This window comes from Rhamphochromis longiceps, linkage group LG22, assembly GCF_057381845.1.
Source record: "Rhamphochromis longiceps isolate RC_006_pf linkage group LG22, R_longiceps_female_GT1.1, whole genome shotgun sequence".
NCBI classification, from domain to species: Eukaryota; Metazoa; Chordata; class Actinopteri; order Cichliformes; family Cichlidae; genus Rhamphochromis; species Rhamphochromis longiceps.
The window spans coordinates 4,988,644-5,050,234 of record NC_140577.1 but is presented as its reverse complement, the minus strand read 5'-3'; the positions used below and the strand labels follow the sequence as shown (position 1 = coordinate 5,050,234).

Below are 61,591 nucleotides of genomic sequence, written 5' to 3'. Positions count from 1 at the left end.
GACTGAAATACTGTTTTGTACCACAATTGTGCAAGTGATGCCACACAGTCATCCTCTTTCCCTCAAATACGTGCATGTTGTACAAGATAACGATAATATCCAAAAAGCAAATTTATAAAAACCATAGTAATACGTGTCTCTTGTTAAAGTCACAGTATTTACGATGAAATGTATTAATGAAATTTTCAAAAACATCAAAATTCTTTTGTAGCATCTAATGCATGATCAGATCTTTTTTTGTTAGGTTTTTTTTAGCCTAACTTAGTTGTGCATTTTATCAACACAATCTCTGTAATATGACTTCAGTGAACACTACCAAACTCTATAACCAGCTTATACACTTACATCAATAAGAAAAACTTATGAGGAAAAATCAGTGAGAATCATGCTACCAATATTACATTGAGTATTATGTAAAATTATTGTTAAACAGATCAGCAATCCTGAAAGACACAAACTGTGTAAAATGTACACAACTGTAACTCTTTTAGTCATAAGTGGGAGATATTAAGTAACAATCTTATTTGAGGAACCAAAACTACAAAAAAGTTCAGATTTCTTACTTGCAGAGTTTGAACGCAGCTGATGAGGACTGCTTTAGTCTTAGTAGTCAGAGGCAGAAGTGAAAATGTATCTACTGATGTTTATCTTTGTTACTGTTACATTTGATTATTTAGTTTGTGTCATGTCTGTCTATCTCTCAATCACACACACACACACACACACGCACACACACACACACACACACACACACGCACACACACACACACACACACACACACACACACACACACACACACACACACACACACGCACACACACACTCACAGACTTCCTGTCTTTCTTCATGCCATGTGTCTGGCTTTGTCTTTTCTGCATATAGTTGTTGCTCTTTTTCTCACACAGTCACACTAATGTTGCCTCGCTGTTTGTCAAACACCCACATACAGATAAATATAGACAGAAGATGAAATTGTTAATCATACTTCAGACTGGTTGCTTTTCTCCTCAGGCTTGTCTGCCAATCAGATTCATCATGAAGGAGCATTATGTCCCAAGCAGAAGCCTCATGTGAAGTGGTACATGTTCGAGCAGTCTCACCACTTTTCGGCTTTTGCTGATTTCCACCAAAAAAAACTGAGTAGCTCAAATTTTGAGTAGAACTGATGTAGAGTGCACTGCAATGTCTTTTTCTGCCATAAACGGGTCATTTGTGGCTCATAATGGGCATCTACTGCCCTTGGGTTGTCCTCGGCTCAAAGATGGTCCCTATGTGAATGGCAAACAAGTATATGGGAATCCCGAGTATTCAACACAAATGTAACAATACTTCAGTGGTGGTTAAAAGTATGTTGCTGAGAAGAAGGGTTTTAGTAAATGACCACAAGAGGGCGAAAACAATCTCTAACTAAATGAAAACATTTAATAAAATCAGCAAGCTTTTCTCAGACCTTGATAGGCAACTGTTCAGCGTTACCCAGAGTAATGCTGGCATATTTTTAACCTGTTCCTTTAGCTCCCTCTACTGAACTACACATGAAACCCAGATTAGTTGTTTTATGCCCCTGATGCCTAGTGTTTCTGATTTGAAACGCATTTTTTTTGTGAGTTTTTGAGACTTTTTCATCATCAGTGTAACCCCCCCCCAAGAGAAAAACAAAACAAAACAAAAGAACTAAATTAGTGCACATTACATTTGAAAGCAATTAAAAAAAAATGATGCAGCAAAAACAAAATTAACATGAAATATGGACATTAAAATTTAGTAAACTTTTCAAACACATGGTTCAATAAACGCTCTCTCTCTCTTTTTTTTAAAAAGAATTTTGTGGCAATTATTTCATAGTTCAGACTTTAAGGGGCTAAATTTCTTCAGTTCAGTTTAATTCAATTTGAATCAAATCACCATCAATTCAATCACCACCAAATCACAACAACGGTTGCCTCAAGGGGCTGTATATTGTAAGGTAGACCCTACAATAGTACAACTGTGAAAACCCCCAACAATCAAGTGACCCCCTGATTTCTAGAATCGATTCGATTCCGATTCACAAGGTCCTGCTCGATTCGATTTGAATCGCAGAAATTTTGCCTCAGACAGTCAGAAATATTACAATTCTGATCATTTATCAGCATATATCCATATTTTATATCTATAAAAAGAAAGCTGACACTTGTGAGACTTCATCAGAGGTGTAAGCATCACAGCAGATGCCTTTGTGTCAAAGTAACTGAGCATAAAACACAGAAAAACATGAAGGAGATTTTTCCTGGCCTGGATTTTTACAACATTTAAAAATGTAAAATATTCTGCAGTAGAACAAAACCTGAAGAAAACCATGAATCAACATATAAACATTACCTGATGCTGAAGCAGAGAAAAGTTACAGAGGTTTAATTAGAGTGACAACTAAGCATTTTGCAATTTGTCATGATTTAAAAAGTTTAAATTTCTTCAGTATTGAACAACAGAAATGAGAATTTGTTGTCGGAAGTCAGTTAAATTTAAAAAGTCACTTAATAAAGAAAAAAAAAAACAGCGGCAGACAGCGCTGTACATAATGGTAGACTGGTGGGGAAGTGTTGAGTGCTTGACTTCTTCCTTCCAGTGGCGCTGTCACTTGAACTGTGTCCCAAAACATAGGCTGCATCCTTCGGAGGACCCGGCCTTCGCGGTCTATGTGGACCGGGTCCTCCAAAGACCGAAAAGGCCGGAGATTCGAGGCTGTGAAATGGGACGGTCTAGCCTTCAGATTTGCGTCACCGCTGTGTTGGTGGAGTTTAATAAACTCAGCCATCTGCTCCTCGCTATCTAAAATATAACAGGACACTGCCGTAAATGTTTGGTATCATTCTTTTCAGCACAACCTCACATCTGAATTTACAGTTATGTTGTCATATTGAGATACTGTCTTAACACAACTGATCTAAAATCAGACAAAAAACATAAAATCCAAGTAGTTATATTTTTTACTGTAACAACCACAAACATATTTATTGAATCATATTTCATAACTTTAAATGCAAATATAAATTGTCAATTTTAAAATCATATGCACAAGTTTTAAGATAAGATAAGATAAGATAAGATAACCTTTATTAGTCCCACACGTGGGAAATTTGTTTTGTCACAGCAGGAAGTGGACAGTGCAAACAACAAAGTTATTTTACCCATTTTTTAATAACCATTTCAAACTATTAACATGGCAATCAGGTGTTCTGCATTCAATAAGATGCCACACAAATTATTTGTGCCACTCCAAAAATAATTTCTGTCCACTATAAAGGAGAACATCACAGCCTGATACCTGCACGTCTGACAGCAGCAGGTGTGTCACTCCTCCTGTTTTCTTCAAGCACCTTAAAGAAGTCCAGATGCTTTTGCTTTTCAACCTCCTTTGACTACGATGACCTAGATGACTGAGAACCTTCACAGACATACTCCTCCTGTTTTCATTCAGCAGTCACCTCATTGTTCTGGCACACAACACAAAACTATCCACAACACTACACACTAACTACACAAAATAACACATTAACTACACACCCCAAACACGCTAAACGTCACAAATCTCTCACATCTCAAAACTCTCTCTCTTTTTCTGCTCTCTCTCTCTCTCTCTCTCTCTCTCTCCATCACTCCTAAAACGTCCACCTCTTCCTAAACAACCAAATGTCATGTTGCCATATAATTTTTTGATTGGTTGACATGGTGCATTCCTCCACCAACACAAACGGGCTGTTTTTTGTTTGGTCATAAGCAGAGAGTCTTTGCTAGCGTTGTCCTTAGACGGTAAACGTGACGAAACTATTCAGAAAAAAACACAGGAATATATTGTTTATCATGACTCTGGTTTCACGTGGCCTATCAACACAATTTAAAAACTGGTATATATCACCTTGTTGCTTTGTCATCTTAAAGTAGTCATGTGATTGGATTACCACTTTATTCTTCCTCAGTGAAACAACAGCACTCATGTGATTGTTTTGCCACCTAGCTCCAGGTGTTGTGCCAAAAAGTGATGTCTACCAGAGGGTAATTGCCGCCCACGGGAGCATGCACAGCTGCTTAAAGCTGTAGCGCCCAGATTACTTACAGCTACTTCTGTGCAACTGATATAAGATGCGGCAAGCTGAAGACAGCTTCAACCGTCTGTTTGTTGAAAAATAGTAATGCCACCGCACTGCGTTTTCTTGTTAGTAACGGTAACGGCGTTGTAACGATAGGAATTGTAATTAGTTAGATTACTCGTTACTGAAAAAAGTAACGCTGTTATTCTCATCACTGCTGGCTACTGGCTGTAGCTCAGGCGGTAGAGCAGGTCATCTACTGATCGGAAGGTTGGTGGTTCGATTCCTAGCTTCCCCCAGTCTGCATGCCAAATATCCTTGGGCAAGATATTAACCCCAAATTGCTCTCCGATGCATCCATTGGAGTATGAATGTGTGTGAATGTTACTTAGAAAGCACCTAGAACAATGTGCTTGTGCGAATGGGTGTGAATGGGTGAATGCACAAGTTGTGTAAAGCGCTTTGAGTGCTCAGAAGAGTAGAAAAGCGCTATATAAGAACCAGTCCATTTACCATTTACCATTTCTAGGAATATGGACAAATTTATTAAACCCCCCAAAATATGACTATCCAGAGTTGGGACCAGGAAGCACAGTTGCAGTCTTACACACCTCTCTGCAGCTTCTCTCCTACTGGAAGCAGATCAAGGATTATTGGTTAATGATTAACCAATAATCCTTGATCTGCTTTCTCTATTAGTTTTTTTTTTTTTTTTTTTTTTTGTGCCTGTCGCGTTTGGATCTTTAGCCGTCAGAATTGTTGTCTGAAGGCCAAGAAAGATGCCAAGCGGATTTACTTTACCAAGTGGATCATCATGGCCTTGCCATATTGGTCCATTTGATTGACCTTTATTATAATTATGTATTTATTTTATTTTATTTTCGGTTGTTACAGATGGGACAGATATGACTGGGGGATAGGACAGGGAGAAAGAATGAAAGAAAGAGAGGGAGAGAAAGAAAAATAGAGGGGAGATGAGAAAAAAAAGAAAACACACAAAACACCTGGATCAACTGTATGGAGATAAAAAAAAAAACAGAAGAGAAAACAAACAGGAAAGAGCAACATAACAAATACAACACCATCACAATAAACTAGCTAACAGTAGATGCTAAATATTACATGTTATTGTGCAGCACACAAGATCGGCAGCGCCCAATGTGCTTTGAGATAGCAGCCAAGAAATGTGTAGTTTGTGTCTGTGAACACCGGTGTGTACACCTGTGTGTACACCTGTGTGTACACCTGTGTGGATCAGCATGCTTGTATTCAAAAGGTTTCTCCATGTAACAATCTGCTAGGGAGTGTGGGGAGCCATAGCCCCGTCCCCCAGGGCATAAAGCAGGTATGGAGGAGATCCAGGCCCCAGACATTCAGAGGCCCCAGAGTACGAGGAGCCAAGGAGGACCACCACAGGGGCAACCATGCCACCCTCCTGGGAAGAGCTGAGGAAAGCCCCAAACGAGAGGTCACCCAGCAGCCACAGAGCAGAGGCCAGAGGGGGTTGCAGTGACGTGCCCTCGGGCTCTGCCGGCCTGAGGCCTGAGGCCTGAGGGCACCCCACCCCCCAGAAGGGGCCCGGTCGGGCCACAGGTGCCAGGCCCTGCTAATCGGCCACCAGGAGTGAGCTGGTGAGCGCCCAGCCCCAGACACCAAGAACCACCAACATACCAACGTCTGAGGGCATCAGCCACCGGCAGGGAGTGTGGTGAGGGGAGATAGGCCTCCATACCTCGGAGAGCCTGAAATGTTCCCAGAGAACTATTAGGTTTAAACCACGAATAATTCTTAACTCTAGGATTCATACTTCTCCAAATGTCTGTAAAATTATTATCACTAGCAAAGTTCTCAATAATATTATTTTGGTTGCCTCCTTCCTAAGCGAGGAGGCCATCTGTCCATCCATTCATCTGCTGTCATGTTCCAACCTCCCCCTATGTAATCTATGGGGTACATAACTTTAAACTCTAAAATAACATTTGTTAAATTTTCCAATAAACTTTTATTTTGAAGCTCATTATTATGTCTATAAAGATTTGTGACAATTAGAAATATACCTTCACTCTTCAAAACTACAGTTTACCAATGGGCCCCTCTGTCAGCTTTGTAAGTTATAATCTCCCCTGGGAATTTATTAAAACAAATCACCACACCTCCAGATCTGTTAGAACCATGGCTGAATCTGGTCTCCCCACTGATTAGCCCAAAAGGTCAGCATCCACCGTGTGAGTTTCTTGTAGAAACAGACAGTGACATTTTTTCCCCTTGCAAAATAAAAAAAAAGTGCCTTTCTCTTAACAATTTCCTTCAAACCCCAAACGTTTAATGAACCAAATTAAATTTTTGAGTGAACCATAACAAGTAAGAGAGCATACTATAAGAATAAATAAATAAATAATAATAAAAAGTATGAGTTTAAATCATAACACTTGTCACCCACTCAATGAGTAATAACCTGTAACTTTCAGTAGAGCTCTGTTGCCCCATTAATAATATTACACTGTATATAGTCTTACATGAAGTCTTTCATTCCATCCTTCGTCTATCCATGAGGACCCCGGAAAAAGGCCCGTTTTCCAGCCCATCTTGCTTGTTCAATTTGGGGCCACAGCCGCCTCCTCTTCTCACTGCTCCCGTGGCAGTACCTCAGCGAAGTGGAAACCGCCGTCCTTACAGACCGCCAAACCTTTGCTTTGACGCTCTTCCTTTACGTCTCAGAGCAAGCAATGATGACATTTCTGACCTTGTTCTCAATCTTCTTCTCAACTCTATGCACCATATCTACAGATTCCTCAACCTTTGATATCATATCAGGTGCGATCTTGCCAAGGATTCCAATAACCAATAATAATAATAATAATAATGTGACATCTTCATCTTTTAACTTTCTTTTTTGCAGGCTTCTTTTAGGTGTAGGAACCAAGTCGTTGCCATGTTCCCTTTTGCTCACCACTGCTACGTCCATTGCTGCGTAGTCATGTTCCATTCCCTGTTTGCCATCTTTCTTTTCACCACATGGCGATGTTGGTTTCTTGTTTTTTGAGGTCGACTTTGAGTTTAGCAGGTTTAACTATACTTGGGGCATTCTTTTCACTATTCTCGAGTGGAAACAATTAAGAACACAATCTAAATTCTGGGATAAATTTATCAAGCTCCTAATTCGTGCGACTGCTCAACTTGCCATCGTGCACCACCCCCAAAAGTCTCAATAAATGCACACGTTTTGGTGGGTATACACTGAAAAAAATATGTTGTTGGATTTACTTAATTCAATGGTGGACATTTGTTGCACACAGATGTTTTGCTTTGGCAGCAACTTAAACAATTGAGTTAAATTAACACAATTTATTCATGTTCAATAAACCTGTGCAATTTGTGTTGATAAAATGTGACTTAAACATGTTTTGATGAAGTAATTTGAGCTCTTGAAATATTTTAATCCTTCACAATTTTCTCACTTTATCCCAACACCATTCAATAACTTTTACCCAATACTACTTGGTCACTTAAATACTACATGTTATCTTCAAATTACATTTTGCTATTATATTCTAGTATCAAATACACAATTTTCAAATGGAGGCCTTATAACAGATTATATTGTTCTCTTCCAAGATGGTTGCTGGCATCCACCAGTAACCTTTCAAAACAAAATGTCTAATTTCACTGCATTGACAGTAGGTAAAGAATTAAACTGACATTACTCCACTACTGAATCTATATAAACCAACAGTTAAATAATGTCAGTTCTTCCGTGTTCTCTGGAATCAATCACAGCAAAGAAATTAGACTCTTTCTTTTGAAAAATGTTGGGAAAGAACAATACAAAACATTCTATTTAAGGCCTCTAACGTCAAGATTCAGTTAAACAACAATTATAACTAAACAATTTGAGGTAATGTTAGTTTCCATTAACATTAAATTAGGTTACTGAATTGGCAAACACCTTCCTATTAACATTACCCATTTTACCCCAATAACTAAAGAAATTAGCACTTGCAGGTCAAAACCTTTATTCAAGAGATGCAAAAATAACATTGATACAGTGACTGTCAAAAATTACGGCACTGATCATACTGTGACATCTTGGTTCAAAACAGCACACTTAGAAATATTCAACGTTCCTTACTTCAACTGAATGAAACTGAAAATACCATTTCACACGGCCCATATGGGATATTTAGACTGCATAACTGTTCATGCTACATCTCTTCACTAGTAAAAGAAAGAAAAAATACAAAGAGAAATTTAAAAATGCTGCCAAACAGACAGAGAACTTGTACAGAGCAAAAGGAAAAACAAACAACAACAACAAAAAAAAAACGGCTCGTCCTCATGGCAGTTGCAGTGTATATAAAAATGAACCCTGCGATCTGTTCCTGGAATTGAGCTTCAAAAATGCAGCAGAACAAGTGTGAGATTTAAATGTCTTCTCACCTAGAGCTGGTCACCTCACATGCATAACAGTGAGCTTCGTTGCAGGAGCAGTTTTGTCTTAGTTGTGAGCTTTTCTTGAGAGCTGAGTTGCTTCCAACTCCATTACCACCCTTTGAATCACCTCAAAAGTGTAGCAGAGTTGTGATGGGTAACTCATATTGAAGGAATAAAAAAGGTCCAAACAGCATGGCTACTGCAAAGGTCACGTTATCCAGATCTTGAAGAACTACTATACCCTCGATGATGATGCCAACGTCAGAAAAGTCATTGCCTGGTGCATCCTCTGGAGACAGATGTTCATTGTGGTTTTCTCAATCTGTGCAGTGGCCTCAGTCAAGTCCTGGTTAAACACAAAACATTTCTTTAAGATTCCTTTTTAAACTCATCTCTTTTGAATCTACCAGTTCTAATGTTAGAGTAATTTAAACCAATGCAAGCAACATAGTAAATAGCTATAGCCAAAGAGTGGCCTGCCATGCTGCCATTCATGGTCTAACAGAGTTTCTAAGAGAGGGTGAAAAACATAATTTCAAATGCTTTACATTAGTTTTTCTTAGAAAGACACCGGCCCATCAGAAATCCAGGTTTTGTCACTCAGAAGATGTTAGAATTTAGACTTTCAGCCCCACAATTTGGTTAGCTGTTGGTCTTTTTTTTTTTTTCAAACAAAAGCTAATGTAAATATTGGTGGGATTTTCCTTTGTTCACTAGAATGACAAATTTAAAGTTTTTTCACACTGATGTGACCCCTAATACAGGGGTGGGGCCTCAAGGGCCGGCGGCTGAGTTCACTACCAGGCCTCATGTGAACTTCAAATTATTAAAGAGGACTACTGGTCCTAACTGGTCCAATGAGGATCAAGTGGATAACTAAATGCATTTTTAAATGTTGCAAAGCCACAATCTACTCATAAAACACTCACCATGAACTCCTGCACCAAGATGTTGCAATTGTCTTTCACACAGATGCGGAGCACTTTGATGAGACTCCCTTTGAGCATTAATGTCATCCTAAAGTATTATAACAAAGAAAACAGAGATTTGTGAACTTTTCAGTAGCACAGAAGAAAATGATCCCAGACCAAAACTTAAACCAGTCAACATGCAACACCAGCATCTACAAAGCAATATCAAAAGTTCCTGTTTGACATCAACTTTATGGATATATAGTTTCCAGAACATTTATTTTTTTAAAAAGATCAATTTTTCTCAGTGGGCCAGTAAATGCATGACGAAAATTATGGCATCCTTTCGGTGGAATCAGTACTCACAGGTAATAGTTGACTGTTTCAATGGATGCAGCATAAAAATCTTTTACTGACCTAATGCAATACATATACACTTTGTAGTTAAAGAATTTTAAAGTTCTTACTGTCATCATGGCAGCTACATCCTTTAGCTTTGTGCCCTGTTCCCCCGATCACTTTGCAAACACTTTCAGCAGACTGTCAGAGAGAAACTCAGCTCCGTCAGAAACCTTGACTGTAAAGGCATGGTTGGGATGCACTGGAATGCTGCATTTCATCTGAAATGACATAAAATTATTTTGAAATAACAGCAGGCACTGTGCTTGGTTAATAATCAGTAATGTTTTGTTGAATAAAAACTGTGTTTCCAGATCTTATGGGATTAAAAAAATCCAAAGATGTTTATTTCTGATTTGCAACCCAAGAACCCACAAGTTACAACCTCATTTTAGTTCAAGTGTGCATTAATGTGAGTCCAGTAATCACCTTTCTGACAATACATACAGGTATAAGTTAAACCTATGGCAGATTTTGGATTTCTCAGTTGTATTAATAGGGTGGTCTATTTGAGTATGCATGCACCTAATAATTATAAAAAACCTATTATAATTAAGTTACAGAAACCTTAAGCGAAAATAGAATATACTTTCTTACCATAACACCTTGAACCCACAATCCATCAGCTGACTCCTGGTGAAATGCAGAATAGATGTGGTCTCTCAATGTGCATCAACAAAAACAAAAACAAAAACAAAAGGACAGCAGGTGAGGGCAGGAGGGGTAGGGATGTAAGCTAGCATAATACCGCTGATGATATTAGCTAAAGCTGTTCAATGTCCAAAATCTCACTAACACCACGGTGCAGTAAATACACAATGTAACTGAAGAGTCAGTTGACAAATCTATTCACACAGAAAACCAAATTATGTTATGAGTGCCTCGTAATTAGGTTTAATGTGATATTACGGCTCTTGTGCCAAAGACAAATTCAAATGAAAAAGCGCCAATTCTTTGATAACAGATAAAACAGCAAATAAGCTAACGGCTCTTTTTTAGCATGTTACATGGCGGCACTTTAGACGTTTAACTACATTTGGCTGAAATATGGTAAATATTAATTCAAAAAATCAAGACATACCAAAAAACGTAGAGTTGGCTGCTCGACTTGACTGAGATGGATGCATTTTTTAAACCACGATCCAAAGCCCGCGAGATGAAATCACGCGTGGTTTCACGAGATTTAACGTTGCTATCTTATTGACTTACTTCACCTGAACATGATATGAACAATTTAATACACCCTTTCTGCATATCATGTAGTTTTTACACTATATAGTTACATTTATCTTTAAAACATGAGGCAATTGTGTTAAATACATGCAAGATGCTTACATAAATCCAAGAGATGGCCAGTCCCTTTTTTTCAGTGTAGCGGCTTCCACGAGTGTGATGCTTATTTTGAGCAACAAAAGATAATAAAATATAATTTTATTTCTATATTTCAAGATCACAATAATCTTCCAATTTAGAACTACAAGTTAAAGAAAAAAAAAACTAACACAAATAAAAATAAACTTCAGTTAAATACTTATAATTTTTCCCAAGCCACGCGGAGCTGTTATGAATTGTGTGTTAAAATTGAAATGGTTAAGATCCTTAAGAACAAACATTCCTTTTGATATGTTAATCTCAATGTGATGATTGATAAAATGGGTGGAAGAGAATTTTAAGTTGTGACTTTGATTGCAGTTCATTACCTGTTAAAAATCAGTGTACATGGATGACTGAAGATCCAGAGGGATTTGGGCTGTAGCTGATTTTATGGATGAGAAAGGGGTCTTATTAAAACAGACGTTCTGTGAGATGCACTGCTAAGAGTTATAAAACACTAACAAAAGCCATCCCAGTCCCTTTGAGATCAATGATTAAATTTCTCCTAGATTGGGACAGCTCTGCATAGCTGGAGACCTTGACTTGTGACAGCAGGTTTACAAACAAAGCGATCAGAAATATTTTGATAAACGAAATCTGTCCCAACCCAGTTAAAAGAAATTATACTCTAAAAGAATTTGAGGCCATTGAGGTTAAGATTTAGCCAACTAATGAATTCCTAAGACTTGTTTTTTCTTTCATTCTTTTGTTATTCCTCTTGCTTTTTTAAATCTCTCTTTTTCTGTTGTTGTAATGCTCAGCCGTATACATTTATATGCATGGATAACTAATATGGTCTCATATTTTTATATTATTGTTGACAAATAAAGTTAATTTAAAAAGAAAAAATGTGCTAACAAGGAGGAGGCAGAGTTTATGACCTATACTGCAGCCAGACACCAGGGGGCGTCAGAGACGTTTTGGCTTCATTTTTGGGGAGCTGTCAGGTCGTCCATGTTTTCTGCAGTCGTTGGTTGTAACAGGACGTGATACTATACTGCAGAGAGAGCCAACACCAAGTGAGAGCACCCAAGAGCACCTGGCTGCAGCCACCCAAAGGAGGAACTGATGCAAATATCCACAAAGTATGTACAAACTCACCATCTTTGTTTGTTTATTCATTCAGTACATATTTGATATCCAGTAATTAAGTTGTAGGCAAAGACATTTTCATAATTATTTGATGCAAACAACTACAGCAGTTTCCTGATGAAAATTATTATAAAGGGTTCATTTCTATATGAAAATTGTCTCTAGATGACACCATGGAAAATAATGTATCTATGTTCACAGTATGTTGTTATTTATTGGATCGTCGTCAACCACATCTAGTGGTTGGCAGAATTAGATCTCAGATCTTATCGTCCTACTGATATAAATATAATGCTATAGAAAGAAAAAAAAAACCCCTCCTCAACAGAGTAAAACCTGCTATTTCCTGTCAGGCTGCTGATCATTAGCTTGTTTGCTTTTAATAAAACATATTTACAGCCTCGTATTTAAAAAAACGTTGTGTTTACTTAAGCCATTTTTAATGATCATAATAACTGCAAAAAAAGTGGATTTGTTTCCCCTGTAACTCACTCATCTAAACTACACTGACACTTACATTTAGGGGCGTGCCAAATGACAGGCAGATGCTGACATGTTGTGACCACTGAGTCATTTTTCTCAGTTATCTGGATTTCTAAACCATGTTTATGATTTTGTTACTTTTTGACATTAACCTGTCCAGTTAGATTTGATATGTCAGTCCATGGGTAGTTTGGCCAAGAGTATCATGACATACGCTTTTCAAAACATTTAAAGGAACACTTTCAAAACATCTCAACGGTATCAACTCTTATATTCTTCGGGAACTCCCTGCATACTCTCGCACGATGAGGGGCCTTGTTCACTGGGAGGAATCCAGGACCTACTGCATCTGTGTAGGATCTGCCAGGGTCCATGGATTTCAGCCCGATACCTAATGACAGTCAGGGTGTTGCTGCCTACCCTGTGGAGTGCTGTGCATTCCTCTATGGATATGCCTCCCCAAACCATCATTGACCCACCACCAAACCAATCATACTGAATGTTCTCCATAGCTTCTCCAACCCTTTCATGTCTGTTGTATCTGCTCAGGGTAAACCTGCTTTCATCCATGAAAAGGACAGGGAGCCAGTTGGTGAACCCATCAATTCTGGTATCAACCCCAGGTCTACCATTAGTGACACAGACACTAGCTAAGTGAAAACTAGTAAAAAACTGTCAGAAAAAGATTAAGAAGTGAAAAGTGTCAGTGGCCCCCACCTGCAAAATCATTCCAGTTTTGGAAGTTGTCTAATTGATGCCACTGTAGTGCACCTGCTGTTAATTTTATTATCACTAAAGCAGCTGGAACTGATTAACAATCACTTCTGCTACTTAACTGAACAGATCAATATCCCTAAACTGACCCGATGCTAGCTATGATTAAAGTTTTCCTTTAATTTTTGAGTAGTGAAGACTGCATATACTATGTACTATATATAATATATCATGATGAAATACATCTTGATTTACTGTAGGGATGTCAGAATTTATTAATGTCACCCTTGGCTAACTAAAAGCACAGATGAGGAAGGTTAGGTGGAACCTCACATGCCTGTTTTGTTGAGCTTGAATAAATACTATCAAATACTAGCGTCACGATCACTGGCAGAAACCACACCCACTCTCTCTTTTTTGCCCCCACAACATTAATGTGTTCCAACTTACAACTTAAATCCTAAGAGTGATCAGTGGACTGAGTAGTCTGGCCTTCCATTTCATCTGCCAAAGCTCTTCTATAAACTCTTGTCACACTCTGTTTAAATCCCTCATTCATTTTTAGACCCATGCAAAAATACAACAGTGGGTTCATACAGCTGTTAAAGTAGGCAACACCCTTTGCTACAGGGTACCAGATTTTCACCACTGCTTTTTCATTGTCCACCATCTTCACCAGTAAGAGGCAGTGGTATGGCGCCCAGCACAGGAAAAAGGCAATGACCAAACATGCTATGATACGCAAGGGGCGGGACTTCCCTGACAGGCGGGTGCGTCGGATGCCTACTCCAGCCAGGATGTAACAGACGAGAATCACTATGAAGGGTAATATGAAGCCGCACAGGAAGTGGATGGAGTAGAGAGCTACTTTGGTGCTATTGTACCCCTCTGGATTCTCTATTGGGTCCACAGAACACCAACTCAAGTTTTTTTTGTCCATGTACATTTGACAATTAATGACATAGGGAATGCTGAAAAGAATCGCCACGATCCAGACGCAGACTGCCACCACCCTCGCTGCCCACATGGTGCGTCGCCGCTTTGTGAAGACGGGCTGCCAGATGCAGAGCACTCGATCCAGACTGATCACAGCCAGCAGGAAGACAGAGCAGAACTTGTTGGTGTATTTGAAGAAGCCATAGAACTTGCAGACGAAGAGGCCAAAAGGCCAGTGGTCAAAGAAGAGCATCTGAGCGAGGGAGAAAACCCATGTGCAGCAGAAGATCAGGTCTGCTATCGCCAGGTTCACCAGCCACACGTTGGTGACTGTCAGCTAAGCAGGACGAAAATAAAACAAGATGGATAAAAAAGAGGAAGAAAGTGAAAGACATTAATTAGGTGGTAAATTTCATTGTAAGCAAACCTGTTATATTGTCAAATATATACAAAATACGAATTGTGATTGAGCGTTATTGAAATGCTACTCTAAAGAGAAAATTAAGTTCAGTTATGGCCGTTGAATAAAAAAAATAAAAAAATAATAAGGATTTGAAGGTCTTTAAAGTCCTATAATGACTTCCAGGTGACGATACAGAGAACAGATGATGAATGTGATGGGTAATCTTGCTGCAGGCCCTGCTGTTAAGTAATCCAATGATTTCTTTTTTTTTTTTTTTGCAGCTTTTTTGTTTTTCTCTTTGAAGGCTGTTTTGTCTGCTGTTGTATAGTTTCCATATCAAGATCTTATCCAGTATAATCGAATGTTTGCTACTGAGGAGTGCTTAAAAGTCTTAGTTTTGGAAAAGGGCAGACTTTTCTTAGTGATCTGAGAAAGTAAAGTCTCAGTTGAATCTTTTTTTACTAGTGCCACTCAGTTAACAGTCTATTTAAGATCATCACTGACACATTTCGGAACCTAAAGCTATAAACTCCCATCACTTCCTCTCCTGCTACTTTTAGTGTCTGGGGCTTCCTCTGATGATGTCTGAAATCTATGATAAGCTTTTTGTCTTCTTGATATTTAGTGTTAGATGAAGTCAGTTGTGCACTTTATCCCTATAGGCAGTCTTGTTATCTGCTGATTTAACTATACTTGTGAGGTAATCAGAAGTACATGAATAAGTCTGGAGGTAGTATAATATTGTATATTTAACACAGACTTTAAGCAATCATGGCCATTCAATTGGCTGATAACATTCTATCAGTTTCCATTCATCAATCTTGTAACTAATTAATTTACTTTCCCAAAGCTATTATCAAATCTATCTATACCATCCAAGAAGTCTGTCAAGAGTTGGATTTCCTTGTCTGCTGAAAAGTTTAGAATTTTTTTTTTTATTTTAAGCTCAGTGACATTTGATAAACATTCAAGCCTTACAAGTTATGTACCCATTGATTTTAGATTTTTTAACCGATTGTGGCTTTCCTGGGTAGATGTTGTGAAAGTATATTTCCTGTTCAAAGAAGCTGCCTTTTAGGGTGTTATAAAATATTGTACAGAAACATTTCAAACTCAGAAGGTATTTGAAACTGATTATGCAATATATCTACCTTAAGTTTGAATCCAGCCACCCAGATCACCACAGAGTTCCCCGTGATGCCGAGTACAACGGTCAGTGTGTACAGGATGCTGCTGAATTTTTTCATCATGGCATCAATATCCACCACAGTTGCCTGGGCCTCCTCAGAAGGCTTGAGTCCCAGGGTGAGCAGAGAGGCATTGGGAAACATTTTTTGTCTGGGAAAGAGAGAACAGAAGAATTTTACGCTATCATGTAACTCCTAACCTAACAGACGGTGATTAAGAAAATGTAAGATTATATCACATGTTGCTCTACGTTATCATACTCCCTAACACTATTTTAAAATGAAATTGTCTAAAACCTAAAAGAAGGGGAAAACTGCAGGTAAACAAAGCAGAAGATTCTTTTTACAGAGATCATTTTAGGGAATCCCAAATACAATTTGTGCAATCAGAAGTTGTTATGAATTTATGTTGTTAAAGTCAGAATAGGATTTTTGCCTCACATCAGCTGCCTTCATGTTGTGCATTTGGGTCCTCCTCACAAAGTTCAGCATAAAACATGGATAAGTGTGAAATGTTTCTTCTTCACCCATTTTTTGTTCAGTCAGTGTGTTTATGCACCACTTTGCATTTAATTATTTATTATTTTTCATCTCTGTCTCTCTCATAGTGTTTTTTTTGTCCTACAATCCTTCCCTCAATCCCAGTTTGTCAGAACTGACTCCCGTCCATGAGCTTGGTGGTGCTGAGGTTTCTCCCTGTTAAAAGGGAGTTTTTTTCTTTCCATTTTTTTTTCTCTGTATTATTGTAGGTTCATCACCTTACATATTAGGTCCCTTGTTGACAGTTGTTGTCATTTGGCAGTAATCAACTTAGGACTTAGCAGCTCACTGTGCACCTGGATATTGGACTTCCCGAGCAACAGACCCAGAACGTCAGGATGGGAGAGCACACTTCTTCCACCTTCTTTCTGAACATCCCACAGGGGTGTGTCCTCAGCCCTTTTTCATGCTCACTTTTCACCCATGACTGTTGTGTAATCCGCACTAGTAACACTATTATAATGTTTGCTGACAACACCACCATCATAGGGCTGATCGACAACATGAATGATTCAGCCTACAGAGAGGAGATTCAGCATCTGAAGCAATGGTGTGAAGACAACAACCTGCAACTGAACACAGCCAAGACCAAGGAGATGGTAAATGACATCAGGAGAACAAAGCAATGGGAGCACTCCACTCTCTACATCGATGGAGAGGAAGTAGAAAGCGTAGAAAGCTTTAGTTCCTTGGCCTTCACATCTCGACCAGCCTTACCTGGTCCACAAACATTTCTCACAAGGTAGGAAAAACACAATAAAGGATGTACTCCCTCAGGAAGCTGCATCAAGCCCAATTACCCCAGAAACTGCTAATTAACTTCTACGGCTCCATCATTGAGAGCCTTCTAGCCTACTGGTGCAATTGGCATTTCACCAACACCCCTCAGAGACATCTTTACTGGCAGACTTCAGCAGGAAGCCAGTATTATCATCAAAGACCCCTCAATTAGCTTTTTTACAACTATTTTTTCAAGAATTCTTTTAGATAAAAGGAAGGTTGGAGATTGGTTTATAAAGACAGATGGGCCAACTAATGGCTTTTTACATATCGGTTTAATTACTGATACATTGAATGCCTTTGGTGCATAGCTCATTAATAGAGATAGATTTCTCATATCTATGATCAAAACATTAATGGTAGGACTTTCTTGAACAGTCTTTTAGAAATGGGGTCTTATAGACACATTGATGGCTTGGAGGAAATAAATATTGAACTTAACTAAACTCTGATTTTTCAGAGTGAGCATGTAAATAGTATTGAAAATAGCTGTACAAAATGATATGTCTGTGAGATGGTTAAACTATATATAATTTTTTCTCCAGTGAGTGTTTTGTGATGGGAATCATGAAGTTATTAATAGTTACAGTTGAGCTCTGATGGCTCAGCAGAGCTTTGACTCTGTGTCAGCCTGGCTAGAGTGTTGAAAAGAAACCTAAGGTTGTTCTTATTTCCTTTAATTGATGATGAGTAATACAGTATATCCTGTTAGAGAGGGCTTTTTAAATAGTCTTTTTCCAGGTTAAATTACATTCTTCTAAATTAGTGACACATCATTTCCTTTCCAGCTTATCTGTTTATCTGAGACTGTCCTTTTTTAGAGGAGACACACTATCCAGGATAGTGATGACACGAGTCAACATTATTAATAAGATAATAGACCTTTGTGGGTAAGCTTAGGTACCTGTGCTATATTATAGGGGAATATGTCATTGAAGAGTTTTTATTTTATTGTTAAATGTTCAGTTTCTATGCCATACATTAGAACAAGATCCCAAGTGTGATTATAGGGGTGCGGACTTATTTATATTTACATATTTATTTTCTTGTCTGGAAATGTCAAACATATCATATAAATATGCACTTATATGCTAATAACCCATTGCATTTGCTCATTATCAATGTGGGTGTAAGTTCTTTCAAAGAAGGCTCGCTGAAATTCTCCCTTCTTTCCTTCTAGCACAGAAAGCTACAACTAAGAAATCCCTTCTAATAATCTTTTAGATACTGACCTCTCTCTGCACCAGTGCAGTGTGGATTCAAATGACTACGCTGCTAAGCATTAGTAGTGTGCGGACTGATAGTAAAATATCGACTTCTCCAATGCCAGATGTTTTATGAATCAATTCACATTTCAAATATATCTATATTTTAGTAATTTGGGTCCAAAAAGGTTGATTCTGTTCATCTGGACGCAGAGTTTTCAGTGGGAGAAACGTTTCATCACTCATCGAAGTGACTTCTTCAGTCTCAGATGACTGCAGGTTTCCTCAACCTTATAAACAGTACATTTGCACAATAATTGAAACCAGCCCACTATATGAACAATGGGCTGTGAGATCAGTTCCTTGATCATTAATCCTTGGGGTGGACCAATTTTTGGCAGAGTGTGTTTTGGAGTTTAAAAGCCACACAGACACAGTTTTAGGAAAAAATTGGTCCACCCCACAAATCGGGTCCCCCGACACAAACAGAATCATATAGTGTACGCTGTTAAGTGCCCGGAGGATGGCCATGGTTTATATATCGACAAAACCAAACAACCTGTGGCAAAGCGTATGGCACAACACAGAAGAGCTAATTCATCAGGCCAGGACTCCGCAGTCTACTTACACCTACTACACCTTGTTATGTTATAGTTTTAACAAGCGCACGAGAATTCGAGCAAACAGTTTTTACTTAGTCATTAGATGGTATTGTGTGTAAAATTTTGAGGTGCATTTTTTTTTAATTCAATCTATTTTGGAATAAGGCTGAAAAATGACAAAATGTGGAACAAATGAAGTGCCATCAATACTTACCGGATGCATGGTACTAGTCTACATTTCTACAGAGTAATCAAATTGCTGCTATGCAGATGATATTCATTATACATGTCTAACACTTGAAAAGTGATAATAATGTCAAGCCGTTGACCAGAAATGTTATAGCTCTGATCCTAATCCATTTGTTCCTGTTGATGTAGAAATCAATTCAGGATTATTTTTCAAACACTTACTTACATAAAAATGTAATTAACCATTCATGGCGAGGTATTGAGATTAGTTTTTTGGTTTTATTACTATTATTAATTTTAAGATGTACACACCTTGTCTCAATATGAAAATGATAACATTCTTCGTGTTACTCCCCATATAATATAACATATAACATGATATGATTTTAAGCACCACACACACATACTTGGAAGTGATTTCGAGATAAAAAAGCTCTGGCTGTGATATTTTAAAGGAGTAAATAATTGTTTAACGATTTTTTTGCTAATTATGAAAAAAGAGTCTATAATGAAAATTAAAAGATCATTACTTCATGATCACATCAAAATGAACTGTGGTGGTAGAAACCTTCACAAAGCTAAAGAAGTTAGAAGTTAGTTAGTGTTCAGGGCGGTGTTATGTCATAAATTGAAAACTGAAGTCTTACCAGTAGAAAGAAATACAGTAGCACTTCAAAAGAAAAGATCCCCAATGACTGAGAAAAAAGGTTTTTTCTGCTGTTGAGAGACGTAAGGCTACTGGAGTCAAATTGCAAATAAACGTGGGAGTGCAGGGACAGTACAGTTTCTTTAGCCACACACAGTAAAAAGAAGAAAACCCCACCACCTTGTGGTTGCATGTCCAACCACTCAAAATAAAGTTTACATCTATGTCCATACAGACATCACTAATATAGATTTAAATATTTACTTTGAAGGAAAAAGGCCCCAAAAAAGTCTTCCTCTCCGAAGCTATTAATACAGTTTCTTCCTCCATCTCCATCACCGTGTGACTCATGGATGCATGTTTGTCAGAGATATCTGAGGAAATGGCAAACAACATTAAATTTGTAACCTCCATCCCATGGTGAGCATGTATGAAATGTCCCAAGTGCCAAAATGAGTTAATTAAATAATTAATTAAATGTGTCGTTAATTAAATAAAATTGTAATTAATTAATAATCAAATATATCTATCATTATTTAAATGTCAATTCATTTCATTTAAAACATTTTAGAAGTTATTTCTATTTCCAGTTTTAATTAGTTGACACATTTAACTAATTACTTAATTAAATCTGTGTTTTGTTTTTATTTTAAAATTTACTGCTACTGTCACAAACACACACTCACACACACAGGCATACAAACTACCATTTAGGGTTTTTTTTAGTAGTCAGTGTGTCTGATGATTTTTGGACTAGATATGACAGATCAAAGCTCAAGTATGTTTGGTAAGTATAGATATGGTAGTGATGGCCTTGAAGCTTTCCATCCAACTGGTTAAAAACAGGTTCATTTCCAAAAGCTTCATGTGTACACAGACCCCCCCTGCTGGTCAAAATCTTTCAACTACTTCTTACAGCTTCTTGGTTTTCTTACAACAGTGTCATCATGGGAATAATCATGATGATGTTTGTGTTTGTGGGAGTATTGCAATTTCAATTTCCTGTGTATGACTAGTCTTTGACAACAAAGCTGGTGTTGACTTTGACCAAAACTACAGTAACATGTTTCATTATTTACAGGAATATTACGTATAATAGCTCAAAGTGTTGCCACACAGGAGGAAATGCTTCTCCTTTCAGCAGGCTCCATGAAAACAACCTCCTCATGTCACTGGGAAAACTCCAACATGAACACTAACATGCAGTTTTGGGGGGTAATCCATGGTGCTTATGAATATTCGTGAATCACATCAACACTCAAACCACATTCTGAAACAGCGAGGCTTCACACATCACGACCGATGTCACTCATCCTTAAAGAACCTAGCTATGATATGTACTTGTTAAAGGATTTCCTGGATTAAATCCTGGCACAGTGCATCACATCACTAGTGAATAGTCTTTTTCCTTAGAATTTACTATTGTTCTTTTTGCAACAATTTTAGAATGTTCTCATGTCTGATTTGAAAGTTTGCATTTACATTGGCTGTTCTTGTTTGTCCTCCTTCACCCCGTGCAAAGTATAAATGGTTCATTTTCCTTCTACCAACTTTTTCCTTGTTACTGGCTATTTTATAAAAATCAATCAATCAATCAATCAATCAATCAATCAATCAATCAATCAATCATTCAAAGACAATACCAAAGTGCTGTACATAGTACTTTCGAAAATACTTCGTCTTGTCTCCTGAAATGTTGAGTCCTGATCTTCAGTGTTCCAAGAATCGGCCTGTCTGTGTAACGTTTTACACATTTGAATACTACTTATGTACTCTTTAAAATAAATAGATAAATAAATAGACCAATCAGGTTTAACATTATGTATGATACTGCATGATGCTGTGTTGGTGCCAGTTCTGATGTTCATTCCCATTGTTGGTGCTTTCAGTTGCATGGGTCACCATGGGCATCTTGACAGGTCTGTGGCTATGCACTGCCCCATTCACAACAAACTGCGGAGTCTTTGCTCCCCATGTACATGACCCTTGGCCACCCATGACCCTATCATCACTGTCCCTTCTGTTTCTTCCACGTTTGATAGATACTGAACATTGCAGACCAGAACATCCCACAAGAGCTGTGCTTTTGAAGATGTTCTGACCTCGTTGTCTGTCCATCACATTTTGGCCCTTGTTATACACGGGTGCCATGATGAAGAGATAATCATGGTGTGGTGATATTAACCAGAGCCTGCTATGTGCTGTGGCCTGAAGACAGAGGTGTCTTTCTGATGTTCGGTGGGTCCAGCCTTACAGAGTGTCCAGGAGGATAATTGCCAAAACAGATCTCAATGGAAGTTATCTGCTTACTATAAGGGGTAGATAATGTGTGTCACTGCTCGGCCTGGCGTCAGACTGTGTGTTCTGTCTGCTTTGAAAGACTGTGAAGGTTTAAAAAATAATAATATTCAAATAGATGGAGCACCAGAAAAACAAAAGTAATGGAAATTAATTTAAAATCATTTATTTAAAAATACATTTGTATTATAGTTGTAATACAAATAATCTAGTTTAAATTGAATTGATTGCACTGCTATAAGCTGCATTTCATTATGTACAGAACAGTAATCCAGCGGCCCCAAACTCCCGGGCCACGGACGGGTATCGGTCCATGAGTCGTTTGGTACCAGGCCGTGAGAGTTGAGGCTCGGCTGTGAAATTTATGGTTTTCAGAGTTTTTATTGGTTTTTGACATTATTTTTTCTTTTAAACGGTTTTAGCGTTAACTCTGTGTCCCTGGGTCTTATCCCATGTGTTATAAATAAATCTACTTTTTTTGGTACTGGTTTTATTTTGTTGTATTTATCTGCGACACCTCAAATGCCGGTCCGTAAAAATATTGTTGGACATAATGACAGACATGTCTGTGGTGCAAAAAAGGGTTGGGGACCGCTGATATAATCTATATTTAATGTACCCAAATGAAATATCACCCATTAAAAGTCCAAAATGTTTGTAAGTAGTTAATGAGTTTACACATTCAGTTCTAATGTGATGTGTATCTTTGCAAAAAAACAACAAAAAACTTGTATATTTAAGAGACATTCACCATTAAAATGATATTTCCACATATAAAATAACTAGATTTAGCTTTTCTCTTTTTTTCAAATCATTGAGAAAATCATTATTTCAGTTACAGTACATTATAGTGTATATAAAATCAAGTACAAACTGGTGATTTAATCTATTTCACATAAAATAATTGTATTTAATAGGTATAAGTGTTAAATGTTGTTATTTACTAAACCATTAACATTACTTTAAAAACAATATCACTCCTTTAATGCAGTACTACTGTATTACATTTGAATTAAAAATATTTGCCTTTAAAAACACTTTGAATTTTAAAATTTTACTAAATACACATACACACAGACACACACACACACACACACACACACACACACACACACACACACACAGACAGACAGACAGATAGATAGAAATAAGTTATAGAATGATGAGATTTAGCTTGGCACTGTTCAGTGAAAGTGCTCTGATGCTAAATGGCTTTTAAAGAGTCACAGAAACAAAATAAAATGACAATTAAAAGCCTCTAGCTTTTAAAACAAGAGAAACCTGGAGCAATCCCCCTGGAGCTGCAGACACTCTAGAAGAAGGGTCACAAAACAGTGTTTCACTCCAGTGTGCCAAATATATATTTTCTTCACTGAGCACAGAATGAAAGAAAACACCTTTTCACAGTCATACCTACTAATTCTTGCTTCACATAAACTGCAATGAAAAGCTACAGATTACAAGTTACATTAAAATAACGACTTTGCTATTGCCATTTCACTGCTATACTAATGGTTTATATAAAGATATGCATTTTTCTTAGCTTTAGGATCATTGGGGGAAAACTTAAACTTTAGCTACACCCACTTATTCCTGCCACTAAAACAGTGTCGTGTTTCAAACCAGAGCTTTAATCCAAAGAGCGATCAGTGGACTGAGTCATCTGACCATCCATTTCATCTGTCAGAGCTCTTTTATAAACTCTCATTACACTCTGCCTGAAACCCTCTCTCGCTTTTAGACCCAAGCAGAAGTACAATAGCGGGTTCACACAGCTGTTAAAGTAAGCAACACCTTTTGCTACAGGGTACCAGATTTTCACTACTGCATTTTCATTGTCCACCATCTTCACCAGTAAGAGGCAGTGGTAAGGTGCCCAGCACAGGAAGAAGGCAATCACCAAACAGGCTAGTATACGCAGAGGGCGGGACTTTCCTGAGAGGCGGGTGCGTCGGATTCCCACCCCAGCCAAGGTGTAGCAGATCAGAATGATTGTGAAGGGAAACATGAAGCCACACAGGAAGCGGATGGAGTAGAGAGCTACTTTGGTGCTGTTGTAGCCCTCTGCCTTCTCTTTCGGGTCCACAGAACATTTAGTCAGGTTGTTGTTGTCCATGTACATTTGGCGATGAATGAAGTAGGGAATGCTGAAGAGGATCGCTGGGATCCAGATGCAGACTGCCACCACCCTCGCTGCCCACAGGGTGCGACGACGCTTTGTGAGGACGGGCTGCCAGATGCAGAGCACTCGATCCAGACTAATCACAGCCAGCAGGAAGACAGAGCAGAACATGTTGGTGTATTTGAAGAAGCCGTTGAACTTGCAGAGAAAGAGGCCAAAAGGCCAGTGGTCGAAGAAGAGCATCTGAATGAGGGAGGAGACTCGTGTGAAGCAGAAGATCAGGTCTGCTATCGCCAGATTCACCAGCCACACGTTGGTGACACTCAGCTTTAAGGAGGAGAAAATAAAACGAGATGGAAAAGAGAAGAATGGAAGAAAAAAATGTATTTATATGAAGCAAGTCACCAGATTGTGATATTATCAGCGATATTAGCAATTTTAAAATATTGGCCTTCATCTTAATCTTGTATCAAACTCAGTAGGTTGTTATTATCAGTAGCATCAATAAACATCTAGTGTTTATGTGAAAAAATACATTAGAAGAAATTGTATCACAAGGCAATTGCTAAGTGAATTAGCAATTCACTTAGCAATTCAGCTAAGTGAAATAAACCTCTGCCCAGCCTCCAAGTGGGGATTTGTGTTCCTATTTTAACTTGCAAACACACCATCCATTACTACCTCTGAGAGGGTGACCAGCTCTCAGTAGGAGGAAGAGGTGAGACAGATATTGACTGATAATGATCACTCATTGGGCTGATAAGGCCAAAGGCTGATGGGGATGTACTTATTAAATTTAGCCACACTGTGCACATTGAGACCCAACACATTGTGTTTCAACTTGTACAGTCATAATCAGTGCTTTAACTTATTAAGTCTTGGTCAAAAATAAGTTTAATCACACCAAATCAATGGATATAAGAAGTTTATTAACAGCTGGATTTCCTTATATGCTGATATGACTAGAAACGATGACAGAAGGGGTTCATTAACAAAAGAGAAGAAAAAAGAGGGTTATTTGGAGTTATTTAAGCCAAGGGTTAGTGGGTTTATTTATCAAGAAATCACTCAAGGACATTCACAGAGTGGTATCGAAGCCACTCCTTAGTTATCTTGGCTGTATGCTTAGGGTCTTGTTCTCTTGGAAGATGACCTTTCACTTGTGTCTGAGGTCCAGTCGCTGTTGAGCAGGTTATTAGCAAGGATGTCTCTGTACATCATGATGAGCAGTGCCCGGTTTATTACAGACATGAGGCTTGGCATTCAGCCCAGTGAGTTCAATCTTTCTTTTCAGAGAACCTGATCATTTTGTGTTTCATGGTCTGAGACTCCTTCAGATACTTTGGGGGAAACTTCAGGTCGGGTATAATTCCCTGGACTTCCTGTCTTGGTTTGCGCTCTGACATGCACTGTCAGTCTGGGGCTTAAATCTGACAGCTGATCAGTGGAAACAGGATGCACCTGACCTCAAAGGCTGTAAATATTTATGCACATGTTATATTTTTGCTTCTTATCTTTAATAAAGTATTAAGATTTTCAGGTTGTTGTTTTTTAGACCCATGAATGTATGTTCTTTTGCCACCTCTGCATTTTGGCACGCAAAAGGAAATATTTCACTAAGAGGTGAATGATAAATCTACCATTGAGTATTTTGTAATCAGTATACTGGTTGCATTCATGCACTGATATGTAACATTAAAAAACCCCCAAAAAACACATTTACTGAAGCTGTCTCAAAAACTCTTGCCTATAAAATATTGTACAAACTAAATATGAGAATTTCACAGAGATACTTAAAACCTCAGAAGGTATTTGAAATACATGTTTCACTTTATATCTACCTTAAGTTTGAATCCAGCCACCCAGATCACTATAGAGTTCCCTGTGATGCCGAGCACAACGGTCAGTGCATATAAGATAATGGTGACATAGTCCGTTATGGCATTGATGCCCATCATAGTTGTCTGGTTCTCCTTTGAAAACTTGAGCATCTGATTGGGCAGAGAGACATTGGAAAACATTGTGTGGCTGTAAAAGAGAGAACAGAAAAAGAACAAAATATTACTCATCATGTAACTCCTGATCTTCCAGACAGTGAATAGGAAGTCATAAGATTACCTCACACGCCGCTGTATATTATCATACTCACTGACTCCCTAGATGATTTTTCTTTGGCCAGCTAAGGCATTTGCTTTGATTCACATTGGCTGCTATCTTCATCTATTTAGGTCTTTGTCACGCTGCTCACAATGAGATATATATTACTTTTACAGCCATTGTAAAGAAAATTATGTTGCTTTATATATCAAGTTACAATAGAAATAACCAGTGGGTCTTCAAATGGGTGAACAGCTCAAATGAACAAAAAAAATGACATCATTATTTATCTAACAAAAACCAAGATGCAGAAGCAGTGAGTCAGAGACTGAGTGTTAGTCTTACTGCTTCCATAGGAGGACATACACAGCAGTGATCTCAGAGAAGCAATTGTTTCTGCCGATTAGTTTGTGAAATGGTTACAAGGCAATTTTAAAACAACTTGACTTGTTTTGGCTGTGTATGGTTCTTCCACATGCTACTAAGGCTGCTGTTTCTTAAATGAATAAGCTGTTACATTTCCACTATGTTTTATTTCATTAGACTTCAATAATCCAATCCAATAAACACGACTCAATGACAGAATAAGCTGTTTGGCAAAAAAGATTTGACAAGTTTTTTATGGTCGCAGCCGACACACTCAGCTCTACTGCTCAACCCATAAATGCATTATCCTTACAAATGTGCAAATGTGGCACCACTTATGGGGGTAATAAACAGGTTTTGCAGTGGTAAGAAATATTCATCCAAACATACAAAATATAGTATATATAAGTGTGTATAAATTATATATGCATATATGTATGCATAGGGGTGTAATTCTTGACCAACTGTTGGCTGAAGGTTTTGTTGTATTTTAAAGTGTGTGTGAAATGGTTAAACTTATCGAAACAGGAAGTATGTTATGAAAATGGATCAGGTCTGAAAAAAGATTATGACATTAAGCAAATTTCATCATCTGATAAAGCTCATGTTACAGAGTCAAAAGCTTAAAAACAAGTAACAAGTGGTATTTGTGATGAGATCATTTCCTTAGACCTTAATCTTTGAATACATGTGACTCTGGCAACAATTCACTAAGGTCTAACAGCTTAAATATACTAGTTTATATAACTTAACAATAATCTAATTTCTGCTATGCAGAAGATATTAGATTAAAAGCTGCTAATAACATATTAAACTGTCACCCTGATCTGTAAAGAGGCCTGATCTTGTTCTTGTTCATTAATCAGTGCAGATACATCATAGAATCCTGTCATGATCCTGGGTCGTTTGACCTAATGTTTTGGAGTTTTGGTTTATTCTGATGTTTATGGTATGTTTAACTTATTTAGGTTATCTAAGTTCATTTGCTTATTAGTTTCCCTTTGTGTTTTCAACCCCTGTTAAGTCTCCCTTGCCCTTCATGTGTTTCATGTCTGTGTGTCTTATGTTGTCAAGTTCATGTTCTCATGTCTGCGTCTCATTATTTTTCCTGTTTTATTTTGAAAGGGGTCCTGTGTTCCTATGTTCAGTGTTTTTAGTTTTACTCTCCCCTTGTGACATCGTTATGTTCATGTGTGTCAGCTGTTTTCCCCATGTGTTCCCACTTCCCTCATTAGCCTTCTGTGTGTATTTAGTCCGTGTGTTTTCAGTCATTCCTTCTCAGGTCTGCCTCAGCCAGACTGTGACAAATCTAGCCTGTACTCACACTTGTAACACAAGCTATCCCCTGCTTTTAGGAAAAAAATTGATTTTTCAATTCCTCCACAGGTTAGTGGCAACTACTTTCACTCTGTTGAGGCGTCAGGACATATGGTGACATATGGTTTTCTTTATCACTATATTTTTGCCTGTTGCCAAAAAATGTATCAGGCTATAACTTAATGTGCTGTTTTGGGTATTTTGACCCTGAAGTTTTAACCCATAATGTAGTTGAACATGAAAGATTTGAGCAAGATGAACAAATTTTGAACACTAACTACAAAGAAATTCATTATATATGGAAAACTGTCTGGGTTTTAGTATTTGTTAGTTTGGTAAAAAGTTGTTATTACAGTTGGCCCCATCATGCTTTGATGCACATGTTTATTTACACTTTAGATGCCTACAAGACCACAGGTCAGCTGCTTTAGAAGAAATTCTAGTTTCATTTCTTTATCCATGTTAAGGTTCCTAAAACTTTCCTTTGGAAAGGCAAATTAAATTCTCACAAAGACATCCTGTTTGTTTAGGTTAATAACTTTCATTTCCATCAAATAATGTAGCATTCATTTGAATGAATGTGTTCATTCCTAACACATTACCTAGTCGATATCAGTATAGATATTGAGTTGGATTTTCTCCCATTGTGGGAGATCTGATGTGGTTTCTAAATATTTCTTGATTTCGTTTTTTTAAAAAACTGCATGTAAACAATTTAATTCATCATAAGCTCTTTTCCAATCAACTATACATAACCAAAGCTCTCTATTAAGCAGAAAAACCTAATATTACATTTAAACAGGCAGGAAAAACAAAAATGCAAAAACACGAATTAAAAAAATAAGAATTTAAGTATCATCTGAGAGATCTAACCAAGAAAGAAAAATTGAATTTCTTACCTAAAATATTGAGCTAAAGTGAGCAGCTTCACTCTTAGTAGTCAGAGGCAGAAGTGAGGATGTATTTGTTTGTCTGTCCTGTAGTTACTTCAAGTTTGGCTGTTACATAGTTTGTGTCATGGCTCTCACACATGTGAATACACACTCCCAGACACAGTAACACACCCTCCATTTCCTCTTTTTTCACGTCATGTGTCTGGCTTTATCTTCCATTCTGAATATAGTTGTTTTTTTTTCCCTCACACAACCATACCCACATTTCCCTCCCATTTTTTCTCAGACACAGATTCACACACCAATTGAGCATAAGTCCAGAAGTGTGAATAAGTTATTTAAATCCAATTGCAGAATTGTTTTCTGTTATAAACTGTTCACAGCTGTTTCCAAGAAACAAGGCCTTAATTGGCATCCAGCAATGGAAAGTTGATTCATCCATCCATCCATCCGCCCATTTTCATCCGCTCTGTTGAAGAGTGAGATTTTTGTAGGTAAAATCTCAGGACTGAGTGGCCTACTTACGGATGGAAGGGGTTCTGTTTAGGCAGAAGGCTCAATAGGGAATGTCATCAGTATGTGCATAGAAAATAATCATATTTTAAGCAGAAACTAAAGTCCTGGGAGGTGACTGACTCCAGCAGTGCCTTCAGCAACTAGACTATGCTGAAGGCACTAGAAACTTCTGCAAACATCTGCCTTCTTTCTGTTAGCTAAATAAAACTCTAAAACCATTTTTGCATATAGTCTTTCTTATAGTCTTGCTTAATATATCAAAACAAGGAAAACCAAAATGAGAGTAGAAAAATGTTCTTACCCATTTAAACCCATGCCTTAATAGTTGTTAATAACCTCTGGCTCTCTTCCACAGCATGTCTTTTGTCCCATTTTCCACACCTTATCTCTAACTGGTCGTGGCAGATGGCCGCCTCTCCCTGAGTCTGGTTCTGCCAGAAGTTTCTTCCTGTTAAAAGAGAGTTTTATTCCTGCCCACTGTCACAAAATGCTTGCTCATAGTGGGGTTTATCTGATTATTGGGACTTTCTCTGTATCAGTGTAGGGTAACTGCCTAATAATATAAAGCACCTTAAGGCAGCTGGAGTTGGCACTATACTCACCATACACACACAGCAGAACATCCAGTTAAATTGGGGTGAAATGAGTCCAATGTTTTGTTGTTGTTGTTTCTTTCTGTCTGATTGCCATGGTGAATTGTGTGTGTGTGTGTGTGTGTGTGTGTGTGTGTGTGTGTGTGTGTGTGTGTGTGTGTGTGTGTGTGTGTGTGTGTGTGTGTGTGTGTGTGTGTGTGTGTGTGAGCTTCACTGATGATGCCATTTTTTCTCTACTCATGCATGTGCTTCACCCAGGGTGAACAGGACGGAACAAACTCTGATCAGTTCTGGAGCTGATAATTTGGAGTTACTTATTTTGGAGTTGAAGTACGTTGATTATGCTTCCTGGAACAGACTCCTGTCCCAGGTGTGCATGCAGAGGATAATAATGGGGAATCCTACAAAAAGGAAGTATAGTTTCCCTATTGTTAATGCCTCAAGCACCAAAATGCATACAATATATCCAGTCTAACCCTGACTTTCACTGTCAGGTAAAGCTGTTAAAATGTATTTTCAGGCACTCAAGGGAGAGTTAAGCATTGATCCAGGAGAGTTGTATCCGTTAACAGTCTAAATATATTTTATTTTATTCTTTACTCTATTTAATTTGTAAAATATGTGTACACACACACACACACACACACACACACACACACACACACATATAAAAATCTGTTTTTTGTTACAGTAACTATATATAAGATCAAGTATATTAATCTTAGTGTAAAGCATTTTCATTTTAATTGCATTACAATGGTTTGCGTTGAGAAATCACAACAGATTGATCAAAACATGGAAATTTATTCTTCTGAGCTTTAGGATAAATCAGAGAAACACAAAGATTAGCTACACCCACTGCTGTCAGACTCTTTTTTTGGCACAGCAACAGTGCTGTGTTTCAACCCAGAGCTTCAGTCCAAAGAATGTTCAGTGCACTGAGTAATTTGGACATCCATATCATCTGACAGAGCCCTTCTATAAATTTTCATTAGACCTTGTCTAAATCCCTCACTCATTTTTAGACCCATGCAAAAGTACAGCAGCGGGTTTACACAGCTGTTAAAGTAGGCAATGCCCATTGCTACAGGGTACAAGATTTTCAACAGTGCAATATTATTGTCCACCATCTTCACCATTAAGAGGCAGTGATAAGGTGCCCAGCACAGGAAGAAGGCAATGACCAAACATGCTATTACACGCAGAGGGCGGGACTTCCCTGACAGACGGGTGCGTCGGATTCCCACCCCAGCCAAGGTATAACAGATTAGAATGACCATAAAAGGAAATATGAAGCCACACAGGAAGCGGATGGAGTAGAGAGCAACTTTGGTGCTGTTGTACCCCTCTGCCTTCTCAATCGAGTCCACAGAACATTTAGTCAGGTTGTTGTTGTCTATGTAAGTTTGTCGATGGATGAAGTAGGGAATGCTGAAAAGGATGGCTGCAATCCAGACGCAGACTGCCACCACCCTCGCTGCCGACAGGGTGCGTCGGCACCTTGTGAAGACTGGCCACCAGATGCAGACCATTCGATCCAGACTGATCACAGCCAGCAGGAACACAGAGCAGAACATGTTGGTGTATTTGAAGAAGCCGGTGAACTTACAGAGGAAGAGGCCAAAAGGCCAGTGGTCTGACAAGAACAGCCGAGTGAGAGAGAAGATTCGTGTGAAGCAGAAGATCAGGTCTGCTATCGCCAGATTCACCAACCACACATTGGTGACCGTCAGCTGTTGAGGAAGAAGAAAAAAAATACTATGGAAAAGAGACAAGAGGAAGACAAACAGAAGCTCACATTTGCTAGATGCAAGTAACCAGACTGGGATGTTATCTGTGGAGATTTCTTTATGTTAAAAGCCATTGAAAACATTAAAAACACATAAACACACAATCTTTAAGTTCTCCAGAGGCCTGGTAATGAACTAATCATTTGATTCAGGTGTTTTGAAACAGGGTGACATCTAAAAGCTGCAGGACAGTGGCCCTCGAGGCCTGGAGTTTCTCACTGCTTTAAACTCTGGCTCTCTCTCATGCTATCCTATCTCCTTCCTCCCTTCACTTCTCTTTCCCCTCATCCCCAATTATAGTCTTTGTGTCCAGACATCTGATTGTCAGGGTTTTCTCTCTATTATTGTATGGTCTTTACCGTACAATTTATCAGGGGTCGGCAACCTTTCTGATGATGAGTGCCAACTAAAATTTCCTCAGAAGTTAATGTGCCATATGATTGCATTAGCAATAAATGTAATAATGGTCTATATTAACAGTTAAACACTATATAGAACAACTTTAAATAATAATATTTGTTCGCAGATGTTGGCAGCTATAAGCAAATAGTTATCAGCTATTTGGAAACAAAAAAACAAAACTTTTTATCCATAACAAGAACTGTACAACAGAACATGCAAATGCAAATTTAAGGTCTCCTCATACCAATGAAAAATACAGTCAATAAGGCATCCGCAATGTTCTGAAGACAGTTAAACTTGTCAGGTAGTGATGTCCAGCAGGTGAAAATGCAGCTCCATGAACACGCACAGCTATGGATTCCAGCTGCGTTCATAGTTCTGCAAACTTTGACCCTCACAGAGTCAAGCTTTTCAGTTCAATCAGCTGCATTTTGATATCCTCTGTGTGCAGCCAGTTAATGCCAGACAAATCCAGCTGCTCATTAAACCTTTCTGGTTTGATCAGAAAAGAAAACATTGGTCCATAGACCTGAAAGTCCTGAAAGTGCATTGTGAATTCTGTCTCGAGTCTATGGATGTAGGCATGTACTTCCGCGGTGCTGAGCGCACAGTTCTTGAATATATTTTTTATTGCACCCTCTCAGATTAATTCACTGCATGCCGTGCCAAGGGTTGGACTGGGACAGAAAATCGGCCCAGGCATTTTGACTAGAGACCAGCCCACCAGGTATTATAGGAAAAACCAGAAAGCCTTTGAATGAAAATGAACGCTGTTGTGACAGTCACGTACACTGTCTTGTTGGTATATGTATGATTTCTATACATTTTACATCAGATAAAAACGTTGGTCGTAAGATTCAGATAATTATCTATTAAAAACTAGACATTTTAAATGAGAATAAGAAAGAAAAGTATTTCTTTGTGCCCCCCTCTCCCAGTTAATGCCCAACCTGGCCCCCTGGCAAAACTTTGCTAGACCCACCCCTGCACAGTTACCAGCTGTCAGCTACTTAGAAAAGGGTCCTGGGGTTATTTGTCTCTCAGAAACAGTTCATAACTTCCCTTCAACTCATTCATGTGACCTAAAAGGTAAACCTGTTTCTCCATCACCTGTTCAGCTCTGATGGTTCAGTAAGGACATCTCCTGGTTTCATCTTCATGTTTCCCTCTCACCACATATCCAAACCGACATCATGACCAGCAGCTTTACAGCTGTGGCTCCAGCAAACATCAGCTGATACTAGAAATTAATATTAAATAAATTCTAACAACAGTTGATCAAGCTTAAACGTGCTGCTGTTGTTTGGCGCGACATCCGCCGGTTTCCTGTTTCTGACGCAAAGTGGGCGATAAACAAACAAGAGAGAAAAGCCGATCAGCTGATCATTGATCAGTTTCATGATTGAAGTAGAAACAGGAGAGAGAGGGGGGAGAATGAGAGAAGAAGAGGCAGCTGTGCACCGTAAAGACAGGATGACTCCAGCTTTGTGTCTTTTTTTCCATTGTAGCTTAAGTACAAACTGTGTTTCTTTTCTGCTCAATACAAAACGTTTAATATTTTCTCTGAATACGGGACGATTCTGTTTTTTACATGACGGTTGGCAACTCTACTAATGAACCTTATGAATAAAATAAAGTTCACTATCAGTAACATCATAGCACCCACCCAGCTGTATAGAAACTCCGTCATGCTAGCTTCACAGTACGAGTTATTGTAACTGACTGTAAAAAGTCAGCACAACAAAAATAAACTCCACCTAAACTTGGTTTATATCTGACCCAGATAGACTGCAGGTCATAACTTCTTACCTGAAGTTCAGTTCACCTGACACTAGGACCGGCGGCCGCCTCGGGTCTCTCCTCCTCCTGCCTCCCCTTTCCCTCATCCACCTGCTGGCCTCTGTGGAAGCTCCGCCGTAGCCACCACCAAACAACTGAGTTATTTTAATACAGTTACAGCCCCCCCCCCTAAACAAAAAAAAAAACAAAAACATACAAAAAAAAAAACCATAGGCCCGTAAAAATTAAAAGTCACCATTGGCCCATGCCCGATGGCACTACCAGTCCAGCTATGGCCATGCCATCGGTTAACCCTTTGTGTGCCAGCTGTGGCACACGTGCCCTGGGTTGCCAACCCCAGCCCTATCCGGTTGTTCAGTGATGACGCGACGAATCCTACTTCCGGGTCTAAAGTAGTCTGCGTTTAATATGGCTTTTGTGTTGTTAACATGTTTAATGTTACGTATTTTCTTCTATTTGATCTCAAAAAGCTCCTAAAACAGTCAGTGATCACTGTTGACCTCCCTCGGCTTTTATTACCGCTAATCATTTATTTAAGCTCAGTTTTTAAAACCTTAGGATGTAACTACAGCCCAGCCCATGCAGCAGTATATGAATGACTAACCTTGTATTGTGGATGGATTATCTCAGTTGTTCTCCTGGCTGAAGTTTGGTCCTTTTACAGCATCCTGCCATGCGATTACATTTGTTCCTGACCACCGACAACACTCACGTTAACTTTTATCGAGTGGAAAATAAGTTAGCTTGTTTATATTATGCTAACATAGCTGTGTCGCTAGCTGTCACGTAGCACATCATTATATACCAGCTAGCCCAACTTCAGTAACCCTACAAACGTCACTGCTGTTTAGTTTTCTGTCTTCATTTATGCTGGAAGTGATAGCAGAGCTGTACGTTTTAATTTGTTTCCAAAACCCCGCAGTCAGGACATGCTATATTGTATTTAGATAGAAGCTAGCGAGCTAACTCCCTGCTAACTTCTAACTCCGTTAAATGTCATAAATTCAGTTTTCATGGATGCCTGGATGTTAAACTCAATTGTTACACCTGGTAGAGCAGAACGCCGATCATTTTATTAAAGATGAAAGACTTTAGACAGTTTTTCAACTCTCAGTAATGCCATAGTGATCGTTTGATATATGGACCTGCAGCGGAGTTTAGACCCAGACACGGCTAGTGACGTCAGACTGAACAACCGGATATTACAAAGCAGTGTTCCCCAACCACTGTGATGTGACACATAGGTGTGCCCTAAGAAATGATCAGGTGTGCCATGGAAGATTATCTGGTTCCACCTGATTAGTACTCTAAGCATTTGGTGTGAGTAATGGGCAGAACAATTACATTCTTTTCCACTAGAGGGCAGTAAAAGTATATACTCTAATTAAACGGGTTGCCAACTGCCAGTAAAACAGAAGATGACAAAGAAGGAATTACATTCACATGCTGTGAAACGACCAGCGCATAGTAGCAATAGATAAATATTTGAAAAGAAAAGCAGTCAATCTATCCTGGCTCCTGGAGAAAATTCCAATCCAGATGAAGGCCCTAGCATGAGTAGTGAAGAAGAAAGCAAAAAAGGTATATTGGGGACAAACTGAGCCAATTCTGCTATTCATGGTACACAGGGAAATATTATCAATATGCTTTTCGTGACGTTTTTGTTTAATGGTGTGCCGTGTGATGTTTCCAATGTGAAATATGTGCGTGGCTCAAAAAGGTTGGGAAATATTGATATAAAGTATCCTGGTTACAGTTTTTCTGCACATGTTTTGCACATGTAACAAAAATCGTGGCTGTCACCTTTACTTGACTGAAGGTCACAGTTTGCTACTGCAGAGTATATTTACTGTCTTTGCTGAAGCTGCTTTGTGGGGAGTTGTAAAATGGGGTGCAGAATAAATCAGATTTTTTTCCAGTGAGCATTTGTTAAACAGATTACTGACGATCTCAGAAGGTATTTCAAACATATTCTACACTTTATATCTACCTTAAGCTTGAATCCAGCAACCCAGATCACTATGGAGTTTCCTGTGATGCCAAGCACAACAGTGAGCGTGTACAGGATGATGCTGACATTGACCAAGCCAGCACTCACCACCTTAGTTTCCTGGTCATCCTTAGAAAAGGTGAGTATGTGCGTGGGAAGAGAGGCATTGGGAAACATTGTGTGGCTGAAAACGACAGAACAGAAGAAAAACCAGTTACTCAGCATGTCTCTCATGACTTAACAGGAAGCACCCAGCAGTTTTTGTGACTTTTTGCATTTTAAAGATGGGTTAAGTTCCAATTTTACAGTCAGAAACATAGAACCAACTTAACTGGAGGCAAAGTTTTCTTGTATGCCTAGTTTATGTTTTATTGTGTTAATTTCCCCTTCTTTCTCTATCATCCCTGTGAGAGTCTGTCTTGTCCTTTGTTTATGTGTCCTCAGTCATGTTTGTGCCTTACTTCACATCTCTTGCCCCCTCCCTCTGTATCTCGTCTTCCTTTTCTGTTCCCATCCTTGTGTTTCACACCATGGTAAATTGACTGATTCTCATATAGCACTTTTCTACTCTCCCGGAGTACTCAAAGCGCTGTATACAACATGCCTCATTCACACCCACTCATACGAGCACTTCTAAACTCAAGTGCAAACTAATCTACATTCACACACATTCACACTCTGATGAATGCATCAGAGAGCAACTTGGGGTTAGTATCTTGCCCAAGGATATTTGGCATGCAGACTGGGGAAGCCAAGGATCAAACCACCAACCTTCCAATCAGTAGCTGATCTGCTCTACCACCTGAGCCACAGCCACCCACTACCATGTCTCTCCTGTCTGTCATGTGCATCCATGTGTTTTCTCCCCAGCCCATCTTGTTCTCTCACCCTCTCCATCTTCTCAGTCTGTTTGTCCTCATGTTTGTTCTTCCCTCGTGCGAGTTTCCCTGTGTTTGTCCGGCACAGTTTTCTATGTGTCTCCATGCCTCCAAGTATTTCAGATTCCATGCATTTAGTTCTTCCCAGTTTAAGTTTTTATGTTAGTTCTCATCTAGCTGGTTTACTCATTTCATTTATGTTTCTCATCAGCCACAATAAAGGCTCACTTTTTGCTAAGTTCAGTCCCACCTTCGTTGTCTGCATTCGTCCACACCTCACACCAGCCAGCTGTCTGTGACCGGCTTCTACTTTGCTTCATATGAGGGGACTTCTTGCCCTACATATGGGTGCTCCTTACACTGCTCACAATTGCACATCGATTACTTGTAAGCATTGTAAAAAAAAAAAAAAGTACAGCCTCTTTCAAGGTTCAACCCTGACTGATGGATTATTTGTAGTTGAAAACATTCTTCTCCAGTCTTCATAGGAGTTGGAAATTAAATATCAGTCCTTTCAGCTACTAAAGTTTCCAAAGATTTAGGAATTCTTTTTTCATGACACTTCCTACATGTTTGGAGATTAATGCAAGATTTTTTTTTTTTTTAAAACTCTTGCTGTGAGAGCTTAAAGGAGTAAATAATGCTCTACAGTAGTCCTAAATGACATAAAATTCCCCCAAAGAGCCAAAAAGATAACATAAAGATGTTAACAACACTGATGTTGGTAAAAACAAGATTTGTTCAGAAAGTTAATATGTTATAAACAAAAACAGTAGCAGCTCAAAGGAAAAGAGCTGTTAAGTTAAAATGTGGTTTCTGCAATCAAAGAGGGAATCCTTTGTAAGTTCTGTGAAAATATTTTGTTATTCGCATTCCGGTGTAGTGGACAAAACCATGAATGGCACAAAAATCAAATCCCATCACCTGACCACAGTCCAAATATCAAACAACAATCTGATAAGAGAAATCTAACACAGAATTATTTTCTTACCTGAAATATTAAACTGCTCTCACAGAGCTGTGGTGAGCTGCTTCAGTCTTAGTGATAAGAGGAAGAAGTGAAAATGCAATCTAACGATGTCTGTCATGGGAACTATAGCTTTATTACCGTTAGTTTCTGTTATGTCACTCACACGCACACAGCTTCCTTTTTTCACTGTCTCTGACTTTGTCCTGGTTTTTGCATAGCGTTATGTCACTTTAGTTTACACAGAAACACACTTATATCACTTGCCCGTTTGTCACTCACACACATAGATGGCTGTTAGATCCTGCAGGATTAGCTCAAGTCACAAGAATAATATAAAGATGAAAATGTTGAACACAGACAATGGGGACGTGGCACATTTGAACATAAATCTCTTTACCAGAGATTTTACGAGTGGAGGCAAAAACAGTAGCATTTCAAAAGAAAAGAGCTGTTGAGTAAAAGTGTGGTTTCTGCAATCAAACAGGAAATGATGTCCTCAGTCACATAAATCCGTCATTTCTGAGAAAATATATTGGGCATTGGGTACATCATTCACCATCTTACAATGCTGTGATTGTAGCGATTCCCCAACTCTGTGTGAATGGTGCTCATGGCCATTGATCAGTGATGACTATCCAGCATATCCACACTTGTAGCTGCAACAGGTTGCTACCCCATAGCTGTTGGATTCAACAGAGTTCTGATGGTATCTGCTGAGGCTTAGGCCTTAGCACTTATCTGCATTTTGAAATATGCTAGTTTGTCTTTGGTCACTGTCCTGTTCACCTGAAACGCCTTGGTTTTCAGTAGTGTGTGTGGAAACGTTTCAGTAGTAACGGCCCCAAATAACATAAAAACTGTATGTCAGGCGTCAGATGGTTATGAGACGAACTTTGAAACCACACACACAGAGACACGAATATATACATATACATAATTTATTTGATTTTTAGATATTGTTTGAGTAAATTGTTCCAACAGTCATAGAGATTACAAGTTGCATTGATGGACAATAGATATCAAAGAATAATACTCTTTCATAAATTTGAAGGCATTTAAAAAATGGTCTACTATGTTAAAGAAAAAAATCAAGATCTATAACATATTATAGATCTTGATTTAAAATGTACATATTACATATGTACATTTTTTGAGCAACATTTACGATCTTGGTGCCTTCTTCACAATACAATGAAAGTAATAAAAATAATAATAATTTGATTTCCTGTGTAGTAACAGACAGATCAAAGTGTCTGCACTCCAGTTTACATTTGTTAAAAACTAAAAAATGGACACGTAATCTTCCGAGCATCACAATTACTCAAACAAAACTTTGCACCCACTGCTGTCAAACTCCTTTCTGCTTTTACAAGATTGTTGTAAACACAGAGCTTCAATCCAAAGACTGATCAGTGCACGGAGTAATTTGGCCACCTGTATAATCTGTCAGAGCCCTCGTATAAACTCCCATCAGACCGTTTTTAAACCGATCCCTCAATTTTAGCCCCATGCAAAAGTACAGCAGTGGGTTCACACAGCTGTTAAAGTAGGCAATGCTCTGTGCTACAGTAAACCAGATTTTCATCACATCATTATCACCATTGATCATTCTCACAAGTTGGAGGCAGTGATAAGGTGCCCAGCACAGGAAGAAGGCAATGACCAAACATGCTATTACACGCAGAGGGCGGGACTTCCCTGACAGACGGGTGCGTCGGATTCCCACCCCAGCCAAGGTATAACAGATTAGAATGACCATAAAAGGAAATATGAAGCCACACAGGAAGCGGATGGAGTAGAGAGCAACTTTGGTGCTGTTGTGAGCCTCTTCCATCTTTTTTGGGTTCATAGAACATTTAGTCAGGTTGTTGTTGTCTATGTAAGTTTGTCGATGGATGAAGTAGGGAATGCTGAAGAGGATCGCTGCAATCCAGACACAGACTGCCACCACCCTCGCTGCCGACAGGGTGCGTCGGCGCTTTGTGAAGACTGGCCACCAGATGCAGACCATTCGATCCAGACTGATCACAGCCAGCAGGAAGACAGAGCAGAACATATTGGCATATTTGAAGAAGCCATTGAACTTACAGAGGAAGAGGCCAAAAGGCCAGTGGTCTGACAAGAACAGCCGAGTGAGAGAGAAGATTCGTGTGAAGCAGAAGATCAGGTCTGCTATCGCCAAATTCACCAGCCACACATTGGTGACCGTCAGCTGTTGAGGCAGAAGAAAATAAAAGATGGAAAAGAGATAAGAGGAAGAAAAAATAGAAAAAATGGAAGAACCAAGTAACCAGACTGGGATGTTATCTATGCCAATTTATTTATGTCAAAAGCAGTGTGTTAAAAAAAGATATAACCACAAGCAGATAAGATAATTTTACAGGTTTAGGTATTATTACCACATATGAAGTTACATTTGGTGTGTGTCAGTTCAAATATCTGCGCGTTTAGAACTCAACCACAAAGAAGCCATTGCACACCAGAGCGTCACTTTGCGAAGGCTACAGCAGATTCATGCTCTGCGAACACGATTCCAATCAGAGGGATGAGAGGGGTTTTCATCCACCCCACACATGCTTCCATGTAGTTCTCCAAAATCCTGACTACATGTCACTGAAAGTGGATGACGTAAGCAAGCACATGAGGACAGTGGGATGGAAAAACTCCCGTTTAACAGGAAGAAATCTCTGACAGAAGTAAGCTAAGGGAGGTGCGGCCATTTGCCAAGACCAGTTGCAGGTGATGTGAGGAAGATAGGACAGCCAGACTAAGCGTGGAGGCTTCCTGTGAAGCAAAGGAGGATCCAGAGTAACCTGATCAAGTTCTGATATAAGCCAATCTCGAAAATAGAGATTATACAAGATTTGATGATTATTCAAGATCTTGTATTCAAGAAGAAGGATTTTATACCAGGTTCTTGATTTAACAGGGAGCCAATGAAGTGAAGTCTGTATGGGACAAATGTGCTCTCTCTTTCTAGTCCCTGTCGGTACTTGTTGCAGCACCTCTAAAAGCTGTTTCTTTTATAAGCTTCTCGGATGAGACAGGAAACATCTTCAACTTAGTTAATGAAGATCATCCTAAGTTAGTCAACTTGTTAATTTGTACTGCAAAAGGATGTATTTTGGTCCATTCTTAGCCCTAAACAAGTACTTTTGATACATAAACCTGAAAGATAAGGGCAGGCTTGGATCAAAAAGTAGGAGGTTTGATCCCTGGCTGCTCCAGTCTGCATGCCAAATCTCTTTAGCCAAGATATTAACCTCAAGTTGTTGTTGTTGTTGTTTTCACAGAGCTTTTGTTAAAAAGATAAATGGCAAGCTCAGAAGGTATTTGAAACATATTATATACTTTATATCCACCTTAAGTTTGAAGCCAGCCACCCAGATCACCATGGAGTTCCCTGTGATTCCGAGCACAACGGTGAGCATTAAGAGGACGATGGTGATATTGTGCACTATGGAATTGATGCCCACCGTAGTTGCCTGGTCATCCTCAGGTTTGAGAGTGTCGGTGAGCAGCGAGGCATTGGGACACATTGTGTGCCTGAGAAGGAAAAAAACAGAAACAGAACAGAAAAAATTAAAAATGGCACCTTTAAGACAGACACAAAAAAAACTATGCACAAAAGAAACATGCAACTTTGCTGCGTTGCTTGAGTGCCTCTCTCTGCATTGATCATATCTTTAAACCACAGTGAAGAAAACCTCTAACAGCCTTTCCTGTGCCTAACAGGAAGACAGATGTGTGCAGCTCTTTTAGGTTAGCCAATAGGCTGGATCCTATGGGCTAAGAGAGATAGAGAAACATCCTCAAACCCCCATCCCAGGGCTTGAGCCTGGGGTGGGACAGGGTTAACTGCCCAGAACCAGTTAACCCAAGTGACCAGTTAAGCAGAGTAAACTGTTGCAGTGATGTCTCTGATGTCATAGGGTTTGTGTTTTTTAAGTTGTTTTTTTTTCAGTGACTCTTTGTCTGACCCCTCATCCATGACTAATTTGCCTTGGGAGACCCTATAGCAGGGGTTTCCAAACTACGGCCCATATTTAATAGGCCCACAAGAAATTTTATAAAATAGAATATGGCCCCCACTTCAGCTTTTGCTTGAGTGTATTGCATTTCCTAGTTTTAACACCAGGGGGAGCTACTGTTGATCAAGGCAGTTGCTCCATCAAAAAGGACAATCACAGAAGAAATTTACCTCAAGTTACTAAACATGACAGAACCAAAGAAGCGAAAGGTAGAAAGTGAGTGCAGAAAATTTCAGACATGGTAGGAGAGTGAATATTTCTTCAAAGAATTCAAGGGGAAGTGTGTCTGTTTGATCTGCACTGAAACTGTGGCGGTTATGAAAAGTGTATAATGTACGACGTCATTATGAAATCAAACATCAGGCCTATGCATCCTACACTGGTGCTGAGCGAGAGCAGAAAGTAAAGCAAATGGTAGCTATCCTGCAGGGTCAGCAACAGTTTTTTTTTTTCGTGCTCAAAGGTCCAGGAAAAGGCTACAATAGCCAGCATTGAAGTCGCCCAACTCATCGCAAGACATGGCAAGCCTTTTTGAGATGGAGACCTCATAAAATACTGCCACATTAAAGTTGCCTAAATAATGTGTCCGGAAAAAGTGCAGGATTTTTACTCCATTGCATGTGATGAGAGCACTGATGCCACAGACATTGGACAGCTGATAATTTTTTTGTGGGGAGTGGATGAGAACTTTGGAGTTTCAGAGGAGCTGCTCGATCTTAAGAGTCTAAAAGGCACAACAACGGGTATGGATATTTTTGAAGCTGTCAGACTCAATTCACAAAGTGGGACTTAAATGATGCCACTCAAAAAAAAAAAAATATCAGTCTATTTGGCTCAACATACATATGTGAGCAAAGAACCAAAATGAGCGATCTCCAAGAGGTCCTTCGCATCTCAACCACTAAGTTTACTCCAGACCAACCAGCCATCCTTCGGTCCACAGCGCAGCATCAGTGCTCCAACTGAGTGCAATGCCGTTCCCACTTTAGGTGAGTAAAAAATATATTCCACAGTACCTGTGGGTTAATAAGCATGCATGTGCAGGTACACATGCTTTAAATATCAATCACGCGCATCAATTCTGTCACTACCCTGCTTTTTGTGCACCACTTTCTTATATGCGTTTTTTTGTTAACACACAGACTACACACCGCTGTGCACAGCACACACACAAAGTCAGTTGATGTCATCTGATGCAGATTTGCTCTTTGATCAAGTGACATTCTTCCTATTTGTGGCACAAGTGGCATTGGATCAGCACCGCAGCTGGATGCCCCGATTTACATACCCAGTGCAGATGACACTCACCAGAATAATTTACTAAAATTATATGCACTCCTGTTATTAAGTCCAGTTCAGTCTGTTAATGTTGATAACTGTTTCAAATGAACGTTAATAGGTGTGTTGCTAAGCCTAATAACTTAAATATTGTTGAATATATTTAAAGTTTTGTCTTTAATTATATTCAACAATATAACATATTTGACCACTTTTAATTGATTTTTCTAACTTTAATACACTAAAGTTTAGACTATATACCTAATTTCTAGTAAGTGGCCCAGCCCCTCCTATATTTTTATGTATGTGGCCCTCGGTGAAAAAAGTTTGGACACCCCTGCCCTAAAGGGACCCAACTGGGCCTGAGAACATAGCTCCTGGATCCTTATGATACACAAACCCCTCTACCACACTTTGCCAAAAATATTAGTTCAATCTTATAAAGTCCAGTAACGCGCTTCTCGTGTTCTTTGGCAAACTGATGACATTTTCTCAGTTGTCATTTTCCATGGATTTTGTTACAGTTTTGAGGAAGGAAAGATGTAGTGTCCACAAATATTTTTCAGTGAATAAATTATTTTTGGACATCTATCCTCAATGTAACAATATATTAGTGACTGAGCGAATGTACCGACAAAGTGTTTTTTTTTCTTCCCTCAAAATCTTCTAGCAGAGACTTGTGGTCTCCGTTAAACTACAGTGAAAATTTTCATATCTTTCTATTTTTTCTTTTTAACTTACTGTCAATTAAATGTGTACCGGACTTCAATCAAAGAAACAAAACACAATGCCTTCTTTGGTTAGTTTAGGCTCACGGTGAGCATCATTGTTCTGATATACCATAGAGAGGAAGATTATTTTGAACAGGTGAACAAGGCAGGAAAACTCACTGTTTATAAACCCTACAGTAACGGTAGCAAGTATTTGTCTTAATGGAGGAATAAAAATTGAGAAATCTGACCAAGACAAAGTTTCGTACCTGAAATGTTGAACTGATGTTAGAGCTGAGGCGTTGGTTAAGTCTTAGTGAACAGAGGCAGAAGTGGAGATGCACACTCATGTTAATCTGTGCTGTGGTTACATCAAGTTTGGCTGTTATCTACTTTCTGTCAAATTTGTGTACTATACACACGAACACCACTTCCTCTTTTTCTTCTCATCATGTGTTTTTCTTTATCGTCCTTTAAAGACATGAACACATAAAAGACCTTTCTTTCTGCATGCATAGCATTTTTGTTTTATTTTATTGTTTCCTGTTTACAACCACATTCATGCCACCTCCCTGATTGTCAGACACACAGCTGCCCAAGCATAGATAATGTCAGAGGTTGCAGAATTAAGACCCAAATGCAGAAAAATAATAATTGAGGGGTATTGAGTAATTGAGGGGTCATTTCCGCGATGCACGTATCGAGGCTTGCTTCATTTATGGGAGGAGCTGAAAATGACGTCCGAAGCCTCGTTGCCCGGCTGTACCACGTGACTGGTTCAGGAAGTGGTTCGAACTTTGCCGAACCTTTGACAGCAATATAAACCCCTCAGACTTCATTCAAAATGTGGGTGTTTGATGGAGAGTTGCAGTTAGTGAGTTTGGAGACAGTTTGGAGGTTTATGAGAGTGAGGAGAGAAAGTCAGGAGAGAATGGAGCCAGCTAAGAAGAGGAGGATGTCCTCCCCTGTGTGGGAACATTTTGATCTTATATCTCCCAACAAGGTATGTAAATTTCTACAGAAGATGTATTTTCATAATACTGATGGTGCAATACAATTTATGTTAAGCGCCTTTACTTTTGTACAAGGTGAAGTGTTTGCTATGTGCCAGGGAGCTGGGATATAACAACAACACCTCATCCATGCTTAGGCACTACAGAGCTTTGCATGAGAATAAGGGGAACACCGATTGTGGAGCAAGACCAGGTGAGCCATCAAATGATAATATAGCATGCAGTAATGTAACTAAATGATATAACAATATTATACAACTGTAATAAGTTACGTGTGTGATATTTATATTAGCGCTTTGTTTTTGTTGTCTTTCCTCAGGAGAACAATCTCAAATAGATCAAAACCTGGTTGGCAAGGTGATCGAGGACTCCCAGCCATTTAGCATTGTGGAGGACAAAGGATTTAAAAGATTTGATAAATCATTAAATCCTAGCTATGTTCTCCCCAATAAAAAGGTCATAAAAGCAGTGGAAATTTAGTTTTTACAGAATAAAATGTGGGCAAGACTGAGGCTCAAAGCCTCAGTGTGTAGCTGTCCATACCTCAACGTTACAAAAGCACAACCACTGTCCACACCCCAACCACACCTCACAGTAAATGATCATTTCCATTTTAAGCATTTCCAAATGATCATTTTCCATACTGCCAGTATAAATATACACAGTATACTGCCATCACTACGATATACATGTTTTACACACTCCTTTTGTTGTTGACATTTACAGGCTGTGTGCGAAAGGCCACACCCGTCAAATTCATGCCAACTAATATTTTTACGTCCTGTAGATGTCCTACTAGAGCAAATGAAGCTTCAAGACGCTTTGCGCTGGGGTGAACCAATTGGATGAAAAGCTTCAGTGCTTCAGGAAGCTTCATCTGCCCATCACTAGTTGCCGGAGCAAGCCGTGTGGATTTAACAAAGGACCCAAGATGCAGATATGCAGTGAAGTGAGAGGGCTTTATTGACACAGAACCTGAGTGATAACAAACAAAAGGTGAAAAACCAAAGTTAAAAATACACTACACTGGGAAAACTAAAACCTAAACAACAAACCTGAACACGAGAGAAAGCAACTTGCAGGGAGAATTCACAGGATGCCAGCGGGAGATTCACAGACAAGAAAACACCAAATAACACAGACGAACCAGCAACTAACAGAGGCAGACACGAGGTTTAAATACACAGAAGGATAACGAGGGAATGAGACACAAAAGGAGGGCACAGCTGGGAGTAATCAGACCTGACGAACCAGGGGAAAGTAAACTGAACACACTGAGATCAGACACGGACCTTCAATGTAAAACAGGAAACACACACACACACACGGACACAGACTCAGAGACGCAGACTAACACAGAGACCTTACAACACAAAAGGGGATACACAGGCAAGGATGACACCAAACAGGGAACACAACTAAACCCAGGGAAACCAAAACACCCCATATGGAAAAGATATATATAAATCTTATAAAGTTTGTATCTGTCTTGTGTGAAACTTGTATGAAAAGCATACAAGAGTGAAAACATATATAAGATCCCTTGAAAAATTATATAATGAAACTTGTATGTTTTGGATACTTACTAAAACAATATATGAAAGTAATAAGAAAGTGGCCACTTTCATGAGTAATCACATATAAGTTTTTACTATTTCTTTTCCATATGGGACCACAGTCACAATACATAAAACTGTCAAAAGTAAAAGTACCAGGACCATGACAAAAACAAAATGAAACTAATAAAAGTATCAAGAAACAAAAACTATGGCTCATGTTGAAATCTATAAACCAAGATCTCTAAATATTAAAACTCAGGTTATAGTCTAAGGATGGTCTTACATCCCACCCCAAGTGAACGCAGGTACCACCTCTGAAAACTGAGGAAGTTCAGGGTCTCTCCAGGGATGCTCAGGACTTTCTATACAGGTGCATCTTCACGCAGAACATCATGTCCTGGTATGGAAACAGCTGTTTCCCAGATCACTTGTAAGGCATTTTAAAAAAGTACAGCCTCTTTCAAGGTTCAACCCTGATTCATGGATTATTTGTAGCTGAAAACATTCTTCTCCAGTCTTCATAGGGGTTGGAAATTAAATATCAGTCCTTTCAGCTACTACAGTTTCCAAAGATTTAGGAATTCTTTTTTCTTTTTTTAATGCAAGATTTAAAAAAAAGAAAAACTCTTGCTGTGAGAGCTTAATGGAGTAAATAATGTTCTACAGTAGTCCTAAATTACATAACTTTCCCCAAAAGAGCCACAAAGATAAGATAAAGATGTTAACAATGCTGTTGTTGGTAAAACAAGATATGTTCAGAAAGTTAACATGTTATAAAGTAAAAGAGATTTTACCAGGGAAGCAAAAACAGTAGCACTTTAAAGGAAAAGAGCTGTTAAGTAAAAATCTGGTTTCTGCAATCATAGAGAAAAACCTTCATAAGTCCTTTGCCTAACTAGAGGGAACATGACCAAACAGAAAAAGAGGAAACATTTTACTGTGCAAATGAAGGATTAGGATTTCGTGCATGGTTAAACAAAAACTTTTTATAACGTACAGAACTGATAAGATCAGGTGCTGCGCAGTGGAGGGTAAACACTGTAATCTGTATGAGGAAATAAGTGAGTACGCTGTTAGAGTGATTTCATGAAATGTTGTTATTGTTGTGCTTTAGGTTGTAAGCCTTGTCTTAAAGAGTATGTTCAGATATTCTTTTGTTCTCCTCCCCAGCCTTTAAATTGTGGGGAGGCCGTAATGTTTAACTACAGGCACATTACATGCGAGATCCTGGTTTCCTTATCTTCCGAGGAATGGTCACTCCCGGCCACTTAGTGGCTCGCCTATGCTTGTATATGGTGAACCGTTAAAGTTGAGCCATATACTGGAGGAGCATAGATGACCCTTTTGTAATCAGCAGGAAGTCACACAGAAATACACACACACACACACACACAGACTGATGTTGTTTAGATATGCCTGCTTAGGCATGTCACATGTATTTGTAAAATGCATATTCATGAGGCTAACCAATGAAAGCAGCTTGCAGAGGGAAGGTAGTTGAAGTAGTTCGGAGGCAGCTACTTCCTTTTCAGCAAATGCAATAAAGAGTGCTGTGCTATCTCGTTCTTGAGTGAGTGTCTACTTATCCAGCAGTTTCAGGTATATATCCCTGATAGGGATGGGTGCCATGATGGCACCGGTTCGGACATAAACGGCAGTAACCAGACCGAAAAGCAGCGCACATTTCGGTGCTTTTTTTTCCTGAGATGTCATACACTTTGAATTATCACCAATCATTTTACGTTTACGAGGATAGTGGGCGGGTCCAGGTACGTACATTCTTTTAGAGCAGAGCTACAGATTAAAAATGCCCAAGGTGAAGCAGTCAAAGTCTTGTTGTACTTCACAGCAAAAGATGCAAACTCAGCAGCCTGCAACAAGTGCTTTAAGCTGATACTGTGATACTATGCAAAGGAGGTCACACCTCAAATCCAATGAAACACCTGGCAACGCATAGCGGTTTTTTTAAAAGCCGAAAAATGCGTCGTATTTGATAGCTTGCTGCGAGACCTCACACCGAGCGCATCTACTGCGGGTGTGGTGCCTGTTATCGGCAACATCCCCCAGAAACCCGAAGAGGAGAGTCCTGGCCCCTAGCCCTGCCGGTGTAGCAGAAATGATGAGGATGATGATGCAGCAGCAGCCGTTCTTCTCTGCGTAGCTTAATGTTGTTCGTGTGTAATTTACGTTGAGTAGGCTAACCACGTTATTACATTAATGCATGTAAGGTGAACTAGCAAACATCATCATAGCTACATGCGGCTGCCTTATTGTTTGATGGCAGATACTCCCTTCACCCTGGCCAAAAAGGCTAAAATGACCAAAGACAAAGTGGAAAACAGCTAAACATGAGAGGTTTTTGGACAAAGTTTGTGTTTTTTCCATTGTTTAAGCACTGCTTCCAGCCAAGAGTGATACCATATATGCCCTATAGCTGCAGAAAAGGCTAACATTGTTATCTTTTTACACAAAAAAAACAGCTGAACATGAGAAGTTTTTGGACCAATTTTGGGTTCTCCATTCTTTAAGCAGCGGTTCAAGCACCGTTTAAGCACCGGCACCGTTTCAAAAGTACCGGTTTGGCACCGGTATCGGATAAAACCTAAACGATACCCATCCCTAATCCCTGATATTTAATTGGTCCTTCGAGGCGGATGTGGGATCTTAGTTCGCCGAGGAGGGGAACGACGGGCCGAAGCCTGACATCAGCCAGGACCTTAGGTGGCCTGTAGAGAAGTTCCAGGACGTAAGGTTTGTTGCTGGGCCAGTTGTATAGTGTCTGTCTCCCCCTCGACGGGCACGGATCCACACTTCCAAAGCAGATCTCATCTGGGAACAACTTTGTATGACTATACTTTCAGTTTCGTATATACGGAGTGTAGTTGGGAACTACTTAAGTCTCTCGGGGAGAGCCATGATCGGGGATCGTGAGGCCCAGTGTCGGGCACACATAGAGAAGGGGCCCATCACCGAGGGTGACATAAAAGCCTTTACCAACGTGCAGGGTAAAGCTACATTCAAGGACTGTGTGGAGCCTCGTGTCAGGACACGCGAAGGGAGGCTCGTTATTGACGTCAGAATGGGCCTGTGTGTGTGCACGGGTGTGAGTGAGTCTGATTGTTGTTTTGCATGCAGTCACTTCTAAGCTGATGAGCAAGCTACACATTTTCAGAGCAGGAGCTGCTTGAGAACGCATCAGAGGGAGGGAAACAGAGCTATGATTACTCGAGCATGCAGCTATCTGTGAGTTCAATTTCTTCCTCACACGTTCGATATAAAAAAATTAATCGTTTCATTTTACGCTATCGTTTGTTTAGTGGTGTCACAAAATAAACGTTTGCAGAAATACTTTTTCACTGTTTTGATGGTCACTGTAGTGGCTATATTAATTTCTTACAGTTCTCTCTTTCTCTTATATTTAATATAACCACACTTTTTATTTTTGTTACTTTCACAGTGCACTGAAATTTTAGTTTGATAATCTCGCCATCATTTAAGCAGATCTGAACAATTTGGACTGAAAGAGTCCCTGAAAGTAGGGCTGTTCGATATAAGGATATATATCGGATGACGATATAAAAACGTCTATCGTTTCATTTTACGCTATCGTTTGTTTCATGGTGTCGCAAAATAAACTTTTTACAGCAATATTTTTTCATCGTTTTGATGGTCACTGTAGTGGCTATATTAATTTCTTGAAGTTCTCTCTTTCTCTTATATTTAATATAACCACACTACGGACGTTGTCGTTAGCAACAACGACGGTAACACCATCGCGTGTCCGCTTGTTTATGTTCCACATAAACCTTTCACAATAAAGCTCAAGATCCTGTTGAGACTTTTCAAAATAAACTGAATCACGTGAAAGAGCAGATTATTTACGGATGAGAAGTAAAAAAGAGCCGACAGGTGATAAAAAATAAACCTTAGACTGAAACGTTAGAACAGGCTTTTCCCCGCAGCACGCCGTGTAATAAATACTCACAAAGAAAACGGTGGCCCTTCCAACTTATGTCTAAAAATGTATAGTTTCATGTATCGGTTGCATTTGTTTACCTTTTAGCTAAACCACTTGTTCAGCTAACTGTTCAGTCAGGGGTCTCTGCACCTTCTGACCCTGCATCTGTTCCTACTGGAGCCTCAGGAGAGGCCATCCAGTACGCTCCCACGCCGCCATCTGTCTCCGTTGGCAGTTCAGGAGAACTGTTCCAGCTATCTGTCTCATCTTCGCCAGAGGTCCCTACACATGCTGGTCCTTTGTCTGTTCCCGCTGGGGGTTCTGGAGAACTGCGCCAGCTGTCTGTTTCCCCTGGGGGTTCGAGGGGCCCGTCCAGCCGCATGTCTCCGTTGGAGCGTCTGAGGAGCCGCTCCAACCATCTTCCGTCTCCGTTGGAGGCTCCGGGGAGTCCATGCAGCCAGCCCTGGGTCAGCTTCCTGAACTGCCTGTGTGGATTCGGTTTTGGTTCTGCTCCAAAAAACATTTGGCAGAGGTGGAGAAAGCTCTTGGTGTTACTCATCTGTGAAGCATTTTACCATCCAGCATTGCAGGGCATTGTAAAAAATGCTAATCGAACTTTCAAGAGTAAAATAGCCAAAACAATATTTGTATATAAGAAAAGACATGGCCGATTTGTCACATCCAAAATGGATTTATGTAATAGCAAGAACTCGTCCACGGGACTGTTTTTTTTTTTTTCCTTGAAGGTAGTCAATCAGTAAAAAGTAGAATACAACTAGTAAGGGCATATGTTATTGATGTCGCAAAAAAGAAAGACAAAATTTAACTCATTGAGTTTAACCCTGATAGATCCAATTATAATGTACCATTATACCCAGAAGATCGAGAGGAATTTAAATGTATACTAGCTTTGCATAGTCAACACATGACTGATAACTGTTCTGTCCTGAGCTTTTGTTTCCTATAGCACCCGACTTGACCACACCATCAGTTTTCATACCAAACGAGGGTAATTATACATGTCTGACACGGAGGAATCTTACCAAAGTGTGAGAGATAAGCCCTGACTGGGGTAACAACACAATGAATGTGACTTTATGGTCAAATTCCTCAAGATTTTGATATCATGGGTAGATTTGTTTTGATATTGTGGAGGGAAAAGGCTGTTAAATTTCCTCCCTAGTATCTGGTTAGGTACCAGTTGGGACTGCCAGTAACAGTTATAGGACATAGGCAAAAGGTACAGCAGTCCAGAAATCTAAGTAGACAGTCTATATTAGACAATTTTGATCTTACACAAAATTCTCCAACATGTATGGATGCAATGGGAATACCGAGAGGAGTTCCAGATGAATATAAACTGGCAAACCCAATAGTTAACAAGTTTGAATCCACAGTACTTTGGTTAACACCCAATAAGATTTCTTGATGCATGCGCAATCATCCAGCTAAGTAGATTCCAAAAGGTTGATCCTGTACATCTGTTTTCAGTGGGAGAAACGTTTCAGCACTTATCCAAGTGATTTCTTCAGTCTCAGCTGACTGCAGGTTTCCCCAACCTCATAAACAGTACATTTGCACAATAACTGAAACAAGCCCACTGAAAGAACAATGGACTGTGAGGTCAATTCCTTGATCAAGGAAATTTTGCTTCTGGTGTCCAGGTGCCGAGGCATTGCTGAGCTTGATAAAACAGTGCACATTTCCTCTTCAGTGACTGATGCTACTGATATGGGCAAGCTGCTATGCGGATGTGAGGAAAAGATAGATTCTAAGTGACTATCTGTCACGGACCCGGTGCCGGGGACTCGGGGTTCGTGAACAGTGTGGACCTTTATTGTTATTAGTGTATTGGATGTATGTTTGCTGCACTGTGCTCTTGTGTTCCATGCTGGTGTGTGTGTGTGTGTGAGGCTGGAGGATGAAGGACAGCCACCTGCAGGCCTGATGGGTGTGGCCCTGCCAGCTGCTGGTCACGCCTAGCTTACCACACACCTGCTTCTGATCAGGATCGTCGGGGGAGCTACTTAACAGAGCGATGGAGCTTCCTCCGGCGCAGGATCGTTGAGTTAGACTCCATGTCAGTGTTTCTAGTGTTGTTAAAGTGTATGCCTGCCGGAGTTGGTGCCATAACGGCTGTGTCTGTGTTTTTCCCAGTCAAAGAGGAGGTACTGGTCCGTATGTGTGGGCTTACGGTAAACTTCAATGGTGAAGCTTCCATTGTCTTCAATGCGCACGCCGCAATCCAGGAAAAGCAAACAGTTATCCTTTGTGTCTTCTCTGGTGAACTTGATGGTTTTTATCCACAGCGTTGATGTGAGCAGTGAAGGATTCCACGTCTTGTCTTTTGATTTTGACCCAAGTGTCGTCTACATATCTGTACCAGTGGCTGGGTACTCTCCCTTTAAGGAGCCAAGAGCTTTTCTTTCCACTTCCTCCATGTAAAGGTTGGCTACAATAGGTGACACCAAGTGAAGAGAGAGACTACATCAAAGGTTTCATCTGAATCCAGGGTAAGTTTCTGGACCTTGTCGGTGAAGTCGGTGGAGTTCTTGATGTGATGTGGGGTGTTCCTCACAAGAGGTGCAAGGATGGTAGCAAGGTGTTTCGAAATGTTGTAAGTGGCTGAGTTTATGCTGCTAACAATGGGTATGACTGTCCTCAGGTTTGTGTTCTTCTCTCTACAACACCAACTGTCTGCCATCTATAATCCAGTTTTGAGATCCCTTCCCAGACGCCGTAACGCCCACTCACATCCTGGGCCATCTGACCTCAGGAAATCACATATGGGGTGGGGGCTAGGTTTCACAATGAGCTCACCCAAAACCTTGGCTGATTGTGACCTACACCCATTTTCACACCTTGACTCATGTGATATAGGTAGAGCATCATTAGGGGTCCTTTGTCCCTCTCGGTGGGTTACTCCCACAGAGCTTAAATCTGAGACTCTCCACATTTGACCCTTAGAACTGAAGAAGCTTCTCGGATGACAGGTGAAACATGTTCAAGCAACTTAAAGAAGTCCAGATGCTTTTCTTTTCCAAGCTCCTTACACAATATAAGGTTTTATGTATCAAGATTTCATCAGAATAATCCAGCCATCAGTGGGTCCTAAAAGTAGCTCAATACAACCGGAGATGAACTACAAAACATATTGCATGTATGATGCAGCTGAATGAGTGTGTGGAGGGGGGAAAAATAGAAAGAGGGTAAGTAGCACTTCATAGGAAAAGAGCTGTTAAGTGTGTTTTCTATTGGGAAACAAAGCTGCTGCAGTTAAAGGCAAAACAAACAACGAACGATTTGACCATACAGTTTACAAGATGAGAAAACATGTGGTTTTCTGTCCCTACCAACCACTCAAATTAAAGTTTACATCCATATCTGATCAGGTGTCACTATTATAGATTAAACTGAAGACTCTAAAGAAATGGGACAAAAATTTGTTTCACCATATCAGTGTCTGTGAATGTATTATATGTTTTTTAATAAACCTGTTATGTTCAGTAACTTTAGCAAGCAGAATTATGGTTTTAATGCAAATTAGCAAAAAAGATGTGATAATAAAGAAAGAAGAGAAAAGATTTTGGCTGGAATAACACATTCCAAAAAATCTTTTGGCAACTTAAAGACAGAAAAAAAAACCCCACAAAAGAAACACACAACTTTGAGAGTGCCTCTCTGTTCACATAGAAGTCTGACTGCTGACTAAACTAGAGTGCATCAAACCTCTAACGGCCTCTCCTGTGGCTTATATTAGTGACTGAGCTAATGTTTCTTCCCAGAAAATCTTCTGAGTCCTAATGCATGATCAGACATATGTTATTTTTCCAGTTTTTTTTAAAAGTGTGTTCTGTTAATCTATAGTTTAAATTTTCACATCTTTTTCTTTTTTAATTGTAAAATTCTCTTCTGTTGTGTGTACGCTGTCTAGACTCCATTGAAGACATTTCTGAATACATTTCTCTAGAAACAAGCTCTAAATTATTTTTTTCCGTTGTTTTATATTATTTTATTGATGTTTCTGATTTTATTGTGAAGCACTTTGTGATTTTTATATATAAAAAAGTGATATATAAATAAATTGTACTTACTTATGTGTTGTTAATAAAATGTGTGCCAGACTTCAGTCAAAGAGTAAAAACACAATGTCTCCCCTGGTCAGGTTAGGCTCCTGGTTGAGCACCATTTGATGACATAACATAGAGTGAAAAAATATTTTAAGCAGGAGAAATAGGCAGAAAAAAACATACTGTTAATAAACACTACAGTAACTGTAACAAATGTTTGTCTTAATGGAGGAATATAAATTGAGAAATTTGACCAAGATAAAGTTTTTTTTACCTGAAATGCTGAACTGATGTTAGAGCCGAGGGGAGTTGCTTCAGTCTCAGTGGTCAAAGGCAGAATTGAAGATGCATCCGCTCATGTTCATCTGTGCCGTGGTTACGTCAAGTTCGGCTTTTATCTACTGTCTGTCACATTCGAGTACTCTATACACATGCACATCACTTCCTCTATTTCTTCCAATCATGTGTTTGGCTTTATCTTCCTTTTAAGAAATGAGCTAAGAAACCTTCCTTTCTGCATGCATACTGGTTTTGTTTTCTTTTATTTTTTCCTGAACACAACTACATTCACATAACCTCCTTGGTTATCAAACACACAGCTGTTCAAGCATAGATACTGCCAGAGGTTGCAGAATTAAGATCCAAATGCATAAATAAATTATTAAAACATAAGCCCCTTTTTCACAGCTGGCACAGAAGCCACAGAATACAAATGCACACAAACAAAAGAAAACAGAATCCAGAACATAGAAAAGCACACTAGAAGGGGAAAACAGGATGCAGGACAACAGCAAAAACAGGGCGTAAATCCTCACACTGATGCGAAGTGGTGACGAGTGTGTCTCATCACCCTCTGATGAGACACATTACCTTATTATTACTGTATTTATTTATTTTTCTTCCAGTGATGTGTTTGCAACATTATTGAGTTTTGATTTTCCTTTTAACCTCATGATTTTCCAAGAACTGAATTTCACATTTCTCTGTTTCAGTTCCTATCTATTTATTTGTATGGTGTATTTGTATGGTGACTTTCAGTTTTTTTGGCTTAGCTGCCTCGGTTGTACTACTGTTGGGGTGGTTATAGCTCTGGAGTAAATAGGTCATCGACCAATCAAGTGCTAGTAAGCCTAGTTAGTATTCTTATTTGTTTTGCTGTTGTCCTTCCATGTTGCCCTCTCAATTGTTGTTTTCTTTTTCTTTTTACTTTTTTTTTTTTTAAAGATGTAATAACTGACACCATTTGTGGTTTTAGAATTTGGGAAATGATTTTTGGTATCAAAAACTGCTGCGCACATCTGATCAGTTGTTTGTCATTTACATGTCTTTATCATTGCTGTTTCAGAGAAATGGCTCTTTTTTTTTTTTATCAAGGAACCATCTTTTCAATGCTCTGCAGTTAAGGGGGAAAACAGAAAGTAGGCTGCTCATCTCAAAAACCGTCTGCAGAAATTCTTCAGAAAAGCAAACAGCTTTTAATGCAACACCACCAGTTAAAACATTTTTCAGATTGTATTTTTAAGTGTGTGGAACTGGAGCCAGATTCTTATTTTGTTAACTAGTAAATATGTGCCAAAGCATTTCATCCATTTTGAGAAAAAAGTAAATTAACCGTACAGAATCCAAAATTTAATTTCCTCACATATAAAGTTTTACATAACCAGGCCCCATCTTATCTTATAGATCTCAAAGCATCATAGTATCTAACATTTCATTTCTTTCGGACAGCAGGCTTACTAGTGTTTGTTCGAGATAAGTGATCCATTAAATATGCTGCAACAAGCATTGGCTTCTGGGGGACATCCCATGACGCAGTGAGTATTTCTTCAGTAATAATTCATTATTAAGTGTGCCTCCTCTTGTCTGTCCTTTGTCCTATATCCTTCTGCTTGCTATTTCCTTATTCCTAACGGTTGATGGCAGACTGCCCATCCATGACCCTGCTTCTGCAGGAGGTTTATCCCTGTTAAAAACAAGTTTTTATTTTTTGCCTTCCCTCCATCACCAAGGGCTTGTTGAAAGGAGGTAGTGTAAGGTAAAGTCAAGTGCTTTGATGCAGCTGGTGTTGTGAATTGCCACTGTGTAATTAAATTGAAATAAATCGATTTAAACAAGTGGGACACATCTGGGTGTTTTAGCAGCAAGTGTAATAATATGCCACAGGATGTGTTAGCATACCACCGCGGCTCTTTGAATGGTAGTTCACCACAAACGGTTTCAGATCTGTCCTGCTCAGAAAGCCACAAATTGCTGTCAGAGCTACATTATTCCGACCCCTCATGTGTCACAGCATTGTTTTGAAATTTGCAAAACCTAAAAAAGTTGTTTGAATGCCAGTCAAGTTTCCAGTATAGTTTCCAGCCACCTCCCTACGTAAACCCTGCAACCTTGTGTCACCACTGGCACCAGTCTGAGATATTCAGATCAATGTTTGTTTGCTGTTTCCTGATCTAAGGTTTTGAAAATAAAATGGTTAAACGTTTTATTACTATTATTTTTTAACAGAAGTTGTAGGATATGCCTGTTGATTCTCAGAGATGAAAATTACATAATTATTTTTATAATAATTAACTGTTTCCAGGAGTAACATGAAAGCCTTGGTTGAAGACATGTTAATGGAGGAGTTATGTCATAAATTAGAAAGTGATCTTACCACTGGAAGCAAATACTGGAAAAGGTCCCAGCGATTGAGCACAAAGACTGTCTCACTGCTGTTTAGAGAAGCAAAGCTTTTGCGGTCAAGAAATGAACATGGCTCTGTAATGAATGCACAGCCCACGTCAGCCTGAGCCGAAACCACATTATTGTGGCTCCAACCAAATGACCTGCAGCTTTCACTCATGTAGTCATGTATCATAGGTGCTGAACACTTTGAAGGAAGTGAGTAGAGCGCCATAGATTAGTGCCACCAATTCAGTATGCAAGTGTGAAATAAGATCAAAAGGCTATTTTGCTAAAATCTAGAGTTAAATTGATGCCCAGAAAGTGTTCTTCCAGAATGATTTTAGTTTTCAAGTTTAGTTTGACCTTTTGTTTACAAGATGCCATCAGTCTAACATTTTATTCTTTTTTCTTTCTTTTAGTCTTTTTTTGTTTTGTTTTCTTTTTTTTCTATACTTAACATATATTAACATAATTTTTGGAGCATGCCAGTCAAGTTCACAACATAAACCAGATATAATTACATGTAAATACAGTTTGGTCCATAAATATCTGGACAGAGACTTTTTAATAATTTTGGTTCTGTACGTTACTACAATGAATTGTAAATGTTTCAGGGGCTCTAAAGTATTTGGACTAATTAAATAACTGAAACTATGTACAATACTTGGTTAAAAACCCTTTTCCAGCAATGAAAGGCTAAAGTCTTAAACTCATGGACATCACCAGACGCTGGGTTTCCTCCTTTTTAATGCCCTGCTAGGCCTTCATATCAGCAGGTTTCAGTTGCTGTTTGTTTGTGGGCCTTGCTGTCTGAAGTTTAGTCTTCAACAAGTGAAATCTATGATCAGTTGGGTTAAGATCAGGTGACTGACTTGGCCATTCAAGAGTATTCCACTTCTTTGTTTTAATAAACTCCTGGGTTGCTTTGATTGGATATTTTGGGTCATTGTCCATCTGTATTATGAAATGCAGCCCAATCGATTTGACTGCATTTAGCATTAGCTGCATTAGCTCAATTAGAACAGACAATATGTCTCTGAACATCGCAGAATTCATTTGGGTGCTTCTGTCCTGTGTCACAATAAACACTAGTGTCCCAGTGCCAATGGCAGCCATGCACAGCCAACCCTTCACACTGCCTCCATCGTGTTTTACAGATGATGTGGTATGCTTTGGATCATGAGCTCTTCCACTCCTCATCCATTTGAAAGGCACCCTCTTTCAGGTGCAGTGGATAAATGCCAATGGCATTGTTAAAACACAGCTAGATCTAGCAGTGATGTGTGACACCACTGATTTTCATTCCAGTCTAATATCAAGTAAAATTCAGGCTGATATCGACGATACTGATCTGAAACAAATACTTTCTACAAAACCTTAGTGTGTTTGCAAAATCCAAAGCAAAAGTAGGTTACTTCAAATGATACATTCATAATGAATACTAGACATCAGACTACTTGTTCTTATTGTTTCATTATGAAGAATTATCATACAAGAATGCAGTCAGTCAAAACAAATGTGACTGATAATAATAATAAAGCTGGGAAACATTTTCTATTTACATATTATTATCTATCTATTTTATATATAAAATATTCTTAAGTTGTATTTTTATTTTTGAAAGCCTAACCTTCACTGCAGATATACTGTATAATTTAATGAAAGCTATTCTTTTTTTTTTTTTTTTTTAAATAATGAAAGCTATTCTATATAATCCACTTTAAATGCTCTACAACATTACCTGACTAAATATTGACCAACTGAATTGATGTGAGGCGGTAGTGCCTGCAGCACCAAAGGACTCTACGAGTGACACTTCTTTCCTCAGCAGCACCTATCCCTCTCAGTTTATCCCTCTCTTCAGTTTGCCTCGTTATCTCATCATCATGTTCTGTGTTATGATTTACTTTTGTTTGTGTTTGACAAGGTTTGTGGTCTTGCCACATGTGTCATAAACTGTGTCTTGGCCATCTGTGATCAGCCATTATTGTCAGTGAGTGAGTGAGTGAGCACACATGAACCGTGATGACTCTTCACTGTCATATTTTGCATATTACTATGACAGGTGGAAGAAGAAGTGGTTTCCACCACTCATTTAAATGATCCCAATTATATACTTTCCACTGTGTTCCTGTTAATAATAAACTACAAATGTAATCATGGTGTACCATGATTGTGCAAATGGTGCCACAACGTGTCAGTATTATAGAAAGAAATCCTTTTGAACAAATGAAAATTAAGCTCTGAAAATCATTTTTTAACGCAATAAAATAAATTGGTTCAATTCCCTTCAATTCAGTTTATTTCTGTTGTGCCGAATCACATCTGTCGCCTTGCTACTGTGCATGGCATTTGGAGTGAGTATGACTGTCACAGTATTTTGAGTCATGGATTGCATCATGGATTGTTTTCTTGTTCTCTTGTTGTGGTTGTGATGATTATTATTTGAGTTTCATGTTTCTGTTAACCATGTTTAGGAATTGTGGTTTCATATATAGTTCAGTTCCATGTGTCATTTTCTGTCGTTCTGTGTTGAGTCCGTGTCTCTGAGTTGTGATTCATGTTTCCTGTTTTATTGTGAAAGTCTTTTTCTTATGTTAGTGTGTGCAGCTTTGTTCCCCATGTCTCGTTAGCCCTGATCTCTCCCAGCTGTGTCTCCCTCCTGTTGCAGATTCCCCCGTTACTACCCTGTGTATATAAGCCCTGTGTTTTCCCATGCTTGGTGTTGCGTCGTACCATCAGATCATGCATGTGTGTTTTTGTGGCAGTTTTCCATGTTCAGTACCATTGCTCAGTTTCTTCTTTTGTTTTATGCCAGCAATAAAGCTGAGGTTTGATTTACAGTTCAGTGTCTGAGTCCTGCGCTTGGATCCTAGTGATGGGCAGATGAAGCTTCATGAAGCATTGAAGCTTTTCATCCAATTGGTTCACCCCAGCGCAAAGCTTCTTGAAGCTTCATTTGCTCTAGTAGGACATCTACAGGACGTAAAAATATTAGTTGGCAAGAATTTGAAGTGTGGCCTCTTGCACACTGCCTGTAAATGTCAACAACAAAAGGAGTGTGTAAAACATGTATATTGTAGTGATGGCAGTATACTGTGTATATTTATACTGGCAGTATGGAAAATGATTATTTGGAAATGCTTAAAATGGAAATGATCATTTACTGTGAGGTGAGGTGTGGTTGGGGTGTGGACAGTGGTTGTGCTTTTGTAACGTTGAGGTATGGACAGCTACACACTGAGGCTTTGAGCCTCAGTCCTGCCTGTTCACATTTTATTCTGTAAAAACTAAATTTTCACTGCTTTTATGACCTTTTTAGTGGGGAGAACATAGCTAGGATTTAATGATTTAACAAATCTTTTAAATCCTTTGTCCTCCACAATGCTAAATGGCTGGGAGTCCTCGATCACCATGCTAACCAGGTCTTCATCTATTTGAGATTGTTCTCCTGAGGAAAGACAATAAAGACAAAGCACAAATATAAATATCACACACGTAACCTATTACAGTTGTATAATATTGTTATATCATTTAGTAACATTACTGCATGCTATATTATCATGGCATTTGATGGCTCACCTGGTCTTGCTCCACAATCGGTGTTCCCCTTATTCTCATGCAAAGCTCTGTAGTGCCTAAGCATGGATGAGGTGTTGTTGTTATATCCCAGCTCCCTGGCACATAGCAAACACTTCACCTTGTACAAAAGTAAAGCCACTTAACATAAATTGTATTGCACCATCAGTATTATGAAAATACATCTTCTGTAGAAATTTACATACCTTGTTGGGAGGAATAAGATCAAAACACAGGGGAGGACATCCTCCTCTTCTTAGCTGGCTCCATTCTCTCCTGACTTTCTCTCCTCACTCTCATAAACCTCAAAACTGTCTCCAAACTCACTAACCGCAACTCTCCATCAAACACCCACATTTTGAATGAAGTCTGAGGGGTTTGTATCGCTGTCATATCTCGCGGCAAAGTTCGAACCACTTCATGAACCAGTCACGTGGAACAGCCGGGCAGCGAGGCTTCGGACGTCATCATTTTCAGCTCCTCCCATAAATGAAGCAAGCCTCGATACGCGCATGGCGGAAACGCCCCCTCAATTACTCGACACAAGCTTCGAAGCCTCGATACAGAACGTCACATCACTATTGGATCCTCCTCGCCGCCTGCTCGCACACAGAGCCCTGACAATGACACTGATTTGATTTTTAACTTACTTTAAATGTTATTTATAGCTTTAAAATTGGATCTGGATATTTCCTGTATTTATAACACTTCATGACTCGAACATAATAGAAAAA

At 39.2% G+C, this 61,591-nt stretch overlaps 4 protein-coding genes and 1 long non-coding RNA gene across 6 annotated transcripts; all 5 read right to left on the bottom strand.

The window, feature by feature from the left end:
* Positions 1-8,401: 8,401 nt before the first annotated feature.
* On the bottom strand, positions 8,402-11,170 carry LOC146643187 (uncharacterized). 2 transcript variants are annotated; one of them, XR_014909435.1, is made up of 5 exons: positions 10,894-11,170; positions 10,410-10,473; positions 9,881-10,033; positions 9,432-9,519; positions 8,402-8,848 (listed from the first exon to the last, which is right to left on the bottom strand). It is a non-coding gene; the product is annotated as an uncharacterized LOC146643187 (long non-coding RNA). The 2 variants fall into 2 exon arrangements; XR_014909434.1 differs by lacking the exon at positions 10,894-11,170 and having other exon boundaries at positions 10,410-10,881.
* A 2,765-nt stretch (positions 11,171-13,935) lies between these two features.
* Positions 13,936-16,145, bottom strand: LOC146643186 (formyl peptide receptor 2-like). Its single transcript, XM_085396498.1, has 2 exons — positions 15,966-16,145; positions 13,936-14,748 (listed from the first exon to the last, which is right to left on the bottom strand). Exons 1-2 carry the CDS (start codon positions 16,143-16,145, stop codon positions 13,936-13,938), a joined length of 993 nt encoding a protein of 330 aa, XP_085252624.1.
* A 7,183-nt stretch (positions 16,146-23,328) lies between these two features.
* Positions 23,329-26,431, bottom strand: LOC146643185 (N-formyl peptide receptor 1-like). The gene is made up of 2 exons (XM_085396174.1): positions 26,225-26,431; positions 23,329-24,710 (listed from the first exon to the last, which is right to left on the bottom strand). The coding sequence occupies exons 1-2, from the start codon at positions 26,402-26,404 to the stop codon at positions 23,892-23,894; spliced, it is 999 nt and encodes a 332-aa protein (XP_085252300.1). The 5' UTR covers positions 26,405-26,431; the 3' UTR covers positions 23,329-23,891.
* A 4,535-nt stretch (positions 26,432-30,966) lies between these two features.
* On the bottom strand, positions 30,967-38,075 carry LOC146643184 (C3a anaphylatoxin chemotactic receptor-like). Its single transcript, XM_085396030.1, has 3 exons — positions 38,017-38,075; positions 36,148-36,331; positions 30,967-31,898 (listed from the first exon to the last, which is right to left on the bottom strand). The coding sequence occupies exons 2-3, from the start codon at positions 36,322-36,324 to the stop codon at positions 31,080-31,082; spliced, it is 996 nt and encodes a 331-aa protein (XP_085252156.1). The 5' UTR covers positions 36,325-36,331; positions 38,017-38,075; the 3' UTR covers positions 30,967-31,079.
* Positions 38,076-39,174: 1,099 nt separating this feature from the next.
* Positions 39,175-41,618, bottom strand: LOC146643183 (formyl peptide receptor 2-like). Its single transcript, XM_085396299.1, has 2 exons — positions 41,358-41,618; positions 39,175-40,207 (listed from the first exon to the last, which is right to left on the bottom strand). Exons 1-2 carry the CDS (start codon positions 41,532-41,534, stop codon positions 39,389-39,391), a joined length of 996 nt encoding a protein of 331 aa, XP_085252425.1. The 5' UTR covers positions 41,535-41,618; the 3' UTR covers positions 39,175-39,388.
* Between the last annotated feature and the right edge of the window lie 19,973 nt (positions 41,619-61,591).

Coding starts and splice junctions, on each gene's coding strand:
- LOC146643186 (XM_085396498.1), bottom strand. CDS start 16,145: ATGTTTCCCAATGCCTCTCTGCTCACCCTGGGACTCAAGCCTTCTGAG. Junction 14,749..15,965: donor TGGCTGGATTCAAACTTAAG/GTAGATATATTG, acceptor CGTCCTGCTTAG/CTGACAGTCACCAACGTGTG.
- LOC146643185 (XM_085396174.1), bottom strand. CDS start 26,404: ATGTTTTCCAATGTCTCTCTGCCCAATCAGATGCTCAAGTTTTCAAAG. Junction 24,711..26,224: donor TGGCTGGATTCAAACTTAAG/GTAGATATAAAG, acceptor TCCTCCTTAAAG/CTGAGTGTCACCAACGTGTG.
- LOC146643184 (XM_085396030.1), bottom strand. CDS start 36,324: ATGTTTCCCAATGCCTCTCTTCCCACGCACATACTCACCTTTTCTAAG. Junction 31,899..36,147: donor TTGCTGGATTCAAGCTTAAG/GTAGATATAAAG, acceptor CTTCCTCAACAG/CTGACGGTCACCAATGTGTG.
- LOC146643183 (XM_085396299.1), bottom strand. CDS start 41,534: ATGTGTCCCAATGCCTCGCTGCTCACCGACACTCTCAAACCTGAGGAT. Junction 40,208..41,357: donor TGGCTGGCTTCAAACTTAAG/GTGGATATAAAG, acceptor CTGCCTCAACAG/CTGACGGTCACCAATGTGTG.